The sequence below is a fragment of the Phocoena phocoena genome, chromosome 18, assembly GCF_963924675.1.
Source record: "Phocoena phocoena chromosome 18, mPhoPho1.1, whole genome shotgun sequence".
Taxonomy (NCBI): Eukaryota; Metazoa; Chordata; class Mammalia; order Artiodactyla; family Phocoenidae; genus Phocoena; species Phocoena phocoena.
The window spans coordinates 53,109,556-53,181,644 of NC_089236.1; the positions used below are offsets into that span (position 1 = coordinate 53,109,556).

Below are 72,089 nucleotides of genomic sequence, written 5' to 3' on the forward strand. Positions count from 1 at the left end.
TTTCATAAGGGAACTAATTCCATTCATGAGGCATCTTCCCTCATGACCTGATAACCTCCCAAAGGCTCACCTTCAAATACCATCACATTGGGGATTAGATTTCAACATATGAATTTTCAGGGGACACGAATAGTCTATATCAGGTGGTTACAAGAGTGTTTCTTAAAACCATAAAAATAACATAATAAACTTTTAAAGTGGCTAGGGCTTTCTTTCAGAAAGATCCAAAGGAGCTAATTTTAATTTGTTAAAAGCAGGAAGGTTAAGAAAGGAATAGGTCCATTGACTGGAAGATCTACCTGAAACAGATGGAGCCCTTTGTTCCAGGCACTCTGTCAGGCACTCGGATTCCAGCATAAAATTTGGTGGAAGAAAGAGATAATTAACTACAAGTAGTCCTCACCTTGCACGATCCAGTGGGATTGTGCAAGCTGGAAATGCACAAAGCAATCCTCATAAATCAACAGGAAAAATTAAGATTGTCATTTTTGTCAAAATATTAAAAACTTTCTGTTTGTTGTAAATGTATAGGGAAATGAACAAACAGTAAAACTAATATTTTTAGTACACTATAATTTAAAATATTAAAACACTAAGAATTAAAGCATTTTATTTCTTTATAAAAAGTTAAGAATAATGTGATATATAAATTATGATGTGGAACAGGCACCTTCTTGATACGTTGGTAAATTGTCAGGGTCCTTTCTAAGTTTGGATCAGTTTTCAGTATTTTATCTTTTGTACTTTCGATGTCCTGAAATATCTCTGGGAATTCCTTTAATGTGAAGTTTTTGCTGGGACATCACATATCCTCTTCATAATAACCACTTTCCTCATGTATGTTGACAAATTCACCTGCACTAAGTTCCTCTGGCATCATATCTAGAGTTTCTTAAACAGCAGCAGTATTGATATTCTCATGGTCAGCTATCTTTTCTAAAACTCCATTTACATACAATTTGTATTCCATTTCTTTCTTTTTTTTTTTTTTTGCGGTACTCGGGCCTCTCAATGTTGTGGCCTCTCCCGTTGCAGAGCACAGGCTCCGGACGCGCAGGCTCTGCGGCCATGGCTCACGGGCCCAGCCGCTCTGCGGCATGTGGGATCTTCCCGAACCGGGGCACGAACCCGTGTCCCCTGCATCGGCAGGCGGACTCTCAACCACTGCGCCACCAGGGAAGCCCTGTATTTCATTTCTAACATGGCCACTTTTTGTTTCATTGCTGCACTTTCATTTTTGTTAATTTCCTCTTTCTATCATCCATTTTTGTAAAATGTAATGTGGGTTAATTACAGGGAGACTAGGAGCTAACAGAACTAAATGCTTTGTCCTCTATATGTGAACTGAATGACAGATGCACAGTGACCAATCATGGACAGACTTTGAAAGAAGTGCTGTGATTGGTAACTGATCCTGATGTACACCTGTTATCTATGTAGCAATTTGTGGATTGGAGAGCTAGCAGCGAAGTTTTTACATTATGCAGTTACAAATCGTTAATATAATCCGTTAACTTAAATTTGAACCATGTTGTTGGGGGACTGAGGTTAGTTAACTAAATCAAGGTAACCAAAATTTGTGCATACAGGAACCATGCAAAGTGAGGACTGCTTACATATAATTAAAACAAAATATGATAATCACCATGCTATGAAGAATTGTCCACTGTTTTGGATATAAGAGAAAATGACAATCCTAGATTTGGAGAGGGTTTTAAAAAAGAGCTTCCCTGAAGAATTAATATTAACACTGTGATCCATAATCAACCAAATGAGGAAATAAAGAAGAAAATTCTTATTCTAGTTCACACAGTGAAGAAAGAGCAGGGTAGAATTAAGTTTGACGTTGGACTTCCTGGTGTTCCAGTGGTAAAGAATCTGCCTTCCAATGCAGGGGACGTGGGTTCCATCCCTGGTCAGGGAACGAGATCCCACGTGCTGCCCACGCACCCTGGAGCCCAAGAGCCACAACTAGAGAGAGAAAAACCTGCATGCCACAATTAGAAGCCCGAGCCACAACAAAAGATCCTGAACACCTAAATGAAGACCCCGCGTGCCGCAACTAAGACCACACGCAGCCAAAAAAAAAAGGAAGAAGAATTAAGTTTGATGTGGCTGGAGCACAAATGGGGAGGGCTAAAAATCATGAAGGAAAAGTATGATATGTTTAGGATTTTGTATTTTATTCTAAACAGGATAGGAAGTCATTGAAGAATTTTAATGAGGACATGATTAGCATGATCCAATTTGAATTTTGAGGATATCAATATAAAGAATAGATTAGAAGGCACAAGACCAAAGCACTAAGGAGCGAACTTAGGAAGTGGTTACAGTTATATGCCATAGGAGAGTCCTGATCCAAATATGTTTGCTGATAATAGAAAATGGAAAAGAAAATTTAGTGATTTCTTTAGGAGATAGAAATGTTAGCCTTGGCAATGGTTAAATATGTGTTGGGTCTGTTAATCCCGAACTCCCAGTTCTTCTCTTCCCCACCTTCCTCCCACTTGGCAACGGCAAGTCCGTTCTCTATATCTGTAAGTCTGTTTTTGTTTATAGATATGTTCGTTTGTGTCATATTTTAGACACAGTAGTTTGGGATTAACAGATGCAAACTATTATGTATAGGATGGGTAAACAACAAGGTCCTACTGTATAGCACAGGAAACTATATTCAATATCCTGTGATAAACCTTAATGGAAAAGAATATGGAAAAGAATATATATATGTATAACTGAGTCAATTTGCTGTACAGCAGGAATTAAACACACATTTGTAAATCAACTGTACTTCAATAAAATTTTAAAAAATGTGTTGAGGAGCAGAAAGTATGAAATAGGGAATAAGTGTAGGATGATGCCAAGAGTCATTTAGTGTATGATGGTGTGTTTCACTGAAAGGTCATCGAAGGAGGTAGTTCTTGAGACCAAGGTAGGGGTGGAAGATGGAGGATGATGAGATTAACTTTGAAACAATTACATTTGCATCACCTATGGGACAGTGAGATGGAGACTTCCGGAAGACTTGAAACTCAGGACCAAGAGCTGTAAGGTTTGAAATTCATCAGCAGGTAGATATTAATTAGAAGTGGGGGAGTGGATTAGATCTCCTCAGGAATGTGAGGAGAGTAATGGTGGAATAGAACCAGGGGGAAATGCTGTGTAACTTAGGAACACCATGATTCAAGGTATTGGGTGAGGAAGAAAAAGAATCTACATAAGAGGATATTTTATGTCTTCCCAAATTATTGTGGCTTAATGCCAATTTTTAACAAACAGTAATATCACCAGTTATACCTTAGGAGCAATAATTTCATTTGTATCCCTTCTACTTTTTAAACAGATAATTAAAAAACTCAAATCCTTAATTTTCTCTTCAATTCTTCCATCACTTTAAATTCCTCATCTTGTGGATGATGTGCTAGAGATGGTGTGCATCCATTGCTCCACTGTTACACTTAAGGCTCTGCTTTATTGGCAGAAACTAATTTTAGTTATTAGCAAAAATATGTGATAAAAATTGTGTATTTTTCAAGACACAAAACTACTGGGACAATTAGTGACTCAGATCATTCTCATTTTATAAGATCTTCTTTTTTTTTATAAATCCCTAACCATCTCTTTGTTAGGGGAACATATAATGGTTACAGTTCAGAAATCAAGAGCCAAAAAGGAAATAATCAATTTCAATGACTAAAATCAGCTTTTAGCCCTTTGTCTAAACTTTTACTTTCCAAAAAATGTGCTTTTGGTAAAGATTTATCAGTTTTTAAAAACGTGTTTGTTCAAATGTCAGTATTAAAATGTTACCATTTATATATATTTGTCCATGGTAATGAATTAGATAAATTCCCAAATGTGTTTTAAAACTAAACCTAATGAACATTCTTTTTCTAGAGCGTTAATGGAATAGTAAGTTTATAGATGTGTTTAATAATTTTTTGTGATACAGATGATAAGCAATACAATAAACATAATTTAAAATAGTTATAATACTGATAGAAGCTGAGTCAGACACCATTCTAAGGAAAGTAAATTAATAGTGAGTGGTGAGCTTATGTATATTAAAGTTTTGAATTATATTATGCTATCTAATTTCATAGTCCATGGGGTGATAGCTACCATTCAAGTTTAATTTTCCTGGGAGATCTGCTCTTGGCTTTTGCTGTTCATAGACATGGTTCAGTGGATAAATATTGGTTATACATGTTAGATGCATATCAGGGTACAACTCAAAGTGTCTGAAAGTGCCTCTGTTTGAAGAGTGAAAATATGGCATTGTTAAAGTTAATTCAAGCCAATCCCACCCCTCTGCCCATCTCTGGGCAAAATCGAACTAAAAAGATATAAGTGAACTCTCTTGTCAAGCTTTTGTGACTGTAGCATTTTTAGAGAAAAAGAACTTGGAACATCTCAAGACTTCAGGTAAAAGCAAACTAATATCTTATTCAGAATTCAGAGCTGTAGCTAACTGCCTGACTTCAAGCTAAATCTTAAAACATGATATGTGATTATAGTACGGTACTTAAGGTTTCCCATAAAAATGAGGACTTGGGGCTTCCCTGGTGGCGCAGTGGTTGGGAGTCCGCCTGCCGATGTAGGGGACGCAGGTTCGTTCCCCCGTCCGGGAGGATCCCGCGTGCCGCGGAGCGGCTGGGCCTGTGAGCCATGGCCGCTGAGCCTGCGCGTCCGGAGCCTGTGTCCCGCAATGGGAGAGGCCACAACAGTGAGAGGCCCGCGTAATGCAAAAAAAAAAAAAAAACCACAAAAAAAAAAAAAAAAAATGAGGACCTGGCATCAACCACAGTTGCTGAAAGTCAGTCTAAGCAATCAAATCCTACTCAGCTCTTCTCTTCTCTGCTGTACACTTTTTAAATGTCACATTACGCTGTATCACTTTGATAACAGCCTCTTCTGCTTTTTAAATCTTTATTAGCTGACTTTTGTCCCTCCTTTGCAATTCCTACACATTGCTTTTCTAACCTGATCCCACAGTTTATTTGTTACTGTAAATAACATTTAATTCTTCTGGAATGGCCACCCTGAAGCATTCCATCTTCTTTCTTTTCAACCACCTTAGTGGGTATCTAAATTTCCTTTATAAAAATATTATTTATTAAGTTTATTCTTTGTGTATTATCAGTTTATTATTTATAAATTTATTTCTGTAGCTTCCTCCTCCATGACCACCACCTATGAATTAGACTTATGTTTTAACAAAACAAAACAAACAAAATCCTAAATCTTCAAAACGAACTTTGGTAGATAATTCATGGAATCATCCATTTCTAGTTCTTCTGAGAACATGGGAAGCTACTCTTCGTATCCCCTCACAGTCAGGTGACACCATGTATCTGATTCTATCCAGTAAATTGTGAGCAGACAAGCCAAAGAATTTAATTACCAGTGACAGAATCTTCCCAATTCTTCTCCCCTGCCAAAGGTCCCCATGGGTCTTCTCATAAAGAGGTTGTGTGTTCCAGCTGAATAAAATGAAGATGGCAGAGCTCCCAGAAACCAGGGTCCCTGAGAGACTATTTGGAACAGACCCTTGAACACATAGCATGAGTGAGAAATAAACCTTGGTTTTGATAAGCCGTTGAGATTCCCAGGTTACTTTGTTACTGCAGCATGATCTTGTCTATTCTGACTAATACTCAAATAAAGCAAATTAAAAAATAAGCACATAGCATTTGATGGATACAATGTATCTATAATGCTGGCACAGGTAGATGCATTGTTCACAGATGCCAGTGTCTAAGGTGCTTTAAGGTAATGAGGTGTTAACTGTGCAATGGACTCCTAGAGAACAATGTTTGGCGTTATCTATTTATGAAGCTGAGAAAGTTATATAAAAGAAAATGTTGGACCCTTTTTTTATTTTAAATAAGGCAACTTAAATAACCCAAAAAGTTTATATTCAAAAGTTCAGACCTCCTTTCTATATTTTCTTAAGTAGTTGTTTACTTCTATTCAATCCTTTTGTTTGTAAGATAAGGTCTGAGGGAGAAAGAATGGGAACTTGCATTTGATTCTTTTTGATCCAATTGAATCTGAATTACTTCAATTCAATTTAATCCAGATACTTTCAACAAAAGATGTAACACTTGAAATTTTAAATATCAGTGGATACACATACCTTTTCTTGTATGTCTTCCAATAATAGATGTGTTTAATCTTTTAAAATTTCTATAAACATGTATAGGCTCATTTTTCTGTTGGCTCTTCTTTTCTCTTTTCTCTTCTTTTCTTTTATTCTGGTTAACGACTAGCAAAAATCCGTTTGAGTCAATTAATGTATCTCTAATTCATGTTTACTGACTTTGTAATAATCCTTGAAATATGGGCCATACATTTTCACTTAGTTTCTCTATTGATGGACACTCACTTTATATCCAATTTGTGAAGAAACTAAAGTTCTTTGTATATTATGAATACTAATACTGTCATCTGAATTGCAAATATTTTGTTCAGATTTTAAAAAATTTAGTTCATTCATATGGAACTTAGTTTTGAATATAGTGTTTAAGATAATGGTACAATTTTATATTATTTCAAATCAGTAGGCAATTACATTAATAGAATTTAAATTTTCTCAAAAACTTAAACTACTTTGTCTTATACTAAATTTTCTTCTGTATGTAGGTTTATTTCTGGAATACTAGACTCTTCTTCAGATGTTTGTCTATTTTTATACCAATACCATATTTATTTAATTTAAGTGGATTTATAATATGTTTTTCTATGATGGCTTGCAACAATTTTCCTCTCTAGTCTGAACGTGTTATTCACCTAGTGTTACTGATGAGATGCCCAGTGTCTGTTGGTTTCTTTTTCCATTGTGAGTAACTTGCTCTGCTTGAAAGTGTTAAGATTGTCTCTTTGTCCTTAGAATTCAGAAACTTTAAATTTTCTGTCCTAATGCATAAATTTTCTTTGCAATCTACCCTGAAACTAGGGGAATTCCTTCTTCAACTTACAGAAATTTTCACCTATCATTTCTTTAATTATTCCTTTCCTTCTCTCAGTACTTTCTTTCCTTGGGGAATTTCTAGTACTTCCATGATAGGTCTCCTGGACCTGTCCTTGAAGTATTATCTTTTCTTTCATAATTTTCATTTTTTAACGTTCTCACTTTATATCTTTGGAAATATGTATCACCCTTGATCTTCCAGGCCACCCCTGCATATCTCCTTTACCTCATGTATTAAATTGCTTAGATGGGAAATCATTTTATTATCTCCACAAAGTATCATAAGTGATGTCCTTGAATTTTCTGCAGTGTTCTTATTAATTCTTTACTCAAGTTGTCAAGTGTTTGGTCACACTGCTCTTTTGGCTGTGCATGGGTTCTGTTTATTCTCCCTGATCTTCCTTGGGTAGATATTATTTTTCTCTCCCAGTGCACTAAGGGCTCAGGTCTGCATATAAGAGTTCCTAAGAGATGACAATCATTGAAGTGAGGAAGTCGTCAGTGACTCACAGCACTTCCCTTCTGCCAGACTGAGAGTGTATAACCAGTATTGCTGTCCATCTCCTATCAAAGCTCCCCAAGGAAGCTTCCGTGATGCCTCTGGTTCTTGATCCTCCAGCCTCAGAGGCCATTCAAGCAGCTCCTTCTTGGCCTCCGAGGGCAAGAACAATAAAAACACCCATGAGTGTATCCGTGCTTGCACTCTCATTGCTGGCTGCTTGTGTTTGTAGCTGTCCTTAACTCTTGTCATCCAGAGATTGAATTATTACATGTTGAGGAGCAGGGAAAGTTGATGGGGTTTGATAATTTGGTGAGATCAAAACTGGCACGTCCCGACTCCATTTTGGTCTCTCCCTTGCCACCCCATTTTTTAAACCTTCCTACCTATTGATTGTGTAAACTTTAGTGCAGCTGCTGTGGTTTCTGAATATGTTGCAATGCTTGTGTGTTAATGGAGACTTATTAGAAAGAAAGGTCTCTAAGTACTAAGTTCGTTCACATTGTTGTGCCATCATCACACCATCCCTCTCCAGAACTCTTTTCATCTTGCAAAAGTAAAACTCTGTACCCATTAAACAATAATTTCCCATTTTCACCCCACCCTTGCTCAGCCCATGGCAACTACCATTCTACTTTCTGTCTTAAAGAATTTGACTACTCTAGCTGCCTCATATAAGTGCAATCATATGGTACTTGTCTTTTTATACCTGGTTTATTTCACTTAGCATAATGTCCTCAAGTTTTATGCATACTTTACTAATAATTTTTATATTCTTAAACTTTGCACTTGTCTTAAACTTTGCTACAAGAACTGTGCTTACTTAATAATGTAAGTTTATGTCTACTAACAGTTTTTCATCCCATTTATATGTCATTGTTAACATTTGTTGACTTGCCATGTTTTTACTGTTATTATTATTTCTCTAGCTTACAAATGAATAGCTTGAAAATGGTTTTTAAAAAGTGAATGTAGTGGGCTTCCCTGGTGGCGCAGTGGTTGAGAGTCCGCCTGCCGATGCAGGGGACACGGGTTCATGCCCCGGTCTGGGAAGATCCCACATGCCGCGGAGCGGCTGGGCCCGTGAGCCATGGCCGCTGAGCCTGCGCGTCCGGAGCCTGTGCTCCGCAACGGGAGAGGCCACAACAGTGAGAGGGCTGTGTACCGCAAAAAAAAAAAAAAAAGTGAATGTAGTGATAAAATCTTAATGTTAAAGCTTCAGATCAACATTGTAATGTAAACAGTGAAGAAAACTCCAGTAAAAATGCACCATATAAACCTATTTATATTGGGATGGAAGCCCTTGGAATGTAACAGATCTGCACAAGAGTCTGAAAAAGAAAAGTGCACACGAGTGGATAAGTTTATTTCATCCAACCAGCAGGTTGCTCCAAAATGACAGTGTACAATCTTTTGTAGCACTCTGTCAAAGAGGGGCATAAAGCTGTTGCAGTTTTAAAAACTAACTTTAAATAAAGGAGCTCTTCTGATAAAGAGGAGTTTCCCAGTGCTTTGCAGTTTGATGGATTTTAACATTAAAATTTGGATTTAAAAAAATTGTGATTGCACACAAATGCAAGGGTCATCCTAGAAGCTTTATTGCTGTGTGATGCTTTCCTAGGTCACCATTCATTTACTGTGGCAGCGCTCCTTTGGCCTTCTTTTATTATTTTTCATTTATTTATTTAATTTATTTTTGGCTTCGTTGGGTCTTAGTTGTGGTACATGGCATCTTCGTTGAGGCATGCAGGATCTTTTGTTGTGGCGTGCGGGCTTCTCTCTAGTTGTGACGTGGGGCTTTTTTTCTTTTCTCTAGGGCCGCACAGGCTCCAGGGCACGTGGGCTCTGTAGTTTGCAGCACGAGGGCTCTAGTTGAGACACGTGAGCTCAGTAGTTGTGGTGCGTGGGTTTAGTTGCCCTGTGGCATGTGGGATCTTAGTTCCCTGACCAGGGATTGAACCTGCATCCCCTGCATTGTAAGGTGGATTCTTTACCACTGGACCACCTGGGAAGTCCCTCCTTTGGCCTTCTTAATGCTACTTCTGTAGAGCTTCTTCCATTGCACAACAAGATTTTTATTTCAAACATCATGAGAATAGATTGCTTGGCTTGCTTCCTTTGTTTTGTTTTTTTTTCTCTTCTGTCTTTGGCACTCATTCTTAGTCAGGATTTCCTATAACACATAGTCATGGACCAAATCTCAAAAACTGCCTTTTTAAGGTTGTATTCATCATTTACATTTCTGATATGAACTACTGCTCTGGACTTCATATCTATTTTCCATTTGAAAAATGGCATATGTGCACTATCAACCTCTTGCCATTTTTAAAAATTCTTTGAAAATAGTAAGAACAGTTAAAATACTTACATACATTTCTCATCAGATGAAATAAAACATTTTAATAAAATGATAAAAACTTGACAGTTTTTATTATCCAGAGAGCAGTGTTCTAGAACTCTCCTGAATTATTTTAAATGGGACAAAATAGTACTACTACTGTAACGGGAAGCCTATATGTATAAAGACATTGGAGAGTTGCTTCTTGTTTGTGGATATCAAGTCATTTTTCGTTTCCAGCATTATTATCCTCCATTTGGAGAGTATAAAGGGAAATACCGTAAGGTTAAGAGACTTCTTTATGGCAAACAATTAATCTGTTGCAGGGGTCACAAGGAAACTTCCCAAGCAACAGTCTGGCCTTGCTAATCAGTAGACATGATTCCTTCGTGTAGGGCAGCTTGGTCTGAAAACACTACAGGAGGGAACTAAATAAATAAAATGTGAGCTCTCTGTGGCCAAGTGGCTTCTTTGTTTGCTGGAAGACAACCTGAGACAGAAGAGGCTCTATGTTCTGCAGGAAGTAAGGAGGCAAATTTGCTCAACTGTCTTGAGAACACATGTGCTTATTGCTACCTGCGTTCGGTTGACATATACGCCTTCCATTCAAATGTACTCCAGCTCGGACTAAACCACATGCAGCTCGCTGGCTCTGTGAACGCTTCAATTTTAGATGTGTGACTCTCCGGAACTGTGAAATAAACAGCTCTATTCAACATCAAACAGAATTCAAGGAAGTCTGTAGTCTTGATTGTGTGCTCAGTCCTGGAAGGAACGGACTCAAATGGGCAAGAACCCAGATGGGTGGAGCTCTCTCCCTCCTGCCCACCGCATAGGATAGTGTAGGAGAAGCCAGGGGTAGGACTTTAAGTAAACAGCATTAGCAATGAGGGAGGATGAAGAAGTTTTCTTGGAGAAGACAAAAAAAAAAATAGAGTTTAAAAAGAAGCAGTTTCAGAATCTCAAATGCTGAAGCTGGAAAGAACTGTTGGTTTACTTAAAAAATACCAGTGAAAGAGGCCACCCCTTTGAGATCACAGAACTGGAGTGGACTATTTAAAAAATTTTAGGAAAAAATTAAGCAAACACAAAGCAGAACAGGAAACAAAAACAACCTCGTCATACTCAGAAGTCTTCTACTGAGTTAGAAAAGAACAGGAAAGAGAACAACTAATGTTCTCATAGGGAGGGACCACTGAATATGGTATCAAATGGGCCAACATTTCATCAAAATCTGGCAGTTGAATACCATACCCAGTATTCATTGCTTGTTATTGATGCTAGTTGCTACAGACAGTCCTTGGGACTAGTCATAATCCTCCTGTCTTGCTCTGTGTTGGACAGCAAGGGTCATGGTGGGGTCTCCTCTGCAGGCTCACCCTGGACCAGCCTTGTCCTCAGGCTCCCACAGCACCCTGGGCAAACCTGTCTCACACATTTACCATGTTATCAGATCATTATCAGTGGGACAGTTCTATGTCCTGCATTAGAGGGTGAGCTCCCTATGGACAAAGACCCTGTCTTTGTTCATCTTTGTTCCCTCAGTGCCTAGCATAGCGCATAGCAAACATTAAATACTCAAAAATATTTAGCCCAAAGGAGGAATCAGCTTATCCCACCCCAAGTAAAAGGTGAATTTTACCCTAAATGTGATTCCTCTTTGAGTCATATATATATATATATATATATATATATATATACATATATATATATATATATATGATTATAGCTTGAGCTATAATCAGCAACATTGATTTGGCTTATAAACAGCAACCTTGATTCCTTTGTTTAGCAAAGTTTTCTAAATTCTCAAAGCCTGGGTCATAAATCTGTCCCTGCAGCCTTCTTGATTCCAAAGTACTTCCTTCATATCAAAGGAGAGCACATATTCTTGAATGTTACTCCCTCTCAGGTGAATTCTTTACCTTCCTTCCCAGAGTATAGATTCCCCTTTACTTCAAGCAACAGTCTGAATTCTAGGGTCCAGATACTTAACCAATAGCTTCAAAATATCCTTTGCATTTTCTCATAGGTGATCCACTCTCCCTCAAATTGTATCCTAATGGCTGTCCAGTTTATTCTAGAGGCCCTTGTGTGACACATGTACACCAGAGTATGGGAGAGAAATGTCATGAAGATTCAGGTCCTGCTATATTGGTGAAGTTTCAAGTGCATCAGTGGTCTAGGGCATACCAGACAATCCCCTGTAAGACAAATGATAGATTATTACACGTCATACCTCTTACTACTAAGAAAAAACACAAAAGTTGATTTAAAAAACCCTGAAATGATTACTACAAGATAATTAAGTCAGAATGAAAGGTGGCATTTCTGATTGAGTAAAGAGGGTAAGCCAAGGTCTAAAGGTATGAAACAGCATGTTTTCTGTGAATCAAATCAATTTGATATCATTAGAGCATAAACTGCAAGGCAAGGCATGTTGGGAGAGGTGACTGGAAAGGTAAAGTTGAAACAACGACTTTAACCACTGAAGAGACTTAAGCAGGAGAGATGTCTTATCTTTAGTTCCCCCAGAAAGCAGAGCCTGAGGCAAAGATTTTGTGTTACTAATTTATTAGAAAATATCACAGGAACACAGGAGTGAGAGAAAAAGCAAGTGATACAGGACAGAAGCTAGACTGAACTGAGATGCTATTGAGCTATCTAGTGCAATTGGTCACTCAGTCTCACAGAACTGTCTTCTGAGAAACCACAAGAACAACTGCATCTAAAGACAATTTGTTCAGGAAGAGAAGGAAGAGGAATATACCTGCCAGCTTTCCATTTCCATTGGTCAAAAGTTCACCGCATTGTTAAGGCCTTCAATTTGTTTGGTGTCCCAGAATCAGGTACTCAGTAGTATATCAAGAACTGTTTTCAAGTAGCAAGAATTTCTCTGATTCAGAAATCATGGCCTTGTCCTTGTCACAAATGGCAAGCTTTCATTATTTTTTATGGCTGAGTAGTATTTCACCATACAATAAACATATACTGCACCTTCTTTATCCATTCATCTATTGGTGGGCTTTTAGGTTGCTTCCATATCTTGGCTATTGTAAATAATGTTGCAATCTTTTAATATTAGTGTTTTTGTTTTCCTGGCTACCCAGGAGTGGAAATGCTGGATCATGTGGTAGTTATATTTTTAATGTTTTGAGGAACCTCCATAACATTTTCTGTAGTAGCTGCACCAATTTACATTCCCACCAACAGTATATGAGGGCACCCTTTTCTCCACACCCTCATCAACACTTGTTATTTCCTGTCTTTTGGATGATAGTCATTCTAATACGTGTGAAGTTATATCTCATGGTGATTTTGATTTGCATTTTCCTGTTGATTAGTGATATTGAACATGTTTTCATGTGCCTTTGGCCATCTGTATGCCTTGTTTTAAAAAAATGTCTATTTGGGTCCTTTGCCCATTTTTCAATTGAATTTTTTTAACTTATGAATTGTTTACTTCTGGAATTTTTTTTTTTTTTTTTTTTTGCTGTACGTGGGCCTCTCACTGTTGTGGCCTCTCCTGTTGCAGAGCAACAGGCTCCAGACGCACAGTCTCAGGGGCCATGGCTCACGGGCCCAGCCGCTCCGCGGCATGTGGGATCTTCCTGGACTGGGGCACGAACCCTTGTCCCCTGCATCGGCAGGCAGACTCTCAACCACTGCGCCACCAGGGAAGCCCTTACTTCTGGAATTTTTCATTTAATACTTCAGACTGCTTTTCACCATGGATAACTGAAACCATGGAAAGTGAAACCACAGGTAATATTTATCTTATAACTGGAAGTTTATACCTTTTGATCACCTTCATCCATTTCCCCCACCCTGCACCTCTGGCAACCACCAATCTGTTCTGTTTCTATGAATTCGGTTCTTTTAACTTCTACATATACATGAGACCATACAGTATTTGTGTTTCTCTGTTTGAGTTATTTCTCTTAACAATAATGCCCTCAAGGTCCATCTACGCTGTTGCAAATGGCAGGATTTCTTTCTTTCTCATGACTGAATAATATTCCATTATATATACATATATATGTAAGTGTATATATATATGTGTGTATATATATATACATATATATATAACACATCTTTAGCCATTCATCTCTTGAGGGACATTTCTGTTGATTCTATATCTTGGCTATTGTGGCTAATGCTGCAATGGACATGGGTTATCTGTTTTCCTAATGTTGAGTTGTATGAGTTCTTTGTATATTTTTGGATATTAACCCCTTATCAGAAATATCATTTGAAAACAAAAGAAATATCATTTGAAAATATCTTCTCCCATTTAGTAGGCAGCCTTTTTGTTTTGTTGATAGTTTCCTTCCCTGTGCAAAAGCTTTCTAGTTTGATATAGTCCTATTTGTCCTATTTGTTTATTTTTGCTTTTGTTTCCCTTGACTAAGGAGACATACCACCCAAAATATTGCTAAGACCAATATCAAAGAACATATTGCCTATGTATTCTTCTAGGAGTTTTATGGTTTCAAGTCTTATATTTGAGTCTTTAATCCATTTTGTGTTTACTTTTGTATATAGTATGAGAAAATAGTCCAGCTTGATTCTTTTACATGTAGCCGTCTAGTTTTCCTAGCACCATTTATTGAAGAAGCTGTCTTTTCCACATTGTATATTCTTGCCTCATTTGTCATAGATTAATTGCCTACACAAGTGTGGATTCACATCTGGGCTCTCTAGTTTTAATAACAGTTATGGTAAAGAGTATTATTCATATTATCTACTTCCCCTCAAAACACTTCAGAAATGTTCTCAAGGGTTCCCTTGATAACTAGGTCTTTATTAAAAGTTAGTTTAAAGATTATTAACTGAAAAAAGTAGGTGTTAGAATTGCTTGAAATTGAAATATATAGATTCCTCAGAGTTAAAGGAAAGGCATTTCTTGGGCTGTGCCATAAATAAAACATAAACAGCTAACTCGAGTTATAACACCAATTAAAATAAAATACTTTGGTGTCATGTTTACGTATTAGGGCACTGTAATAGTTTCTCTCAAAATATGGTGTTTTCAATTATATCAAACAAGAAAACTCTTGTTTTCTTCAAGAGTATTTTATTGATGGCTTTGATTGCAAAGATCTGTTGAGACTGCTATTTATCAGTGGCCCACGGTTACATCCATCACACCTAGGGAGCACATAGGAACTATTTGTTCTACTCCCAAATAACAGCTGATACTGGAAATAAAGTAAGCCAGGTAAATGCTTATGTTATGTGAGATTATAGATGCTTAAATTCATTGCAAATTTTACTGGATAGCTAAAAAATACAATAATAGCCCAGAAAATGTAGGCATTTAGAATTGATACATGTTGCAAAGAGACATGTAAGAATGTCCAATTTCCTGAGAAATGTTCTAATTTAACAAATTTTGTAGTATGTAGAGTTACAAAGTTCAGAAATGCGAAAACTGAGTAGTCTGACTGTGACTAAGTGCCTCAAAATGTAATCAGACTTCTGGAATCTTCTCTCTGCCTGCACTGCTGGGTGTTTTTCTGGGGTATAGAAGTAAAAGGTCCTGGTATTTTCTTTTTAATTGCTCTACTTCCACAGTTCTAGGAATTTGGGGATCAATTTGGGACTAAGAATCATGCCAGGAAGATAAATTACATTCATATGTCAGATATTGCCTCACAATGCCATCTAGCTCAGCAGGCTATAATGAGCCCCCATTCACCAGGCCAAGCTCCAGCCAAAAAAATAAATATATATATAAATAAAAGAACACCTACTGTTTCTCCATCAAGGGCAACTCTCTCAGAGGGCAAACAAAAGCAACAGAGGGAGGCCAACCAGATCCATGCAGTTCTACGGGTTGCTATGCAACCTTCTGTGCACGTTGGGCAGCAACAGATGGACATTTTGAATAGAATTAATGCCCCTCTGACCCATGTTTTAAATGGTGCCCAAACCTACTGCCTGATAAATTCTATTAACTACAGGCATACTTATACATATAACATATAGCATCATAAGTGACGTTGTTATTACCCTCCTTACTAACATAAAGTCATAAATCTATTGGAAAAATTTGAGACTGATAATATTCAATGAGATATTTCTGTTTTTTTCTCCTTTTCTTGATAAATGAATCACTGATGTCTCATAACCTTGGGCTACATATTTCCTTACAGCGTTGCTCTGATTTCATATGCAAACCTGGCAATGCCTACTCTGAGTCTCTGCTTCATTTCTACATGGAACCCTGCTTCTTCCTCAGCCATTGTCACCTGTGGGTGAGTAAGAGACCTCTTTTTATTGTAACTGTAAGAAAGAACATGACACGGAATAAATATTTTATATATCCTTGTGAGGACAATGTTGTAATCATGTTCCTGATTGAACAATCAATCTAAAGTGTATACCCGAAACTGCAGAAGTTCTTTGTCCAACTGCCTTCTGCCCAGGCCAAGTTTAAGACACTTTTCATCAATTCTGGTGAGTAGATTTTAAAGGAATCAGTATGCCACCAAGGATTATCAGGCTAGGATCTCCTCTTTAGGTCTTTTAAATTTTATAGGCTATGTGACTTACATTGTAGGAATCTAAAAAGGACATCAGTTCCAAAAATAAGCTGGCAGTACAGCATAACATATTGACAGTAAGCAGTTTTAAAATTTTAATGAAGCCTATCTGTGATAAGATATCTTAATAAAGTGGTAGCATTGAGCTAGAGAAAGGAGCCTAGAGACGGTCCTGGACCTAGCTCTGTACCTAAGTAGCCATATAATATGAAAAAAAGAAAAGCTTCTTTACCCTTCTTGATGCCAATATCCTCACCTGTAACCTGAAGAGGTTTGGGCTACATAGTTCCTTTAATGTTTCCCTTAATATTTCCATTCTCTGAACAAAAATGATGTAGCTAAAAGTCAGATGAGTGATAATTCCATTTCTAGCTGAGAGTGAAGACGATAATTTTCAAAGCCCAATATCCACATGTAATTGTAAAATTCTTCTTTTTAGGAAGAAACTGAAAAGCCCTTAGACTCCAGACCTAGAATATTTTGTGGCCTCTTTCTTAGTTCCACGCTTCCATTCCTCACAGGTGTCACATATACGGGAGAAGAGGTGCCCACCTATTGTTTATGTTACTTTTGCTAAGGTTTATATTTTGCACGGAAATCTCTTGCCAGAACCTTCCCTCTGTGGAGGGGAGCCATAATAACACGCGTGCCTCTGGTTTCCAAAGTAGTGCTGCTTCTCTGTCGGGCCTCCTGCGGCCACCCAGTGTATCTTTGTTTTGGAAATAGGAGCTCGGTTTTCCACCACTGCTCCTTGGGCTTGTAGTCCCGTTGCTGAGAGCATCACTTATCTACACTTATACATACATGCTTACCCAGGTCCCATAGAGAAATGTTTGCCTGGTTTTGTTTGCTCCTTCTTCCACCTCCCTTAAAGACCCTGGGTGTGGGAAATGTGGCATCGTGAATTATGTTGCCATTTCGGGTAAGATTTAGTGTTAAGGACTTTATGGGCTCTTACGACTTCAGCATCACCTGAAGTAATCACTTGACAGCAATTCAGTTCAGTAACAAACTGGTCCCCATCCTGTGGTTCCACATACTTTCTGATGAAACAGGGATTTGGATTTGATTTAGTTCTACAATTATTCTGGGATTTATCATACTGTATTTCATTGAATTTTCAAATGGTATATCTTTAAAAAACTACATCTCCCTATTTATTGTTTCATTACATAGTGTTTTTACTTTTGTTATATTTTATGTTGTAAACTTCTTATATTATATATTATATTTTAAAATATAAAATATAAAAATATTTTTATATTTTATATCTATATACTTCCAAAAATGATCTTATTTATTTTAGAGAGACTACTACATATTCGATAGTGGTAGATATGGAAAATCAAGACTATTAGGAACAAAGGAGTACAAATAGATTAAATATATTTGAAAGCTGTACTCCATATGTTTTTATTTAAATTCACAGTGAGAAGGGCCCCCTCTGCCGCAACTCAGTCTTCTGCTTTGTAGAAGTTGAAATTCCGGGAATGATGTCCAGAAATAAATAGTGAAGAGGGGCAGATGAAAACGCAATTTTATGCATTGCTCATGTAACAATGTTGAGACTATGTCTTTAAAGACCATAGACTTCAAATCCTGAAATGACCTACCTTTTTGGAGGAGAAAGCTACTTCTCATTTAAATTTTCTTTTGATTAAAAAAAAATGGAATAATTACTCCTTTCTGACTTCTTCGCGATATAAGGGCCTTTAACATTCTTCTAAGCCAATTATTTCTTTTTTTACAACTGAGAAAACTGAACCTGTAGCATGTATATTTAGGTTAGAACAAATCCATAGTAGGTATTTTAGCCTCGGGTTTTGCTCTGACTCAAATATTGTCCTAAAGTCTCCCCAAAGTAGCTGATTTCCTTTTTTATCCCATTCTGGGAAAATTTTATTTTAAAAACATACTTAAAAAACTAACTTTTCTCTAAAAACATGTCTTAAGTTTAAATTTCTGTTATGCTAAATTTCTTTAAATTCCCCCTAGCTATTGTTTTAAAATATTTAAATTTGTGGATAAAGTACCAGTTCAGGAAAAGAATTCATAAGTAAAATCATCAGTGAAGAACTAAATTTCCCTTTGGACCAACTTATTTCAATTGCATTGAATCCTTAACATTTAAAAACTAATTTGAAATGTTTATCGACTCCACTGATGCTAAATTTTCCTATCTCCTATAATTTCTTTTTTTTTTTTTTTTTTTTTTTTTTTTTTTCCAGTCAACGAAAGGGAAACTTTACTGAGGCCCCAGGGCCATGGGGCTTAGGCAGGAGGCCACCCTGCGGGCAAAGAAGCAGCCGGTGGAGGGGGCTTATTTGACCTTCTTCTTGGGGCGCAGGTTGTTGGTGTGGCCACACTTCTTCTTGCGGCAGTTGACAGCACGGGGGTGCAGGCGAGCGTAACACTTGCGGCAGATCATCTTGTCGCAGTTGTATTTCTGAGCGAGCTGGCGAAGGGAAGGCTCGATGATGCCACCTCGCAGACGAAGCACCAGGTGCAGGGTGGACTCTTTCTGGATATTATAGTCTGACAGAGTGCGGCCATCCTCCAGCTGTTTGCCCGCGAAAATCAGACGCTGCTGGTCAGGTGGAATGCCCTCCTTGTCTTGGATTTTAGCTTTGACATTCTCAATGGTGTCACTGGGCTCGACCTCTAGAGTGATGGTCTTGCCCGTCAAGGTCTTCACAAAGATCTGCATCTCTGCGTCTGCTGCTCCGTCGTCTCGTTGACGAGAAAGAGCTATCTCCTATAATTTCTATATTCATTTGATTTTTAGGGAGTTCTACTTGCTAGAGCCTCTGGGTAAACACAGTGAATTTTCAGTTTGGTTCTTATGTCAAGAGATTTGCTGTCAGAACATCATATGAGACACACATATGAGAATCAACATATATAAACCTTCATGGCTGGTAATGGAACCTTGTTGGTAATTTGGTAGAATGGTGACTTGTCTATGAGACCAGCCATCTTACTTCTGATGTGAGAAGAAAAAGAATTAAGTCTAAATGCCAACAGTAATACTCTTTAGACTTCCTTTAGGACATCTATGCTCCATAAGGCATATTTAAAACACCCAGATCCTCTCGAGATTGATGATACTGTTTTTGGTCAACCTAACTGTTACATGATATAATTTAGTTTCTCATTCTGGAGACTTACTATTCCTTAGGAACTTTCTTTGCCTTACACTGTATCTGTGAGAAGTGTTTCAATATGTAGGTTGATCAAAGCAGTGGAATATCTTATATGATGAGGCTTATTATTCTTTAAACAGATATAAGGTGAGGGAACATACTTCCAAATAAACCTAACTTCCCAGTAAAAATTACATCTTAGGTATGAGAATGTTTATTTAAAATAATTTAAAATACATTTAAACATCAGGACCTTAAAACACTTTAATTTAAAACAATTCTTTTCCCTAACGACTTGTTGTTATGGAAAAGTTTGGTGTTTTTTTCTAATTAAAGCATAGTTGATTTACAATGTTGTATTAGTTTCAGGTGTACAGAACAGTGATTCAGTTATACATACATATATGTACACACATACACACACACACACACACACACACATATATAATATATATTCTTTTTCAGATTATTTTCCCTTAAAGCTTATTACAAGATACTGAGTATAGTTCCCTGTGCTATATAGTAGGTCCTTGTTGTCTGTCTATTTTATGTATAGTAGTGTGTATCTGTTAATCCCAAACTCCTACTTAAGGACTTGTAAAACTAGGTATCCATTCTAGTTGTTTCATCTCCAATCTTGTCCGGGGAGGCAAATTGGACTTAATGGAAATTTTAGATTTTTCTATAACCCTTTGGTTCCATCTGGCTTAAACTCAGGTCCGACTCATTGTTGGAGCAAATCTGAGCTAGTGAAGGGCAGCAGCTCCTGTTTCCTCACCAGTCATTGCTGTGCCTGTGTGTCACATACCAGTTTATGAGTGTTGTTGACAACCAAGTTCCCAATTCAATTCAGATGCTTCCTGTTCTTTAATCAGCAGCAGAGAAGTACAATTTAATTTGGAAAGGATCTAAAATTGTCTATTGGTTTAAAAGGAGGTAGGAGCTATAATAGAAGAGTAAAAGTTCCATTGTATGTTTAAAATTTTTTACACGCCCATGCCTATAATTTATGACATTCAGTTTCCTTAGTTTTAAGCAAATGTTAGTAATTGTCTCACTGAGCGTGTATCAGTTGAACCCATTGACCAGCTACAGTTAGTGATAGTATTCATTTCCATCTTCTATTTCAGAAGCCCCTTTCTTACTAGTCCCTAAAAAACATTTGCCCATCCTTAAAACCTATGTGTTTCAGGGTATTTTCTATCCAGCTCTTGTAGAGTACTAGTTCTAGGACATGCTCTTCGATATAAATGGGGGACTTCCAGGGTCAGAAAAGTTTGGGAAACACTGCATACTCTATTTTACCTCTCGAAGATGTGTACATTAGCATATTAAAAGTTTTGAGGAGTCCTACAGTGACAATACCTATATTTATTTTTTTGCATGTAAGATTTTTTATTAGTCTCTTATTTCAGCTTTTAAAGTTATTTCTTTTGTATTCAGTATCCCATGTTTTACATATAAGCTGTATAGGCTTGTGAGGTGTATAAGACCAAAAATTATTATTGCCAATGACTTTTTTAAAGTTAATTTTTTTATTGGAGTGTAGTTGTTTTACAATATTGTTTTAGTTTCCTGCTGTACAGCAAAGGGAATCAGGCATACGTATACATAAATCCACTCTTTTTTAGCTTTCCTTCCCATTTAGGTCACCACAGAGCATTGAGTAGTGTTCTCTGTGCTATACAGTAGGTTCTCATTAGCTATCTATTTTATACATAGTAGTGTATACATGTCAGTCCCAATTTCCCAATTCATCCCACACCCCCTTCCCTCCTTGGTAACCATAAGTTTGTTCTCTACATCTATGACTCTTTTTCTGCTTTGCAAATAAGTTCATCTCTACCATTTTTCTGGATTCCACATATAAGTGATATTATACGATATTTGTTTTTCTCTTTCTGAGTTACTTCACACTGTATGACAATCTCTAGGTCCATTCGTGTCTCTGCAGATGGCACTATTTTGTTCCTTTTTATGGCTGAGTAATATTCCATTGTATATATGTACCCATCTTCTTCATCCATTCCTCTGTCAATGGACATTTAGGTTGCTTCCATGTCCTGGCTATTGTAAATAGTGCTGCAGTGAACATTGGGGAGCATGCATCCTTTTGAATTATGATTTTCTCCAGATATTTGCCTAGGAGTGGGATTGTATGGGGCCTGGGGCAGTAATACCTGGGAACTTACGGGCTAATTTTCAGGCCCCACCCCACATACACTGAATCAGAAACTCTGTAAGCAGAGCCCTGGCTATCTGTGTTTAAGATAATCTCCCGATGTCTCTGATGCATGCTAATTAGCACTGCTGGTGTAATTTCATGAACATCAGATTTTCCTGATCAGGAAGAATGAGTAGGAGACATGGAAAAGTAAATTTTAATTTTTTCATTTTTTTGAAAAGTAAATTTTAAAACAATGGCTGTACTAATCAGTACATAAGAATGCCTTGATTGTCAAGTGTCATAGCCACAGATAAAATTAAATTGGGCAAAACATGGAATATATTAGCTCTTATATTCAAACTGCCAGAACTCAGTGGTGAAACATCAAGGCTGGAATCAGAGACTGGGATGCCAGCAATCCCTTCTGTACCTCTCCATTCTCCTTTACCCTCAGAGCAGCTTCAAGCTCTCCTACAACCAATCAGCTCTCTCCATGCCACTACAGGATGAACGTTCTATGATTGGTCCAGCTTGGACAGGTGCTCACTTGAGACCGGTCACTGTGCTGGCCTCGTGGTGGTTGGAATCAGGGAATGAAGAGGGACTATTCTGCCAGAGAAGGAGGAAGAACACAGATGTGACCACTGAGGAAATAATAGTTTGTAGTTTTTGAAATTATTTTTTGCTTTGGGTTATCGTCCCTTCTAGAAGACTCACTTCTCTTAGGCTATTAGAGAAATGTTTGGACGCTAATTTCTACACTATTTACACTATTTATTCATACAGGCATACCTCATTTTATTGTGTTTTTCAGATACTGTATATTTTACACATTGGTTTGTGGCAGTCCTGCATTATCAGATGACGGTTAGCATTTTTTAGCAATAAAGTATTATTAAGGTATGTACATTGTTTTTAGGACATAATGCTATTGCACACTTATCTCCGAGGTATGTCTGTACACTAAAATTTAACACTAATATTTGGACTCAAATTTTGTTTCATGGCTTTTTGTCTTCAACTGAAGGAGAAAAGTAATGCCAAAGAAGCAAAGGCCAGGATGGGCTCAATATTGCCAGTGCCTCTGTCAACCCCTGGCTTTGCTATTTACATATCGTAAAATATGGATAATGCTACCCACCTTGCATGACTTGTTAGGATGCAAACAGTTGGCATATATTAGGTGTTCAGTAAATGGTCTGACTTCTCACTGCAGTGATAAGAGACAGATAAGATGCAAGAGGACTAACAGTTGAGATATCATCAATTCTTATGACTTAACTCAAAATGTTTACGTCAAAAGCCAAACACAGGCTAGTACTTCCTGTTGTTTTTGTTCCAAATAGTAAAACCCTGCCAATGTTTAGTGACCTTGGTAGTTTCATACTATTTTGGCTAATTTAAATGATTTTTTCTTCTTGCCACATATTAATTTTTTCAAATGATTCAGAGCTAGTTTCTACATCAGGCTTTGTTTGTCATTTTATAATTCAGGCAACATGAGTTTTGACTCAGGCGATTTTGTTTATGATGCCAAATAATAAGCTACATTGATAGAATTCTATTATGGTCAAATTATTCTATTTCCATTAAATTGTACAAATATATTTTTTCCCTAAGAGATATAATCAGGTGTGCTTTTCTTATTTGCATTGATTTGATCAGCACATTGACATCTTTTGCCTGAAAAGTCTCCTTTGGGAATATTTGATGACTGTTTATTGGAATTGTCTTCAATAGTTGTTGAACACTAGACTCAGCAAATTTCCTTCCCCTATTTTAGGTTAACAAAGACAAAGAACATGTCATTATTTGGGGTTTTAATTATTTTTATCCATAGCAGAAAATATGATAGGAGTTTGGATTGTCTTAGTAACTTTGTTAGGTAAGTGAATAAATTATAGGCATCAAACATATATTAATCTTATTTTCATTTGTGACAGTCCCTCAGTGGCCCCCTTTGTGCTCTTAATGATGAGATTATCCTCTTCTACTATCACCTAGGACCACACATCTGGAAATTAGGTAAGTTTTGTATTCTTTTGGTCTCTTTATTATACATAAATCCCTCATATCTATGTATCTTCCCATAGGATCAACTACAGAATGCTGTATAGAGTGGACACATGCTCAATACCTGTTCAATAAATGTATGGAAAATTAAATTGAATGAGCATTGACCGCCCTCAACTACCCTTGCCCGCTAGGCAGCAGCTTTGGACCAATTAGCTACAGCTTTTCAATGCAATTGTGTAATAGATACAACTAATATTGGGAGTGTTCAGTTGATCACACAATCATGTACTCATTTACACATCCATTCATTTAATTAATATTTACTGTGTTCTTACCACATGTAAGGTGCTGGAAATAAATGGACAAATTAGATTGACTCCCTGGTCATAAGGAACATACAGTAGTAGTAATTCCAAATATTAATAGAATGATGACTAATAGGTTTGGTCAAGTTTTAATTTCCAAGTCATTAAGGAATATTTGATATTTAAATATGTAGAAACAATATGTTGAGCCTTACTCATACTAAGGAAATAATGGCATTATAAGTGCCAAATAGGAGCTATGAAATGCCTCACACAAGTATTTTCTTTCCTAAAATTCATCTAAATTAAAACATTTTAACTCATTCATTCATTCGTCCATCCATTCGTTCAGCAGGAAAAGCAATTATCCAGCAGCTTATTATGTTCTGGGTAATATTCTAAGTGTTGGGTATATGAAGATAGAAAGGAAAAAAACCAATAAGAAACAAAGGAAAAAGGAAAGGTATTTGAAATGGTTAAGCTTAAGAGATACAGCCTTATCCTCATGCAATCAAATAACTATGAAATCTCACAGAAATGCCTTTCTGTGATCTGTGAGATGGATATATTGCTTTATTTCTGTTTCCTGAAGACAAGTAAAGAATTGAAATATTAGAATTAAAATTTAAGGGTTTTTTCCCCCATCCTACAGGTATATAGTACATCCTGCATTACTTGTGAACACAAAGTAGGATAATGTTTCAGAATACATCTATGATAACATCAAGGGTAGACCAAAATTCTCATTAAAAATCCCTTGTCTATGTCTATTCAAAGAGAAATCTCAACTTTTTTTGACTGAAACAAACAATAATTTTAGTAAATTCAATGAAATTACCAAATAAGTTGCCTGGCTGGATTTGTTAGTTTATTTGAATGATCAACTAAGCATAAATATTTACACTATTTATATTTATTATGTAGAGACTAAAATTGCTCATGTTTTCATTTATTAACAGAATTAAATTTAAAATGTCATTAGACCAGAAGTATGATGTGCAAAACAAATATTTTTTTAAACCTTACTTTTCTTTTTTTTTTTTTTCCCATCAAAGAGGACATAGAAATTGTCAGTGTACAATACCTAATTTTTGACTTTTGGAATTCTGAAGATTGTTCTTTTATGCTACCATTTCATTTACATTATAATTTTCTTTTCACTATGTTTACAAAATAAAATGAATTACTTCTCTTATTAGTATTTCTAACAATTTCTTTGTAATGACCTGATTTGCATCTCATCTGTGTTGTTGAACCACAGCATATAATAACCACCAAGACTGAATTTGTTTTGCATCGTAGGGTTGAACCCTCCTAATTTGTCAAATCTGTTATTTGAACAATTTGAATTACAGCTTTTATCTCAATTTCTTGACTGCTGTTTAAGAGGATTAGAGGCCTTGCTCAGCTTCACCAGGGTGGCTAACAGTAACAGGCACCATTGCAGCTCAGATCCAAAAATCAATGAACTGAGTCTGATTGACTGAGTCTCAATTACTCTTTAGAAAAAGTCTAATGCTGGTCTTTTCTACTTATGCAAACCAAGTCAGACAGAAACCAGCAGCAACCTCTTCCTTTTAAATCCAAATAGCAGGGAGGGAATAGGAAGAGAGAGAGAACAACAACAAAATATAAAGAAATGAGAATGTGAAGAGATGACTTTGTGTCCAAAGAAGTAAGGAAATTTCATAATTTTACTAAGAATTCAAGTTCTCTGATGAGATCATTTTTTAATTTTGAAAAGCACTCAAAACTCCCAATAATTATCATCTCATTTTTTCCCTTCTGGTTTTAGTAAGCAAATTTACCAATACAGACCACCAAAAGTAAGCTTTTCACTTGAAATATTTTATTTCCTTCTAGGGAAGTCATAAAGGAAAACTGAGTATATGGCCTTTCTCATTTTTCACTCTAAAAAACCTTCTGTGAAGCAAATGCACTTATTTTCATGTAATAAGATGTTCTTTCCTCTGTTTAATTGTAATGGTGCAAAATATATTAATGATCCTTATTGTAATATATGTTAGAGGTAAGGGAGAAGAATGATCTGATTTCATTTTGAGGGTGTTTTACAGAAAAGAGACAGTCATCTATTTCATTTAAAGGGGGATTTTTTTCCCCCTAAGAAAGCTTATTATTTAAAGAAATGGGTCCAAGGAACTAGATCAGGTGTTAAAATAATTCTATTAGAAGTTACACAACTTAAGGTACTGTAATCACTCAAAAAACCAAGGAGCCCATTGGCAAAAGCAATTCCTTTAACTCTCAACAAGTGAGCAACATTTTCTGGGAAGAAGAAAGTCCTCAGAGAACAACAGCATTTTATATCATAGAATCAGAGTGTTTTAGAAATTTTCAAACCATGTTTGCAACCATCTAATTACAAAGTTCATAAAACAGAAATCCGCAAAGTTAAGGGACTTGATCCAGGTCACAAACCAATTGAAATTCTTAAAATGAAGAGTGAAAATCTTGGTGTGGAGGATTTTAAGAGGCTTTGAGAGAGTAGAAAGGTTAAACTGGAGACATTATTATCTGATTTGGAATGTCATTAAGATCATCAGGTCAACAATTTTAATTCAGAGCTTGTAATTCATTTTAATCCATGACTTAAAAAAAAATTGAGCACATTTTTGTGAAACATCCTGAAGTTTTAAGTGGATGGCAATTGAGACAGAAAATAGATTGAATAAAATATCACTAGGACATAATTTCTAGAGATGGTAATTTGTTTTATCTTTCTGTCTAGAAATTTCCTTTTAATGAATGGGGTCTTTTCATGTGGTGTGTGAGTAGATGCCCCTATTTCCAAAAGAAAAGGCTGAATGAAACTGAAGAGGATGGTCCTTATGATAAAACAAGAAATAACATTATCCTGAATTACAGTTTATAAAAATGAAATTTTCTGAAATTTTTTAATTATTTAAAATTTTTAATTATTTAAATTTAATTATTTAAACTTAATTATTTGCCTTTTCCCACTGTGAAGCCACTTTGCAGTAGAACAACTCAGTAACAAGTGAAATTCAGAATAAGTCAACATTCTCATTAAAGCAAAGTCATCCGATATTACCGAGAACCATAAAACAGTTATTGAAACCTGAAGCTTCAGAGAAGGAAATCTTTATTGTAATAAAGGAATCAGCAACATTGTTTATAAGCATCATTTCCGTGGGGAAAGATTAGTTCATTCAATAAGAATCTTGTAACATGGTGCCAGCATGGGTGTGATAAACTTTATGGAATGGCTCATAAGGTTAGACTAATTAAAGATAATCTAATTTGGACAATTCTATCTTCTGGAAAAGAAATGTGATGTCATCCTCTGGGAAGAGAAAATGTTTAGTCTCTGGGGATGTGCTAAAAAAAACCACAAAAAACCTCACAAGATATGTGCAATAATAAGAATTAGGGTTGATCCAAAGACTGGCTTAGATCTACCCATTGCCTCTCAAAAGATCCACCACATAGACTGTTAAGCCCCATAATTATCTCCCCTATTTGTGACAAGCATGAACTAATCAGTCTCTGAGGGAGTTTTCCAGCAGATTCTGAGGGAGTGTGTGTGCTTCACAGTGCTCATCAAGCTATTTTGTACTCAGAACCGCGAAGAGCTGACCAAAGTTCATTATCCTCATCTAGACCAGAATTAATTCAAATTAAGAAAAATAGACATTTTTAAAATGTCGGGTGCTTATGATTTAGAACAAAGAGTCTTCACTATTTTCATAACAGCACCATAGGTTCTAGCTGCCTATAATCCCATATTAAAAGATTAGAAAAAACATCTGAAGAAATCAGAGAGTGTCTAATTGAGGTTCTTGCCTTTAATCCTGCAAGCTGACTCCCTCTTGGATATCAAGATCTGTCAGTGGTGAGCCAGGGGAATTCTGTAAGGAAAAAGCAACCACGAGGAATATAATGTATTCTTTCCTACTTAAGAAATAAAAAGGGGAAAACACAGTTGGTGATATCAAAACATAAGCCAACACAAAATTAGAGGAAACCCCCCAAATGGATTTGTAAATAGAAGCTAGTAAAAAGCGAAGAAAGAAGCTTGATGTTGCTCTTTTATAATGCTTAAAACCATTGCGCAGTAGAGGGTACACAAATAAATGAAGAAACTTCTCATGAAACAGTAAACAATAAAGAGTAACAATAAAAAAATGATTCCAGATTCTCACTAGTAAGCAATTCAGAAACTTTTAATTTAATGAATATATTTTACTTGAGTATTGATTCTTAGACTGTTCATTATCTGATTGTCTTTACATAAGTTATTCATTCATCTTGCCAGAGAATTATATGTTAATGAAAACTTTCTTATCAACCCTAGGAATGTTACTGTGAGACAAAGTTTTTCTGTATAGCTATTATATAATTGTGCACAATACCACTTAGAAGCCTCACTTGTTGACAATTAATATTTCATGCTTATTTACTAAAGGACAGAAAAAATTAGGTTACAGTGCATAAGCAGTAAGTTAAATGAGTATAAGAAGGAATGAAGGTGTTTATTTTGTTTTAAGAAATACAGAATCTTTTATAACAAAATAAAGAAAACAGTAATCAAGAAGAAGGGAGATGAGACCTTCAAGATAGCAGAGGAGTAAGACGGGAGATCACCTTCCTCCCCACAAATACATCAGAAATACATCTACATGTGGAACAGTTCCTACAGAACACCTACTGAATGCTGGCAGAACACCTCAGACTTCCCAAAAGGCAAGAAACTCCTCCACGTACTTGGGTAGAACAAAAGAAAAAAGACAAAAGAATAGGGACGGGACCTGCACATCAGGGAGGGACCTGTGAAGGAGGAAAAGTTTCCACACAATAAGAAGCCCCTTCACTGGTGGAGACGGGGGGGTGGGCGGGGGGGAAAGCTTCAGAGCCACGGAGGAGAGCACAGCAGGAGGGGTGCAGAAGGCAAAGCAGAGAGATTCCCACTCAGAGGATCGGTGCTGAGCGGCACTCACCAGCCCAAGAGGCTTGTCTGTTCACCTGCTTGGGCAGGTGGGGGCTGGGAGCTGAGGCTCGGGCTTCAGTAGGATCCCAGGGAGAGGACGGGGGTTGGCTGCATGAACACAGCCTGAAGGGGGCTAGTGCACCACAGCTAGCTGGGAGGGAGTCCAGGAAAATGTCTGGACCTGCCGAAGAGGCAAGAGACCATTGTTCCAGAGTGCACGAGGAGAAGGGATTCAGAGGACCGCCTAAACAAGCTCCAGAGATGGGTGTGAGCCCTGACTATCAGCGTGGACACCAGAGACGGGCATGAAACACTAAGGCTGCTGCTGCAGCCACCAAGAAACCTGTGTGCGAGCACAGGTCACTGTCCACACCTCCCCTCTCGGGAGTCTGTGTATCCCACCACTGCCAGAGTCCTGTGATCCAGGGACAACTCCCCCAGGAGAATGCACGGCGTGCCTCAGGCTGGTGCAACGTCATGCCAGCCTCTGCTCCGCATGCTTGTCCCACGTTCTGTACCCCTCCCTGCCCCTGGCCTGAGTGAGCCAGAGCCCCGTAATCAGCTGTTACTTTAATGCTGTCCTGTCTGAGTGAAGAAGAGACGCCCTCAGGTGACCTACACACAGAGACGGGGCCAAATCCAAAGCTGAACCCCAGGAGCTGTGAAAACAAAGACAAGAAAGGGAAATCTCTCCCAGCAGCCTCAGGAGCAGTGGATTAAATCTCCACAGTCAACTTGATATACCCTGCATCTGTGGAATACCTAAATAGACAACGAATCATCCCAAAATTGAGGCGGTAGACTTTGGGAGCAACTGTAGATGTGGAGTTTGCAATCTGCATCTAATTTGTTTCTGGTTTTATGTTCATCTTAGTTTAGTAGTTAGAGTTTATTATCGTTGGTAGATTTGTTTATTGATTTGGTTGCTGTCTTCCTCCTTTTTTTTTATTATATATGTATTTCCTTTTCCTCTTTTTATGAGTGTGTATGTCTGTGCTTCTTTGTGTGATTTTGTCTGTATAGCTTTGTTTTTACCATTTGTCCTAGGGTTCTGTCTGTCTGTTTTTTGTTTTGTTTTTTGTTCTTCTTAGTATAGTTTTTAGCACTTCTTATCATTGACGGATTTGTTTGTTGGTTTGGTTGCTCTCTACTTTCTTTTTTTTAATTACTTTTTAATATTATTTTTAATAATTATTTTTAATTTCAATAACATTTATTTTACTTTACTTTATTTTTTTCTTTCTTTCTCCCTTTTCTTCTGAGCTGTGTGGCTGACAGGGTCTTGGTGCCCCAGCTGGGTGTCAGGCCTGTGCCTCTGAGGTGGGAGAGCTGAGTTCAGGACGTTGGTCCACCAGAGACCTCCTGGCCCCACATAATATCAAATGGTGAAAGCGCTCCCAGAGATCTCCATCTCAGCACTAAGACCCAGCTCCCCTCAATGACAAGCAAACTAAAGTACTAGACAACTTCCCTATGCCACACAACTAGCAGGATAGGAACAAAACCCCACCCATTAGCAGAGAGGCTGCCTAAAATCATAATAAGGTCAAAGACACCCCAAAACACACCAACGGACACAGTCCTGCCAAACAGAAAGAAAAGATCCAGCCTCATCCAACAGAACACAGGTACTAGTCCCCTCCACCAGGAAGCCTACACAACCCACTGAACCAACCTTAGCCACTGGGGGCAGACAACAAAAACAACGGGAACTACGAACCTGCAAGCTGCAAAAAGGAGACCCCAAGCACAGTAAGTTAACCCAAAGGAGAAGACAGAGAAACACACAGCAGGCAAAGGAGCAAGGTAAAAACCCACCAGACCAAACGAATGATGAGGAAATAGGCAGTCTACCTGAAAAAGAATACAGAGTAATGATAGTAAAGTGGATCCAAAATATTGGAAATAAAATGGAGAAAATAAAAGAAATGTTTAACAAGGACCTAGAAGAGCTAAAGAGCAAACAAACAATGAGGAACAACACAATAAATGAAAATAAAAATTCTCTAGAAGGAATCAAAAGCAGAATAACTGGGGCAGAAGAATGGATAAACGACCAGGAAGATAAAAGAGTGGAAATAATTACTGCAGAGCAGAATAAAGAAAAAAGAATGAAAAGAATTGAGGACAGTCTTAGAGACCTCTGGGACAACATTAAATGAACCGGTATTTGAATTATAGGGGTCCCAGACAAAGACGAGGAAAAGAAAGGAACTGAGAAAATATTTCAAGAGATTATAGTTGAAAACTTCCCTAATATGGGAAAGGAAATAGTCAATCAAGTCCAGGAAGCGCAGAGTCCAATACAGGATAAATCCAAGGAGAACATGCCAAGACACATATTAATCAAACTATCAAAAATTACATACAAAGAAAAAATATTAAAAACAGCAATGGAAAAGCAACAAATAACATACAAGGGAATACCCATAAAGTTAACAGCTGATCTCTCAGCAGAAACTCTGCAAGCCAGAAGGGAGTGACAGGACATATTTAAAGTGATGAAGGAGAAAAACCTACAACCAAGATTACCCTACCCAGCAAGGATCTCATTCAGATTTGATGGAGAAATTAAAACCTTTACAGACAAGCAAAAGCTGAGAGAGTTCAGCACCACCAAACCAGCTTTACAACAAATGCTAAAGGAACTTCTCTAAGCAGGAAATACAAGAGAAGGAAAAGACCTACAATAACAAACCCAAAACAATTAAGAAAATGGTAATAGGAAAATACATATCGATAATTACCTTAAATGTAAATGGATTAAATGCTCTAACCAAAAGACATAGACTGGCTGAATGGATACCTAAACAAGACCCATATATATGCTGTCTACAAGAGACCCACTTCAGACCAAGCGACACATACAGACTGAAAGTGAGGGGATGGAAAAAGATATTCCATGCAAATGGAAATCAAAAGAAAGCTGGAGTAGCAATTCTCATATCAGACAAAATAGACTTAAAATAAGGACTATTACAAGAGACAAGGAAGGACACTATATAATGATCAAGGGATCAATCTAACAAGAAGATATAACAATTATAAATATTTATGTACCCAACATAGGAGCACCTAAATACATAAGGCAAATGCTAACACCCATAAAAGGGGAAATTGACAGTAACACAATCATAGTAGGGGACTTTAACACCTCACTTTCACCAATGGACAGATCATACAAGATGAAAATAAATAAGGAAACACAAGCTTTAAATGATACATTAAACAAGATGGACTTAATTGATATTTTTAGGACATTCCATCCAAAAACAATAGAATACACTTTCTTCTCAAGTGCTCATGGAACATTCTCCAGGATAGATCATATCATGGGTCACAAAATCAAGCCTTGATAAGTTTAAGAAAATTGAAATCATATCAAGTATCTTTTCCAACCACAGCACTATGAGACTAGATATCAATTACAGGAAAAAATCTGTAAAAAATACAAACACATGGAGGCTAACAATACACTACTGGATAACCAAGAGATCACTGAAGATATCAAAGAGGAAATCAAAAAATATCTGTAAACAAATGACAATGAAAACATGATGACCCAAAACTTATGGGGTACAGCAAAATCAGTTCTAAGAGGGAAGTGTATAGCAATACAATCCTACCTCAAGAAACAAGAAACGTATCAAATATACAACCTAACCTTACACCTAAAGCAATTAGAGAAAGAACAACAACAACAAAAAACCACTAAAGTTAGCAGAAGGAAAGAAATCATAAAGATCAGATCAGAACTAAATGAAGAAGAAATGAAGGAAACAATAGCAAAGATCAATAAAACTAAAAGCTGGTTCTTTGAGAAGATAAACGAAATTGATAGATCATTAGTCAGGCTAATCAAGAAAGAATGGGAGAAGACTCAAATAAATAGAATTAGAAATAAAAAAGGAGAAGTAACAACTGACACTGCAGAAATACAAAGGATCATGAGAGATTACTACAAGCAATTATAAGCCAATAAAATGGACAACCTGGAAGAAATGGAAAAATTCTTAGAAAAGCACAACCTTCCAAGACTGAACCAGGAAGAAATAGAAAATATGAACAGACCAATCACAGCACTGAAATTGAGACTGTGCTTAAAAATCTTCCAACAAACCAAAGCCCAGGACCAGATGGCTTCACAGGCGAATTCTATCAAACATTTAGAGAAGAGCTAACACCTATCCTTCTCAAAAATCTTCCAAAATGTAGCAGAGGGAGGAACACACCTAAACTCATTCTACAAGGCCCCCATCACCCTGATACCAAAACCAAAGACGTCACAAAGAAAGAAAACTACAGGCTAATATCCCTGATGAATATAGATGCAAAAAGTCTCAACAAAATACTAGCAAACAGAATCCAACAGCACACTAAAAGGATCATACACCATGATCAAGTGGGGTTTATCCCAAAATGCAAGGATTCTTCAGTATATGCAAATCAATCAATGTGATAAACCATAGTAAAAAATTGAAGGAGAAAAACCACATGATCATCTCATTAGATACAGAAAAAGCTTTTGACAAAATTCAACACCGATTTATGATAAAAAACTCTCTAAAAAGTACCCATAGAGGGAACTAACCTCAACATAATAAAGGCCATATATGACAAACCCACAGGCAATGTCGTTTTTAATGGTGAAAAACTGAAACCATTTCCACTAATATCTGGAACAAGACAAGGCTGTCCACTCTCACGACTATCATTCACCATAGTTTTGGAAGTTTTAGCCACAGCAATCAGAGAAGGAAAAGAAATAAAAGAATCCAAATTGGAAAATAAGAAGTAAAGTTGTAACTGTTTGCAGATGACATGATAATATACATAGAGAATCCTAAAGTTGCTACCAGAAAACTACTAGAGCTAATCAATGAATTTGGTAAAGTTGCAGTATACAACATTAATGCACAGAAATCTCTTGTATTCCTATACACTAATGATGAAAAATCTGAAAGAGAAATTAAGGAAACACTCCCATTTACCATGGCAACAAAAAGAATAAAATACTAGGAATAAACCTACCTAAGGAGACAAAAACCTGTATGCAGAAAACTATAAGACACTGATGAAAGATATTAAAGATGAGACAAACAGATGGAGAGATATACCATGTTCTTGCATTGGAAGAATCAACATTGTGAAACATTTTTCACAAATCAACATTTGTGAAAAACCCAAAGCAATCTACAGATTCAATGCAATCTCTATCAAACTACCAATGGCATTTTTCACAGAACTAGAACAAAAAATTGCACAATTTGTATGGGAACACAAAAGACCCCTAATAGCAAAAGCAATCTTGAGAAAGAAAAACGGAGCTGGAGGAATCAGGCTCCCTGACTTCAGACTATACTACAAAGCTACAGTAATCAAGACAGTACAGTACTGGCACAGAAACAGAAATATAGATCAATGGAACAACATATAAAGCCCAGAGATAAACCCATGCACATATGGTCACCTTATTTTTGATAAAAGAGGCAAGAATATGCAATGGAGAAAAGACAACCTCTTCAATGAGTGGTGCTGGGAAAACTGGACAGCTACATAGAAAAGAATGAAATTAGAACACTCCCTAACACTGTACACAAAAATAAGCTCAAAATGGATTAAAGATCTAAATGTAAGGCCAGACACTATAAAAATTTTAGAGGAAAACATAGACAGAACACTCTATGACATAAATCACAGCAAGATCCTTTTTGACCCATCTCCTAGAGAAATGGAAATAAAAACAAAAACAAATGGGACCTAATGAAACTTAAAAGCTTTTGCATAGCAAGGAACAAGACGAAAAGGCAACCCTCAGAATGGGAGAAAATATTTGCAAACAGAGCAACTGACAAAGGATTAATCTCCAAAATTCACAAGCAGCTCATGCAGCTCAATATCAAATAAACAAACAACCCAATCCAAAAACGGGCAGAAGACCTAAATAGACATTTCTCCAAAGAAGATATACAGATGGCCAAGAAGCACATGAAAAGATGCTCAACATCACTAACCATTAGAGAAATGCAAATCAAAACTACAATGAGGTGTCACCTCACACCAGTCAGAATGGCCATCATCAAAACATCTACAAACAATAAATGCTGGAGAGGGTGTGGAGAAAAGGGAACCCTCATGCACAGTTGGTGGGAATGTATATTGATGCAGCCACTATGGAGAACAGTATGGAGGTTCCTTAAAAAACTAAAAATAGAACTGCCATACGTCCCAGCAATCCCACTACTGGGCATATACCCTGAGAAAACCATAATTCAAAAAGAGTCATGTACCACAATGTTCATTACATCTCTGTTTACAATAGCCAGGACATGGAAGCAACCTAAGTGTCCATCAACAGATGAATGGTTAAAGAAGATATGGCACACATATACAGTGGAATATTTCTCAGCCATAAAAAGAAACGAAATTGAGTTATTTGTAGTAAGGTGGATGGACCTAGAGTCTGTCATACAGAGTGAAATTAAGTCAGAAGGAGAAAAACAAATACCATATGCTAACACATATATATGGAATCTAAAAAAAAAAGGTTCTGAAGAGCCTAGGGGCAGGACAAGAATAAAGACGGAGATGTAGGGAATGGACTTGAGGACATGGGGAGGGGGAAGGGTAAGTTGGGATGAAGTGAGAGAGGGGCATGGACTTATATATACTACCAAATACAAAATAGATAGCTAGTGGGAAGCAGCCACAAAGCACAGGGAGATCAGCTCCGTGCTTTGTGACCACCTAGAGGGGTTGGGTAGGGAGGGTGGGAGGGAGGGAGATGCGAGAGGGAAGAGATATGGGGATATATGTATATGTATAACTGATTCACTTTGTTATAAAGCAGAAACTAACACACCATTGTAAAGCAGTTATACTCCAATAAAGACATTTTAAAAAAAACAAGAAAAAGGGAAAGAAAATAGTGTACTAAAATCAAGATATTACTTTAAAATAATATCATGTTTTAATCACAAAGTAAGAATTTTGCTTCCCTCACTAATTCCTTAAAAACTGATATAAAATGTAAATTATGCAAAGACTATACCTAATAAAATATATATATTTATAGGTATATGTGCATGGTAAACCTATTTCTCTTCAGCCTATTATGCATTAATAATTTAAAAGGGTTAATTTGCTGTATATTAAGAAAGTTTTCTTTTATTTCCTTCATAAACTCACATATAGAAGAATCATATAAAATATTTCAATAGACAATTTAATTTTTTTTTTACCAATCTTTTAGTAAAAGATGCCTATTTGTAGTAAACTGGATTTAGCGGGACAAAAAAGGTCATTAGGAATCATTCCACAGTACAGAGAAATTTGGAACTGAGCATATATATGGGAAAATTAAATGACTCTAATACTTTTTGCTTTTCAACTGAAAATGAAAACAGTTTATAGAATAGTACCTTTTCATCTGTATATACTGTCTCACAAGAGATCCCATACCTCATCAGAAAACACCACACTGAAATACTCATACATTTGTGACATTTGAGCAATGTTTGCACAGATTTGCGTGAATGCTCCAAATAATAAATTTCAAAACACAGAATTCTCTGTAATAATTGATTTTGTTAAATATTATAGCCAATTACCATCTTGGCTATGATACTTGATAAAGGTGTACAATCATTTTCAAAATCCAAATTTTGTTCTAATATTGAAAGATATGATTGATTCTATTGAGTACCAGAGATTATGAAATTAGCATAAATTAATGACAATATATATACCATATGACTCATATAGAGTCAACGTGAAGGGGAAGATGAAATTCACAGACAATGACTGAATTCTTTATGAATAGTTTATATTAAAAAGGGCAGAGGGCAAAAATAAGTGGGGAGAGGTATCAAGCCCAAATCTAAATTCTCTAAATTCCCCATTAAATTTGAAGTTGTCCTTTTATGACTTTATGGAACTGGCCACTGCTTGAAGGAGCTGGTATATCTGAAACTCACTTAATCACTAAATGTCAAATGGGAGATGAAATTCCCCCAGTTACTTGATTTAAACTTAAAGTAACATGCTCTTTCAGGAATGTAATTTTAGCTTGACTTTTTAGTTTGATCTAAGAAAGGAAAAATTATTTTATTTACATTTTTACAAAATACCAAATCATTCCTTATGCTTTTGTGTTGAAAAATGGGACCTAAATCTTTAACTTTGTAATTTAATCATTAAACTAGTTTAATGATTATTATAATTTAAGTTCAGTACTATGAATCATAAGGAAAAATGTGCACAAAAATAAACCACTGGAAATTCACAAGTAATGTTTCAAAAAAAAGAGAGAGAGTACATATCAACTTAGGACATCATAGGCATTACCCAGAGGGTGGTGTGGGCTCTGTCCCATTGTAACTGACCCCTATGGGATCTTCCCAAGACAGACTGCCCCCTCCATGTCCTCCACCTGCCTCTTGTTTGTAGAAAAACTTTAGCCTCCTAGGCCTTCCCCAAGTTCCAAAGAATGCATTTAATCCAAAGGTGAGAAAATGCAAAAACAAAGAAAAACAGTCAAGCAGGACAAAATAATAATAGTTTAGCCATTAAACAAAGTCAAGGATACTTAGTTCCTCCTCAAGGGATATAGATAATATTCTGAGCCATATCCTTTGAGCTGTTTTACAAATACTGAAACACCCACCAGGTGGAAGATGTTAATGTATGCTCACCACAAGCACATAGACCGCAGACCAGTTAGAACCAGAAGGTTGATGATGATGACTCCTGATTACCTCACCACCAACCAATCAGAAGAATGTCCACGCGCCGATCACACAAGCTGCAATCCTCTCCTTTACCCTGCCTTTAAAAATCTTTCCCTGAAATCCATAAGGAGTTTGGGTCTTTTGAACATTAGCTGCCTGGACTCCTTGCATGGTGCCCTGAAATAAACGCTTCACTTTCCTTCACCACAACCTGTTGTCAGTAGATTGGCTTTGTTATGTGCGGGCAAGGGGACACAAGTTTTGTCTGGTAACACCATTTGAGTAGGCATCACCACACTGTGTGGTAGAAGTCCAAAACCTCCATCAGACTGGCATAGAGGAAGGAGGGTCTATCCCATGCACACCCAACCTTGTCTGCATATTACAGCTACATGGGAAGGTTTTTAAAATCCTGACACCTAAACAGAAACACACCCCTGCCTCTAAAAATAAAGACAACAAATAAAATAAATTTTAAAAAGCATCCTGGCATCAATATTCATTTAAAAACTGTCCAGGTGATTCTACTTCGTAGCCAAGGTTAAGCTCTATTGATCTATACCAACCTTCCTCTCTACGTTGCTCCCTAGAAGACAGTCTTAAATGATGTCGTGGAATTGGAGGTTCCTAACAAATTAGAAGCTCCTGGGGTAATTCAGTGCTTTTCATACTTTTGGCCCTCAGGTCTCTTTTTCACAATGAAAGATTATTGAGGGCCCTGAAGAGCTTTTGTTATATCTCTTGTTTTAATTTATTGGAAATTAAAACAGAAAATTTTAAGTATTAATTAATTTTAAAGTATTAATTAATTTCAAAATGAAAGCAATGAACCTATTACATGTTAATAAACAATTTTATAAAAATTAAAAAATTATTTTATAAAACAAAATCAGTGAAGGATGAAATAATGTTTTGAATTTTTGCAAATCTCTTTAATGTGTAGCTTAATAGAAGGCAGCTCAGTTTTCCTATTGCTTCTGCATTTTTGCAATAACACACACGTGGAAAACTTCACTATACACTTGTCGGAGAGGGAGGGTGAAAAATGTGAATAGCATTTTAGTTTTATTCTGAAAATAGCTTCAACCTCATGCACCTCCACAAAGGGTTTTGAGGAGCCCCAAGAGGTCTTTGGACCACAGCTTGGGAACTGCTAGCCTAATGAAAGTAACCTCCAAGGTGCAGATGAGCCCCAAAATAGCAAACCCTTACCCTGTCATACCCCAAAAGGCTAAAACTAAACAACTACTTGGATGTACCAAAGAAATACTGTCTGTTACCATTTGCTAGGTGACTGCTTAGACTATAACAGTTCAGTTGCTATGTCAAAGAGTGACATAACTGAACTAGAAAATTCCACTATTTCAAGCCAATAACTATTTGAAAAATACAATTCCTACAGTCAATGTTTTTTGCATGCTTAAAAGATTGAATTTTTGCACCTGAAAACTGTGCAATCTAGTTGGTGAGACAAGGCATATGTGAATAAAAAATTACAGGGAAGTGTTTGGTGAAGTCAAAATTTTACATAACAATAACTCAGATGAGTAGAAGCATATGTATGACTTCTTTAAATTTGTGTGACTGCTTCCATTTTGCTATTTTTTCACTTAAGTTGTTACCATCTTAGGTAGATAGTTGACCTTTTAAAATGATAGGACATGAGGAAAAGACATTGGTATGGTAAGTGGTTATTTTGGCTTATCAATACGGCTACAGACAGGTTCTTATATAAACAGTACACATTTGTTCCTAAGAACTGTCAGTTGTTGTTATTGCTGCTCTCATAGTTGTTATTTTGCCCCTTTTTATAAAAAAGCAGATGACTTTCAAAACGAAATTAACATTCTATTTGATTTATTTCCTCACACCTTAAAAAAAGAAAGTGTTTCTGGTTGGTTTGTATTTTCTTTGTTTTTTGTTATCTTACCAGAACATTTCATATCCTACATTACATATAAACCAGGAATGCATACACATTCAATTTTGTTCTTTCCATTTTTGACCACTGTTCACACATATTATGGTCATTTTTAATTCTAATTCTATTCACCAAGATATTGGCTATTTCTTTTACTTGATGTCATCAGCAGACTTAACAAGCATACCTGATATTCCATCATCCTGGTCATTGGAAAAATGTTAAATAGCACTGAACTGGGAACTGACCCCTGCACAACACTTCTTGTTATATTTTCCCCTTAACTCATCCCCCAAATGATACTTATAATCTGCGTCTTTAGATGTGTTCCAGGTAAGGTTGGCCAGTAGTCCTTTGGTATGTAATATTTTCTAATAATTAAGAAACATTCTAATTGGAAATCTGTATAGATAGCAGTAGAACTCTTAGGGAACTGAATGTTCCTCATAAAAGAGAGAATTATACATGCGCATCAGTGGGCTAAAATTGGCCCTTATAAGTGTAATATGAAGCAAGGGAAAACACATACTGCACTGAAATGTCCATTGCTTGCTTCAACCTTGACTAAAATATCCATACGACCCATGGGAAATTAGAAAGAAAAATAGCATTTTATAAATCATTAAGTTTCCGCTGTAGCTATCCTATTGGTAAATTGTGTCTAAGTAACTATCTTTACTTCTATTTGTAATTCGAACATCATAGTTAGAGAAGCCTCCGTTGTTTCTTTCCTGTGCTTACCTCTAACATCACCCCATCCAAATGGACATGGTATACAATGCACACACACACACACACATACACACACACACACTTTATTAAAAAGTAATACAGAAGTATTTCTGATTGTGTTGGTTTTTATTTGCATATCACTAAAAATATTTTTTTAGTTATTACCTTGATGAATCAAACATTACTAGGATTCCATAGTATTCCCATATTAATGCTGCTTCCCAGACAGGACATGGTAAAAGATGATGGAGCAAACTGGAGGTTTCTCAATACTTCACTAGGAAGGTCAAGTCTAGGATGGTTTGATGCTGTTGCTGAATAGGACAAACAACTAATAAAGATTTATTAAATGCCTAATATGTTAAATATTAGGCACAGATACATATTACAAAATAAGATAGCTAACCTCAAATAGCTCATCAGGGGCTGATAGCTTAGTTATGAAAATAAGACTAAAATGGATCATGCTGACAAAACAGCACAAGACATTTTACTGCTCAACTGTACTGTGAAGAATATATATCATAGGATTTTAAAGATGATTAGGTAGTTCTGGATTGATAGTTTAAAAAAAAAAAAGCTTTTATGTAAGAGGCATCACTTGAAGGAGGATTTGAAGGATGAGTAATAAGTAGATAGAGAAAAAGGTTGAGATGATTCCAGGTGGTAGAAAAGAATGTTTAAAAGCAGGGAAGCAGTAATGTAATGTAAACAGACCCTGACACATTTTCTGTTGGTGTGTGTCTCTTACAAATGTTGGTGCATCTGTGTTAGATTACAGTATTCTGAACGTGGTAGTTTTAGAAACAAATGCTCAGAACATAAACCAGAACTAAGAAAGCACCTCAGTTCTCTCTTCTGCACAACAAATCACCCCCAAACATAGCAGCTTAAAACAGCAAAGAGTTAGTATTACCTCACAGTTTCAGGGGCATCCAGGAGCAGTTTATTTATTTTTTTTATTTTTTATTTTTTTCGGTACGCGGGCCTCTCACTGTTGTGGCCTCTCCCGTTGCGGAGCACAGGCTCCGGACGCGCAGGCTCAGCGGCCGTGGCTTCCGGGCTCAGCCACTCCGCGGCACGTGGGATCTTCCCGGACCGGGGCACGAACCCGCGGCCCCTGCATTGGCAGGCAGACTCTCAACCACTGCGCCACCAGGAGCAGTTTAGAGAATAAGTGGTTTTGGCTCAGGGTTCTCAGAAGACCATAGTGAAGTTATTGCTGGCACTGCAGTCGTTTCTAAGGATCAACTGAAGAAGGATCTGCTTCCACTCTCAGTTGTCAGCGAGCCTTGGAAGATCTCTTTCCAAACTCACTCACACGGGTCTCTCCACGGGACTCCCTCTGGAAAGGCAGCTGGCTTCCCTTAGAGCAAGTGAAGCAAGACCTAGTGAGAACTTCCAAGATGGAGCCGGGACCTTTTATACCCTAATCTCAGAAGCAAAAATCCAGGAGGCAGAATACATTGCAGGCCACCTTGGAGGCTGCTCAACACAGAAGGCAAGGTTTATATTAGGTGGGAGAGAAGAAATCTACTCTCTCTCTTGACCTCATGCTCTTGTGAGTAGAAGCCAGAGAATTGTGAGGCCTCTGAGAATTCTTCCTTATTTTCAGATACTACCTATATCACAGTGAGGAATCTGGGAATTAGGAAAGGATAAAATATAGGATACTAAGGCTTATCAAATGTAATTTAATCCCCCTTTCTTCATGTGATTTTATTTCCCTTTTGTAATTGTTTAGTCTAAGGATATGAAAGAGATTCTGTTCCCTTCATCATGTGTCCTGAGGCAATGGGGGTCACTGTTATTCAGTCGTGATTCTCTTTCACTGAGCCCAGATGTGACCTCAGAATCTTTCCTGGTACTGTGTCCCAGATGTTTACAATCAACTGATCAGAGATAAAATGTGACTTATCATTCCACTCCTAGCCTTTAGAGGAGAAATATTTCAGCTTTCGTTAATATACAGACATTTGATTTATAAAAAAATTTTTTTCTCTCCAGAGCAACGAGGAAAATGTCACCTTTTTAATAAATGGTCTTGGGTCTGTTGGATATTCATATAGGAAAAATTCATTTACCTCACACCATATACAATTCTAGGTAAATGATAGATCTAAATATGAAAGGCAAGCCCATAAAGAAAAATATTTATAAAATATATTAAATTGACAAACTCTTATGTATCATGAAAAGGCAAGCCATGGGTGAAAATATATGCAACACATATAAATGATAAAGAAGTTATGTCCAAAATAGATAAACACACCTACAGATCAGTAGAAAAATGAGACAACCCAGCAGAGATAGGAGCAAAAAACTTGAAAAGGAATCTCACAAAAGACACTACCTCAGTGGATAGTAAACCCACTGTAGATGGTTCTATGACTCTACACTCACTGGAATAGCTAAAATGAAAGACTGATGTTGTCTTGTGTCAGTAGAGATGTAGATAATGTCAGTTCTCCATATAATATGAATGTTAGGACAATAATTTTGAAAATTGTATATATCTAATTAGCTATCCACATACTATATAGCCAGGAATTTCACTCCTACACACAAACAGTAGATTAGATAAGTGGTGATATGGTTATAAAATACTATACAACAATGAAAATGGAAGAGAAAAACCAAAGTTGCATGCAATGATGTGGATTAATGTCACAAATGTAAAGCTGAGCCAAAGAAGCCAGTTGTGAAAGGCTATATATTTATATGTATTTATGTGCATATATATACAATGATTCCATTTATATAAATTAACATATGCAAAAATAATCCATAGTGTTGGAGGTCAGGAGGTCAGGAGAGTGGTTAAATTGGAAGAAGAGGAAATAGATGTTGGGACAAGGAGTATGAGGGACCTAAACAGGAATTCTGGGATACTGGTTTCTTTACCTGCATGGTAATCACCTGGGTGTGTTCATTTTATGATAATTTATTGACTATGGCTTTTGTACTTCTCTGTACATAACTTACACGCCACTAAAAAGGGTAAATAACAGATAAAGCTTTATCCCAGTGGGATCAGAGGACATTAAGGAAAAGATTCTATGCTAGTTTAGAAAATCAGCCATGAGAGAAATCCATCAGCCATGAGGCCAGTATGACTCTGAATTGCAGAGTAACAAGGAAGCTAAGAGGATAGAGTACAGAGTTTAAGGGATAACAGTTCCTTGAAACAAATACATGAGATGTGTTTAACGTTGCAGCCATCTCCCTGTAGTTTATCTGATTCAAGTGAAGAATATTCTTATAACGTGTCCCAACTGTAATTTTAATAAAACTTTCAAGTTAGTTAGATTCAAGTTATATTTTACATGTACTAATATTTATCTTTCCTGACTTCTTGATGCGTGAGTTTGGACCTCACAAAGTTTGGTCTAAATTTGAGACTAGGCTGGAATGTTAACTCGGAAGGGATTAAGATAACATTTCTTATTATTTATTATCAAATTAACACACAAGCCATGCCAAGGGCGTATTCATGATTAAGGATGCGTGGAGTTGTGAGGGGACTCGGGTCCTCAGGACATTTGTTGCTTGTGGATGTAGACCTGAAGTTAGTGGTCACAGCAGCCACACAGAAGAGGGAATCACCAGGTCTGAGAATTATGTATGAACTCACTGCCTTTTTATATCGTCTTAAACTGGGAAAGGAATGGAGAGGGGAATGTCAGCTTTCAGGGGTCCACTCTTTTGCCATAAACAAAACATCTTGCTCTGGCATGCTTACTTGTTTCCATTCTAGGATATCAGGGGCGGGGACAGTTTATGCCTTACTCTGTCTTTGAGCCTGCTCTAAATTTCAGTTGCCTGCCATAATGGGTTAATTTCATTTCCTCATTCCATTGTTTCTTTATTCTTAAAATACACCTGTAAAGCCCAGTTATGTATCAGGAACTACAATAACCCCAGCAATTCAAAGTTAAGTGGTGCTTAGTCCCTGCACTCTAGAAATCTTTAAAACATACTGTCATATTCCAAAATATTTACCGAAAGAATCCTAAAGTGTAAAGTGAGTATTCATCTTTTAGCTAATTTCACGTGGCTGTGAATTTTTCCTTCAAATTTGTAAGGAAAGTAACCTAAAAAAAAAAAAAAAAGCAGATCTCATAAACATGTTAAATTGTTCTCAGCAAAGATATGAGGAATTTTTAGAAGCGCTGTCCTTTCTACCGGATAAATCATTTTCTAACTTCCTTCTTAGGTTCAGAGACCAATGCCCTGCTAACTTTAACGACATATGATTTAAGAAAGTTACCCTTTTACTCCCTAAAGGAACTAACACACTTAGTTATTTTTTCCATTTCAACTCATTCTGTCTAGTAAGCAGATTTTATGCATGAAGGAAGCAGCATTAAAACCCTAAAATTATGAATCTACATGTAGAAAGAATACTAAGAGATAATCTTCCATTATGACCCCAGAGACATTTGATACCAATGAAGAGCTAGGTTCAAACAACAAAGTAACACAGCCTTGACATTTATATCCAGGCTAGAACAGCATGCATCTCTATAAAATCAATTTTAAATTATAATTTTCATTGTAATTATCAAAATTTTCCTTCATGAGCTTAATAAAATTTTTTCCATAGATAAATGTACTTTTTAAATTTCTTGAAGCAAGGTCCTTAGGCGTCAGTTACAAGCAAAACTAGTGTGAGGTGGGCATCTCCTTTGTTGCTTCATTGGTGCAGAGTGATGGTCTCTCATTCTATGAGAATCAGGCTTCTGGATCCTGAGGTCCACATATAGAAACAGGCATTTTATTATCTGTTTTGGCATCTGGTCAGTTTTGAATTTTTTTTAACCAGCAGTTTTGAGAATTTACTATGTGCCGGGCACTCTGCTGGATGCTGGCAATTAGAAGGAGAACACGTTTCTAACTTCATGGAGTAGCCACTTAGGAAATTAATGCAAGAGTCCAGGTGAAAAATGATGGGCCCTGAACCAAGGCAGTCAGTATGGATGGACAATTTTAAGAGGAAGTGAGGGAGAGGAGTTTTGAGAGGTATATCTGAAGTAAAAGCGACAGAATGCTATAAACATCTATTTAGAAAGAAAATAAGAGGATAGGTTAAAACTGCTCTCTTGGGAAAATCTAGAATGCTTTGCCCCTTCAAATAAAGACACTTCTTTAGTTTCTCCCAAATTTACTTTGGGGACATGTATTGTTTGGCTCAAAAAAAATTTCTGTAGTGAGAAAGCTAATAGCAATTATTCTTGTATTACTTAGGGAGTAGTAAAATAGTTGGTTAAAATCCCTTAAAGGCTGAGACAGTTCACATGGCATGATAAGAAGGTAGCTGCAACTGTAGGTAGGAAGTCAGTGGGCTGTGGGCTCTGTTGGAACATGCTGAGTCAGAGTGTACATTCCTCTCAGTGGCCACCATACCCTATAGTCCAACACCCAGCTCACTCATGCACTTATCTGCCTGGCAATGGACTCAATTGAATTCAGTTTTCATCCATGTGGTTAAAATTCTGCCATCAACTATCTGCGTGTCCTCAGGCAAGCAAAACAGTACTGCCTTCTTCTCAAAAGGAAGGGGTTGGTAATCTTCCTAGAGTCTTCCATTTCTCACCTAAGAGTGGATGGCCTGCACAGTGTAGCAGTTCATTTCTTCTACACTTTATGAAAATCAGATATCAGATTTCAGAATTAGCTTAAGGATGTAGGCATAATTTTATTACAGAAGTCACAATTTTAAACCATCACATGCTTTCATGAACAGTGACTTTGAACTTGAAATCTAAAGGCCTGGATTGTTTTGTCTACACCGATTGTTTCACTTTGTCACTTTTGCCATTTAACCATTCTATACCACAGTGTCTTAATCTATGAAACAGAAGAAAAAATTGTGTTTACCAAAACTTTGAGAGAAATAAGAGGATTATTAAAAAATTATACCCACTGAACAGACCTGGAGGCCAAAGTATGTGGGAATATTTAAGGGGAAGATAACTGAATCGATAAAAGGAAATATTTGTTCTAATCAGCAAATTTATTTTATTATTTTTCCAGATGCCCGTCTGGACCATTAGAATTCTCTTCACTGTGTTTTTGTTCTGTCCCTCATGTCAACTATGAAAAGAAAGCCAGTATAATGAAAATGTTTGCCATATGTCTTGCCACTCTGGAGAAGTTGCCAATTTGTGTTGCAAATCAGAACAGCTTATAAGAGGAAGCCTCTTCCGTGCATAGGACAAATTTGAGAGAGGAATATATTCTTTGGCTTATTTGAAATATGATAGTCTTCTAATGTCTCTTGTACCAATGAAGAATACGGTTTATCTGGGGGGCTAGCACCATTTTACAAAGATGGCAGTGATGAGTCATTTGCCATGTTACTATAAAATACCTTAGCAATGCTAGTGTGAATTACTGCTCAGTTAACATTGTTTACCACCTAATTATTGAGAAGCACTTCCATCCATCACTGACAACCTAGTTAATGACTCAAGACACTATTGTATTTGCAACTAGAACAACAAGGTCATCGCAAGTTTAATTAGCCACTATCCATTACAAAACAGCAAATAGCCTATGATGACAAGTAAAATTCCAGTTTCTGAATATGCCTCATAAAATGGTGGAGGAATTGCTAACATATCAGTGATTCTAATAACAAGTACATGTAATATCATTTAAGGTTTTTTCCATTATGATCTGTAATGAGTGGTATGAGGAATAAACACGGACTACTCATAAGTCAAGTTTAGTTGGTTCTCAGTTTTAAAGGGAACAGTCATCTTCCTGCTTTTAATGCAAGTAGAGATATCTTCAGTGTGTGACATGTAAAAATGAGTTTGGAAATTCTTTCTGGAATTTGTATGTGGATAAGTAAAACACACCTGCCTTTGTTACTGGTGGTTTGACTCAGGCTTACAAATATTTTGGAAATTAGTCAACATTTAGACAAGAATACAATTTCACAAGTCTCCAGGACTTGCTCTGGTGTGCGGAATACTGCTCCTACACATTTTCTTGCAAGAGCTTTAAAGTAGTTATATACCTGTCTGGTATATCAGGGGCAGAACCCTCTGAAAAGATGAATGAGTAGTGGTTTGGATAAAGGACAAAGTGTAGAAATCTGTCAAGGTCAAGACCCTGATGATTAGCTTGAACCGATCAAAATCATTATTTTGAGAGGCCATGTGATTAGGACCTTAAATGATAGCTTTACAGACAGATGAGTTATTTCTAACTATTTTCTCTTTCCATTCTTTGAAACGTCAGTGGTTTTCTTCTAATTCTAATTTCTTGGTGAATGGAATGAGTATTCTTTTATAAAGCGCATTTATATTTAATATTTTCTTTTATTTCAAATGTTATTTGAAACACTTTATTACTTGATCATTTTATCCCTTAACTGTGACCCAGTTATTTACGAAATCTTAATACTCTAAAACATGAGCATCAAGATGACTCTCTAAAAATGTCTCCCATAATGAGACATAAAGCATATCAATAATGAAATTCCTGATTTGGAGAGAAATATAGCTGAGTTTTTGTTGAATATACAGTGAAATATGCATTTCAAATAGATTACAGAAAACTCAATATGTTATTTTTCCTCTTCATTGTTAGTACCAGGACAGAAGACCTAATTGAAAAAAAAAAAAAAAAAATCAGATGCAGCTTTTGTCTCCTCCCTGAGACTGGGTCAGAAGTGGGAATCCTATAACAGAGTTTTAAAAAGAGAACAGTTGTTCACTGTCATACCACACATTCCACCAAATGCTATTAAACTGTGAACTTCTCTTTGCTTATACAGAGGCACTTTGCCATTTCTGCTAAGTTGGCCCTTTTAACACCAGACAGTGCGAAGTAGTAAACAATCCTGAAGGTCGTCACTTACATGGTTGTACTCTTTCGTGGGGTGCTCTCTGAGAGGCTGAGTGGATCTTCTACCACATTCCTCACTGTTATCCAAGAAAACTCCTAAATGTAACAATTTATCTGTGTTTCCTGTGTCAAAAATAAATTAAAAATTATTGATGATGAATATTGCTTTATTATGAACACTATAATTCATGTATTTAAACATGTTTCACAATATATTTTTACTGATATAATTCACAGTTATTTACAGTTTAAATATAAACTGTACAGTTTAAAAATAATAAACATCTACAGTTTAAAAATAAACATTGACATAACCTATGGATTGGGAGAAAATATTTGCAAATGATGCTACTGGCAAGGGATTAACTTCCAAAATATAAAAACAGATTATACAGCTTAATATCAAAAAACAAACAACCCAATCAAAAAGGAGGCAGAAGACTTAAATAGAGTTTTCTCCAAAGAAGACATACAGATGGCTACAAAGCTCGTGAAAAGATGCTCAACATCGCTAATTATTAGAGAAATGCAAATCAAAACTACAATGAGCTATCACTTTACGCCTGCCAGAACGGCCATTATCAAGAAGTCGACAAATAATAAATGCTGGAGAGGGTGTGAAGAAAAGGGAACCCTCCTACACTGTTGGTGGGAATGTAAATTGGTACAGACACTATGGAGAACAGCATGGATGTTCCTTGAAAACTAAAAATAGAGTTACCATATGATCCAGCAACCCCACTACTGGGCATGTATCTAGAGAAAACCATATTTCGAAAAGATACATGTGCCCCAATGTTCATTGCAGCACTATTTACAATAGCCAGGACATGGAAGCAATCTAAATGTCTATCAACAGATGAATGGATAAAGAAGATGTGGTACATATATATAATGAAATATTACTCAGCCATAAAAAAGAATGAAATAATGCTATTTGCAGCAACATGAACGGACCTAGAGATTATCATATTAAGTGAAGTAAATCACATAGAGAAAGACAAATATCATATGATAACACTTATGTGTGGAATCTAAAAAAATGATACAAATGAACTTATTTACAAAACAGAAACAGACTCACCAACATAGAAAACAAACTTATGGTTACCAAAGGGGAGAGTGGGGGAGATAAATTAGTAGTTTGGGATTAACATATATACACTACTATATATAAACTAGGTAAACAACAAGGACCTACTGCATAGCACAGGGAAATATACTCAATATCTTGTAATAACCTATAATGGAAAAGAATCTGAAAAAGAATACATATGTATAACTGAATCACTTTGCTGTACGCTTGAAACTAACACAACATTGTAAATTAACAATGCTTCAATTAGAAAAAAAGAGAAAAAATAAACTTTGAATAGTTAATATGCAGCAGGCTAAGTATTTTCACAGCTCTGAGGAGTGGCAGTTAAGGTGGGGAAAGAAGAACAGACATATGGGGCAGACATATGGGGGTTCCCTGGTAGCGCAGTGGTTGAGAGTCCGCCTGCCAATGCAGCGGACACGGGTTCATGCCCCGGTCCGGGAGGATCCCACATGCCGCGGAGCAGCTGGGCCCCGTGAGCCATGGCCGCTGAGCCTGCGCGTCCAGAGACTTGCTCCGCAACGGCAGAGGCCACAACAGTGAGACAAAAAAAAAAGAACAGACATATGATAAGGAGGCAAGTCACTTATTTTCTCTTTGGACACAGAAGATTTTCTACTTTACTGATTCTCTAGCATGCATTAGAATCACTTCAGGCATGTGCTACAATGCAGATTCCCGGGCTCCAGCCCTGGGTATCTAACTCTCTACATCCGGGGTGGAGTCCAGAGATAGGCTTTATAAAGAAGTACCTCAGACCAATATCAGAGAAAACTGCATCAAAGTAAATCCAAACTCTCTAAGGCAAGAGTAAGGTGCAAAATTTAATTTCTATGAGAATCTTCTTAGAAGAATAAAGTGTCAAACCTTCTCTGTAAATTTATAATAACTTTCAAGATAAAATGATAACAATGCCATTTATCTTGTCCATTGCCCTGATTGAGTTATGTTACGAAAGTTAAGTTTTCTGATCTAGACAAATGTCAGAAGATTACCACTGTTATATATTTTTAAATCTTGCCAAATATTTAAGACTTAAATGGAAACCGAGATTTTTTAATAAGCTTATAATTTTAGTAAGGATATTTGTAGGCAATATAATGTTTTCCCTCATAATATGGCTTTGGTTCAAATTAAAAGCCTGGTGCATTAATGTAATACTGCTTTGCGGCACCAGAATACTTTAGAGGTTCTCATTTCTTGCTTTATTTCAGACCATAAATATATGCTCTTAAATTTTCCTGGGGTGAAAGAAATGATGTCATATAACCATGCAGATACAGTCTTTGTTGTTTCTTCTTAGTTTGCATGGAGAAGAGAAATGAAGTAGCATTTCAAAGGAGAAAAATTTTATTTTTCTTCATGTTTCTTTTCCACCAATTAAAATACCATTCTCTTACAGGTGTACCACTGCAAACTCCTGTCACTGTTTCTATCAAATAAGAAAGTAAATGACATAATGGTTCCAGTAAAAGTCATCACATGCTCACTGAAATCATTATCCTTTGTTTAATATGCCAGTATACTTAAAATCGTGAACAATTCTATCCTTAGAATAAAATCAGTTTTTTTTACACCCATCTTTGCACAAGTCTGGATTGGGTTCTTTCCCCCACTACATGCGCAATTCAATTAATTGATTTAATTGCAATAGTAATGTATTTCTGCTAGGCTATGTTGCTACGACACTTGTTAATGGTTCCATCATTCTCCAGTGCTCTATTACCCTTGCTTCCAAAACATTCCCACTTATTCATTCATTCATTCACTCATTCACTATATATTGACGGTCTACCTGGCACCGTTGTAAGGTCTGGGCACAGTTCAAGGCACTGTGCTACACATGACATGTCTTTCAAATCCATTTCTTCCTTTATAAATTGCCACTTATAGATTTCCGGTCTTTATTACCTTTATCACAATAATTTCCAAAAATCTTCTTGCTTTCTTCCTCTATCCACCATCCCAACTCTCTCCCATTCTTTTTTTTTTTTTTAAGTTTTTAAGATGGTTTAATTTGATTGTTTGATTTTTACAGGCCACATAATTTAGTAGTTAAGTGGGCAGGAACATGTCAACCCCAGCTTTGCACTTAATTAGTCATATGCTCTTTGTCAAATTACTTTGTTGTTCTGTGTCTTCACTTTCTCATCATCAAAATGGGCTTCCTATTAAGTAAGTTGTGGTGAAAATTCAATGAGTTAATCCTGGCACCTGAGAAGAACACGGTCGATGTTATTATGGTTTCATTTAAATACACACATATCAGTTTCATAAAATGACCTATTAGCTGCGGCTGATGGCTGCAGTCACTTCACCTTCTGTGATTAGCATCTTCCAGGTTTGAGGAATACAGAGGCATCTGGGAAACATAAACTAAAAGGTGCTATGTCTATAAAATACTCTCTTACTTCTGCTTCCCTAGGCTTCCACGTGCCCAGGAAAGATCTTTCACAAAAGGTAGTGCACGCCTGGATTACTTCACCACCACACTCATTTTCCGGAGTGTCTCTCCCATTCTTTTAACCTTGCCTGTACCCAGCATCCTTTGCTGTAGAATAGTGTTTATGACGATGGGTTTTGGACTCGGTGCTTGGGTTGACTTACAAGTCGGCTGCTAATTCACTGAATGACCCTGGACAAATGAAATGCTGAACAAAATTGTTCGGCACACAGCCCCATGCAATTAAGGACTTAATGAATATATATTTTATTTTATAGATTTCTTTACTCATATATATCGTATTATTGCTGCATGTCAAAATTTTCTGCCTAAAGCTCTGAAGTATTCCCTTTATCACATAATTTACATAATCAGAAATTTTCAAAAGGTCCATAGTGCTTACCTGAAAGTTTAAAACTCTTCACATTTGGGGTGCTATCTTCATTTAAAGACTCTTCTTCCATTTCTCCTCAACATGAAAAACTTCACATCAGCCTGATGGCTTACTCTGTTTTCCCCATGCTTCCAGTACTTCTTTGCATCTGAGCGTTTGATCCCCCAGGTCCCCTGCTTTTGCAATGCCCTCCTCTCCATCTGTCTAAACTCTGCCCATCCTTTAAAACAAATGTTTACCCTCTTATCTAGCCATCCCCATCTGGACTGACATCTCCGTCCTCTGAACTGCAACAGAACAAAATTGTCTGTAATGTCCAAGTGACAAATATTTTCTGGTCTGCTATTGTTTTGAACTCTTCCTTAAAGATCTGTTTTGTTCATATTGTATTTAACAATTCATTTGATTATACCTTGTCTACCCAACTAGCTTGCAAATCCACTTAGGATAGGATCTGTCTCTAACCTTTCTATCCCCATGTCCATCTAGAAGAGTGTCTTGCTTCTGATAGCTGCTCAAGTCATGATTATTACTGTAATAAAATAATAAAAAGTGAGACAGAGCCTAAATATACATTCATTCATAAAGTATACACTTGTACTTCTATCAACATTTTGATAAAATATTGATGAATTTCCATTTCTTAATAATTTTGAGATAAAAAGATAAATGAAAAGAAATGATCGTTTTCTGCTTAGGTCCCAATGTGCACCCCTTCGGGGGATCTCAGTGCTCCACTTTAGACCCCAGGGACCTAGAGGACTGCTACTCAAAGTAACAGATACATGAACTCTGTGCTATTAACCCAAGAAGAGATAAGTCCCTTGGCTTGGAATTTAATCAACTGTAACATTAAGCCCATTATTTGGCTCAGCTGAGGCTTTATTCAAAGCACGATTTTCTGGATGAGAGAAAGCAGCATGTTGACTGACCTAGGAAGCTTCTCACCTCTTCATGGACTGGTAACTTGAGGTACCACTAACCTAGCTCAACAATTTGATTCAATATTCTTTTATTACCACTTAATTTTGTGCAAGGCCATGTACTGGGCACTATTAAAACCAAAAGAATCAGACTAACAGTCTTTGCATTGAGTAATTTTACAATCTAATAAATTAACATATGGATTCACAACGTTCTTTCTAAACCAGTGTCTTTCAGTAAAGTGTACGGACTCACATCTATTCTTATAAATAACTTTAGAAGTATAATACTTTGTTTCTTTTTTGTTCTGCTGAATGCTTAATAATAAATAGCATAGGTGGAATAAGTCAGAAAGAGAAAGACAGATATTATATGATGTCATTTATGTGTGGAATCTTTTTTAAAAAGTTGGACTTATAGAAACAGAGAGTAGAATGGTGGGTGCCAGAGCTCTGGGTGGGAAAAAAGGGGAGATAATGGTCAACAGTACAAACTTTCAGTTATATGGTAAATAAATTTTGAGGATCTAATGTACAGCATGGTGACTACAGTTAATAACTGTATTATATACTTGAAACTTGCTAAGAGATTAAATTTTAAGTGTTCTTACCACACACACACACAAAAGGTAACTGTGAGGTGATGGATGGTTGATTAATTAACTTGGTTGTGGTGAATATTTCAAAATGTATGCATATATCAAATCATTACATTTTACACTTTAAATATATACAATTTTATCTGTCAATTACCCCTTAATAACCGGGAAAAAATAATACTATGACTCATCCACTCAGATAGAACAGAAACTTGGGAGTCAGCCTATTCTTTCTCCTCTCCTGCCCCACATCTATTCATAAGTTACCGCCGATTTTACTTATATCTATTTCTTAAATCTGTATCGTTTCTCTATTTCTTCTCCCAGGATCTTACTTGAAGTAATCGTCATGATCTGGACTATTTCGTTACTTTCTGTGTTTTTTCCTACTTCCAGTTTTCACCCTCTACCCCTTTAAACTTAAATCTATTGCAGAAAATTCAGATTGGATCATGTTTACTTCCCTGTTAAAGACTTTCAATTTCTCCACATAAACTGCAGGATAACTTCTATGTTCCTTAGATGACATACAAGATCTTCTATGACCTCACCCCAATCTCTTTCCATCCTTACATCCCGCCTCTTCCCATCTCACACTAGACACTTTAATAATAACAAGAGCAACAATAGTAATTATTATTATCAAAATATCAAGGAGAGAAGGAGGAAAAGAAAGAAAAGCCATGAACACAAATGTGCTTGATGTGATAGTATTTTACATTTAACAGCTTATTCAAGTTTCATAATGCTTGAAGTGATGCTAATTTTTCCCATCTTATAGATGCAGATACTGAGGCATAAAGAAGAGAACTTTTTTGCCTATGTTCACGTAGCTGGTCAATAACTAAACTGGAATTCAAACACAGATTCCTCTCCATCAAAACTCATGCTATTATACAAAAACACAATACTGTCTCAGGCCTTTTTTCTTTCTTTCTTTCTTTTTTGCTTTTTTTTTTTTAAAAAAATGTTGGCACTGAGATAAATGCTCTTCCCAATCTTTCTCTTTTTTTTTTTCTAATTTATTTATGACTGCATTGGGTCTTTGTTTCTGCACGCAGGCTTTCTCTAGTTGAGGCGAGCGGGGGCTACTCTTCGTTGCGGTGCACAGGCTTCTCACTGCAGTGGCTTCTCTTGTTGCGGAGCACGGGCTCTAGGGTCACAGGCTTCAGTAGTTGTGGCTCGCGGGCTCCAGAGCGCAGGCTCAGTAGTTGTGGCGCACGGGGTTAGTTGCTCCTTGGCATGTGGAATCTTCCTGGACTAGGGCTCGAACCTGTGTCCCCTGCATTGGCAGGCAGATTCTTAACCACTGCGCCACCAGGGAAGTCCGCTGTTCCCAATCTTATTCAACTGTTTTTTCAAAGATCAGCTCAGATTTGGTTAACTGTCCTTTCTCAAAGCACTCAGTGTACAGTAAAACCTATGATTTTGGACTTCGTATTGAAATAATCCTTTACTCTCAATCTTCTGCGTTAGAATGTACTCTTTTTGGGTGCTGGAGCTATATTTGACTTGTCTCTCTGGTTCCAGTACTAACTCCAGTTCTTGAGAAATCTAAGTAGGGAGTCAATGCATTTGTAAAGCAAACTGTAGCCAGATTGGGAAAATATAATTGTAGTAAAGAAGTAATCATTATAAAGAATTTGTAATGAGCAGTGAACATACATGTTTTCTAGAAATATAAGACTGTAACTTTCCTTTTAAAATTAGAATCCAGAACTTCCAAGGTTTAATACAGAGAGGAAATATTATCTGCAGGGTGGGTGCTATGTGCAGGGTGGACCATGGTGGCTGACAGAAGGTCTGGTCTGCCCACCTAGAGTCCATATTCTCTCTGGTGTCCTCTTACTCTCTTGATTTCTGCTTCACACTTATCCCCTAGGGTCATCCCGCTAACACTTCTGTCGATCACACTTTTGGGCACGTTCCAGGAAATAAAAGAACTAGAATATCCTTAGACCATAAACTCCATGAAATCAGAAACTTTTCTTTTTTCGCTAGTCTATTTCCATGCCTATGACAATGCTGACACTTCACAAGTTTTCCATAAATCTTTGTGGAATGTGTGTTGAATTAAATTCTCGTTTCCTAATAATCTGAAAAACATGTATATAACTGAATCACTTTGTTGAATACCTGAAACTAACACAATGTTGCAAGTCAACTTTGCTTGAATTTTAAAAGAAGGAAAAAATTCTCCTTTCCTTGTTTCCCTTTCCCACGGAGAAATTGAGATGCACTTCCAGAAGATGTTATTAATTCTTAAAGAATAAGAAATAGGAAAAAAGAGATAAAGGGGCAAGCTTATAACATACACATTACTGCTTTAATCCCTCAAACTTATTCCTCCACCTAAAGCTAGCTTGAACCCTAGGCTCCTTCCCTCAGCTGTCTTACAAGAGGCAACAGGTCAGACTAAACTTGTAGAAACCATGCCTGGCTCCATGTCAGATTTCAAGTGGAAGGCACCACCTCTCCCACAATCACCTTGCAGCTTCCTCCTAGACTTCTTGCATCTCTGTGGGCAACACCAAAAGCAACATATTCCTGCATTGTAACTTGAATCGTCACTTTCCTTCTCAGTTCTGATTTCTAGATAAGAATATCTAATTTTTTCTCTCATGATTGACACCAAAAATATCCTCACATTTGAAGTAATTCTAGAGAGTTCTGGTTCCAGGTAGGATGGAGTAATATAGTCTACCCTGTTACTTTCACTGAATACAGAACAGAAAGCATGAAGTACCTATTTGAGAATTCTGAAACTGAACAGCAGCAGGGGCCTTCGGGATGAACACCGGAGTTAAAGTACCACAGAAGTAATAAGAGTTTACCATTGAAAAATGATCTTACCAATACAAAAATATTCTTCCATTATTTCTCAGCCAACGTGGAAGTAGGCATAGGTATGCAGCCCAAAGGAATTCAAGGAGAAGCTCTCAGTTCTGGCTCAAAAATCCAGGAAAGAAACTCATGACACAGAAAAGATGTGAGAATCTTCCCTGTGTTTTTCTCTTTCTTTTCTCCATTCTCCCATATAGTCCTGTGATAGGAGCAGCACTGACTGGCAACAGACGCCTAAAGGGGGCAAAACTCTGAAGAAAGGGAAACTTCCTCTACATTCAGTGGGCCTCTGCATCCAACAGGATGAGCCAATTCTCTTCTTCAATTTTTTTTCTCCCTGACACTTGGCAGTAGATGCAGACACCGTTGCAGAAGTGCACAGCAGAGAGCAGAGGAGGGTGAGGAAAGCCCCACCTTTACAGCCAGAAAACCAAAATGATGAACCTCAGAAATGGGAAAGTACCGAGGAGACTATGAAGATGGGAGAATTTGGGAAAGTGGTTCCTTAAAGTCATTTATGAATTTATGGGCTCAGCTCAGAGCTCACATATGTGGAACTGATTCTATCCATCATAGTGAAGACTTTGAAATCTGAGCTAACAGATAGACCAACCTCCATATCCTAGGCTGGGTGGCTCATATGCGGGTCAGATCCAAACAGCACTTCAAAGGCCATGAAAACTGAATTGACAGCCCACAGAAGGAAGGCTTGAACCCACAGCCTGAACCTAACTAGATCAACTGTCTGCTAAAATAAAACTATCAATACTCTCCACAGTATTCAACAAGACTTAGTGTCTCATAAAATAACACTCAAAGCAGCCAGTGCACAATCCCAGATTATGCAGCATATGAAGAACTGGAAAAATCTCAGGAAAAGGCAATCCACGTGCACCAATGCTAGGATGACACAGATGTTAAAATGATCTCGCAAGGACTTTAAAGCGGCTATTATAAAAATGTTGCTTCAAGCAATCATGAACACTCTTGAAACCAATAGAAAAATAGAAAGTCTTAGCAAAGGAGTGGAAGACACAAAGGAGAATCAAATAGAAATTTTAGAACCAAAAAAATACCATAACTAAAATCAAGTGATTCTATCTGCAATATACAGATAAAAGTTCATCCTAACAGGGCCACATTATAACCATATCTTAAGACAGTACCATAAGCACATACACAAAATACATAGCTATAATAAAAGAAGTGAGGACACTTTAAGTGTATATAATTATGGATAAAGAAATCTCTACATTGAAGTTGTTTCCATGAGTCATATTTAGTAATCTATTTACCTTGTATTTTGCTCTCAAAATAGTAGAACTAAATCTGAGCTTTTCATAGTTTGTGGAAATTGATTGTTTTGCATTTACAAAGGTAGAAGCCCATTATTAAGGAGTACCATATGTACCTAGGCAGCAGTTCTATTTACAAAGGACTGCCCTAATGTGTCTATTTGCATATCATTTGCATTTTTGTCACCATACCTGTCAATCAGCTCCAGCAATGAGCAAATCAGGTAGCCCACATGGGAACCTGGGCCAAAGGAAAAAAAAAAGAGCAAGGTGATCTAAGGTGGATGAAACCCTCATGTATTTATTTTTTAGGCAATATTTTTCAAAAAGCATATTGTGTTGTCTGAAAGTTGGATGTTTTAATAAATACAGCTTCTCATCTTTTTTTTTTTTTTTTTTTTTTGCGGTACGCGGGCCTCTCACTGTTGTGGCCTCTCCAGTTGCGGAGCACAGGCTCTGGACGTGCAGGCTCAGCGGCCACGGCTCACGGGCCCAGCCGCTCCGCAGCATGTGGGATCCTCCCGGACCGGGGCACGAACCCGTGTCCCCTGCATCGGCAGGCAGACTCTCAACCACTGCGCCACCAGGGAAGCCCAGCTTCTCATCTTTTAAGAACTTTTTAAAAGTACATTTTGTGAACTTTTTTAAAATTTTAGTCTTTCTTGGTGGTTTCTTCAAATTATCGAGCTAGGCTAAAGTACTTCCAACTACCAAATAATACTCTGTGGTTAATTGATTCTAAGAAACTCTTGGCATGTACTAGCTCTGAAAACATTCTTACACATGTGAATGCAGCAAAGTGAAAGATGTTTAGGAAAATTCTAAAATTTGAGATTGCTAAAAGATTCTTGGAAATACCAAAGTTATAGTTATGAACATCAACATCAGATCCATAGATTTGGTCATAAGTAAAAGAAAACTGGTATTTCTAGAACAAAACCTCCAGGATGTTGAATGACACTATCCCTTTCAGGTAGGATTTCTGTGGTTTTCTCCTGGTCCTTATATTTCAGCTTGGAAAAGTAACCCTCTGTGAATGATGACACAGAATCTTGCTTGCTTAACAATGAAGCTTCCAGAACTGATGTTTCTTTTGGGGGTAATATCCAGTTATCGTGTCTGCAGAATCCTGGGACAGGGAAGATGCTTAGTTATCGTTATCATGATGATGGCTCGGTGTGGACTGTGAATTAGGCCTCCTAGATAGCCCAGCAGTTCTGGCTGGCAAAAGTGTTTTCCAATGGGTAAAATATTTCATTTAGTTTTACATGTGGCCTTATGAAGCCAGCTTTTGCACATGGGTAACTGCAAAATTAATATTTTGACCCTAATCATGAAAAAATAGGAAGCTGACACCAAATATATTTTATAAGTTAATTTGAAGTTGGGATCTTGGAATTCTTTCGGAAAACTGGTCCCTGCCAGGCATTTTCCTTTGCGTTAAATCTGTGACTACACTAACATTCATTAAAGGGGAGGGAAATAACCCAATCAACAAGTTTGCTTAAACAGCCGCTCTTTCTTTGTTAAAACTTGTACACAAAAGAGATGTTGTATGGAAGTAAAAACTAAGCAGAAAAAACATTGTAGCAATTTGCTGAACATGGAGACTTATTGAGGATGCAGTCCTGAATAATACACACTAGCTTTGCTCTTCCTCTTTAGTCTGTGTAGAGAAGCTATGAATCATTCATGGTCTCCCAGCTGAGAAGGGCTTCAAAGGGGATGGTTCTGATTGGATGTCCTGTGTGAATTGCCATGCTGCAGAATCCGCTACACCCTTAGCACTGGAGGGTGGAGGAAGCACTTTCATCTGGGCCTCCAAAGTGTTTAGGGTCACAGTTCACCAGGAGATAACGATGTAGATGTACATTCAGAATTAGCTGCAGAGATACCTGTGTAGTGCGGTGTGGAAAAGTGAGCCAGTTAGATCCCCAGTGGATGCTGCGAATCAATTACTGTATTCTGAATACAAGGTTGGCTGCAGGGGATAAACAGATGTCAGAGAATTTTTCCCTAATAAGACCCTGGTAATAGAAGAGCACTGTCAGCTTCATTTTGCATTAAAAATCTCATTTCCTCTTTATATGACCAATTTTATTAGGTCCCTAAACAAAGATATTTTGTGTAACTGTTAGCAGCATAATGTTAATGGTGTCACTAGATTTCATATTTTGTCACAAAAATCAAGAGGCCACGTAGGAGTCTATCTAAAGTTGCAGCTTGCAGAGACCTAATCAAAGAGGCTTTTTGTGAATCTGTTCACATGCTGGTTGGTAATGGTTAATTTTCATTTTCAATCAGAAATATCAACATTCTTAAAGAATATAATCCTCACCTCAGGGTATAAATTAAAACTAAATTTTAAATTTTCTCTGTGCTCTTTTTTTCATTTTCCAGTCATAGGTGACACTAGCATAAAACTGCCCTAACTAGAAGATCAGGCACTATTGAAGTTTTCTGGGTAATTTCGTTTTTAAAGCCTCACACATTGGGACATACTTCTGACACGCTGTATTTCCTATCCTAAACATCAGTCTCTCACAAAAAGAAATTGACACTCGGACCCTTCCTTCCATATCCTTTGGAGGCTCAAATTGAAGTCGAAATATCGTTTTGAAGTATCTGCTAATATCCAATTAACCTCTCCCTGCATCTGCAACTCTTTTGAAAGAGAGATAATCTCCTTTAGGCTCTCAGGCAGTATATTTTCTGCAATCAGCTCCAAGTGGAAAGAACAGAAGCAGAGGAGGTGATGTGAGTTCACTTTACAATGTTTTCTATAGATTTGCTGAGAAAATATCATTTTAAGATTCACTGGACTTCAGTCTTCCAAATGTAAAAAGCTTTGTTCCCAACAACTAAAAATGAAGACAGCTCAAAGAAGAGTTACTTCTTCATGGCAGGAAGAAGACCAAATGAATGAAAATCACAAAGTGAAGTTACTCAAATGACATAGAGAAATAAATTCAAGTCAATTGGAAATACAGGATGACAAAGCCAGAACTCCAGGGAGGAACAAGCATTAAAAATACATATTTTGCAATGTTATTGTATTGGAAAGCTTAAATATGTTGACCGATCTGAGGTTATTAATTTTGCTCTTGGCTATTTATTTTCAACCATTATGTATTCTCTGATGCTGTGTTGGCAGAACTCAGATGATGGAGCTAAAATAGAAAGGAAAAGTACTCTTGCAATACTACACAATTGGTCAGCAAATTCCCCAACAGAAATTTCACGGGGTGTAGAAAGGACTTTGACAAAGTTGCAGTAGGTGGCGCTCTTCCACAGGCCTGGGTGCAGACAGGACCAAGTCCCTCAGGAGGAGTTTCCCAGTTGGATGTGCTAAGTTGGGGTGAAATGTTCAAACAGACTGAAATTTTAATTGTTAAAGATACTTTGATGTGTTTTTAAAAAGTAGTGGTATCTTATCAGCATCCCAAACTGGGTACTTGTATTTTTCTTTCCATTACTCTTTTTCAATTTCATTTTAATTTGGGATTCTTCATCTATTGGTCTAAGTTTTGGGTAACAAGTTGCTGATTCTCTTGAATACCTCCTATGTCTCTATTCAGAAGTGGATAAATTTCTGTTATTATTTCAATCACTTTTGTGTAGAAAATATTCTATATGATTTCTTTCAAACAAAATGAGTGGCATTATTCATTGACCACAGGTTCAGATTAATTAATAACAAATAAATTAAGAAAGGTGTACTTTGAGTAAAGTTCTCATGGAAGGTGAGAACTGAAGTGGCATTAGTCCATAAGTAATAATAAAAATCTCCACTGAGCTTCAGAGTTTATTTTTCATGTTTACTCATCACAGCCAAAAAAAAAAAAAAAAAAGAGTGAAACTCCAAATTAAACCCATTCTTATAAATCCCATTATTTTGTTACTACAACACACCCCTTTTATTGTTAGCAGACGAATGCATGTATTTTTCATGTCTGAGGCATAAGATTTTTATGGACAATTAATATAGTAGCTATAAAATAATAATTGGTTATAAAGAATTTAATAACAAATTAACTAGCTACTCTGATTCTGTTTGGAGTCTCCTTAACTACCTTTGTCTAATGCACAGGTTGCTTTGCCATCTCAAATAAAATGTGAAAAATATATAAAATAAATTGTTTTGTTCAGTTTCCAATGCAAAAAAATTGGAAAACCAGTCTCTGAGGGAGTAGAATGAACATCAACACAAATGCTGGAGTAGGAGATTACAAGTGCAAAGTAGCCTATCATGCAGCGCTGAGACAGTATCTGTGGAAGGGTGCACCCATGTGCCAGGACTCTGATTTCACCATGTTTACTTTCTCAATGTCTCAGAAATGACTACTATAAACAGAATTTCTTGCTCGTCCGTGAATGCCGTTAACAAAATTATCTTTCATTTAATATTATATATGAGTCACTAAAACCTCACTTGCACATTAGATTAAGAAAAATTCTAATTTTATTTATTTGCCTAGGTAAGAACCTCTTAATGTTCATTACCATTTCTTCCGAAAAAGCAGGCATTTCCTATGGTAACATTTTATGAGTAGGAAATGTGCATATATTTGCATGGATAGTTAAATTCAAGGTATCAGAAGTATGATAGGTTCTCATAAGAGATCTGAGAAATAAAATGTGACATAAGGTGGAGACACATGTAATTGAACTATACAACCTAGCCAAAGGTTAAAAAAAAAATCTTTGCAGTCATTTGTCTTATTCTGTTCACTGGGTGGATGGGTCATGATGTGTATAGTCTTTAGAAAGGACCATGATGTTTACTCGAAGTGTCCCAGGGTAGGGATCACGCCCTGTGAATTCAGTGTTTAGTAACATACCTAGCACACAGTAGGTACTTAATCCATATATTTTGGATAAATTAATAATGAATGAACATATAATTGAGTTAAGACCAGTTATATTAGGAATAGAGTTGATTTTTTTTTATTCCTAATTAGATAGTATCATCTGGTGAGCAATGGACTAGTTTTCCAGGAAATGTTGTAAAGATTCATTTACTCATACCCTCATCATTCATTCATCTATTCAACTGCTGTTTTCTGAAATATACTTACTATTAGTCAAGGTAAGATAGTTGGATTTTAAAGATGTGAAGATGAATGAGTGTATGTAGGGAGAATGATAAACAATTGAATGCAGTGTGGTAAGCACAATGATAAGAGAAAGCTCAGGGCACTTTAACACACCCAGTCTGGTCCTTGATGTCAAGGATGGCCTTTTAGGGATGATGACATCTAAATTGAGCCTAGATCTGAGGAACATGTGGAAGTCAATTGAAAAGAGGAGGGTTCACAGTGTAGGACAGTAAAGGGTGATCCAGACAGAAGGAAGAATATGTACATGGGAGCATATAATTCAATGACCTGAAAGTCATTAAATAAGGCCATGGAACAAAATACAATATCACTTAGAACTCTACATAAATCTGAAGATAATTATGAAGCCATAGATGGGAAGAAAGAGCTCATGAATTAAAACTGTGATTGGACAAATAGAAATGATGCAAAAGTGGTCTATCATTTTATAGGAATTTAGTGTTCTCTCTACTTTGAGTTGTCCAGACATGATAATAACCAAAAAACAAAAATTTACCTTAATCAAAATAGGATATTCAAAAGGACACAGCAAATGACAATTTACAGCTTTAAAAATCAGCAAAAAACAAACAATCCCATTCTAAAATGTGAAAGATAAAAAGGTGGTGTCACAAAAACATCAAAATTAAAATCAGATCATAGGCTTATAATGTTATTGTCATATTCAGTGTTCTTTATGGTCTAAGTTGGTCATGACATGCAAGGAAATTTAAGAAATCCATTATGAAATGAGGGAAAAAAGTCTTTTTTTCCAACTCTGGTATTGTGCTCCTGGGGACAGAGCAAACCTGTATAATACATATAACTAGTCTTCTATTCTGCCCATGAATTTGGTGATAGAGAATAAACATAGAGATAATCCATACATTTTAGGATGATGTGGCCAACAGTGATTTTTCTCTTAATCCCTGGAGGGGCTCTGACACAGTCATGCATCTCTCATCTCAATGCCACCCCTCCATTGCCTACTAATTTTGGTGTTAGCTCACCTTCAGTACATTTTGTCAGAGGAAAGCCACAACTGACATTTTTCAAACAAGTGGGCTTATGGAAAGAATTTAGTAAAATTATTAGAAGAGTACTATGACACAGTTTTATGTCATTTGATTGTATTCTCTTTTATTTTACTTTGGGTTTTAGGGAAATGGATGATGTTTCTTGGCAGAAGCAGTTACATTATTTTGAGACCCAGCACAAAGTGCAGTAAAAGTTCAAACATTACTAAAAATCAAAACTCTAACATTAGAGCATTAAATCAACAGCAGGACACTGTGCAACCAAGCAGGTCTGATGTCCATGAAGATAGTCCTGGTTCCTAGTGTGATACAGGGGTCTAAACTACACTTTATTGATGATAATATGATGTTGGCATAAATGTTCACTCTGGAAAGGAAGACCCTGAGAAATCTACTCTTTTTTTTTTTGCAGTACGTGGGCCTCTCACTGCTGTGGCCTCTCCCGTTGCGGAGCACAGGCTCCAGACGCGCAGGCTGAGCGGCCATGGCTCATGGGCCCAGCCGCTCTGTGGCATGTGGGATCTTCCCGGACCAGGACACGAACCTGCGTCCCCTGCATCGGCAGGCGGACTCTCAACCACTGCACCACCAGGGAAGCCCGAGAAATCTACTCTTGAAAGAACAGTGGGTGCTGTTGAGACTTCTCCATTAGAAAAAGAGGTAATCAGTTTCTCTATACCAGTATGTGCGGAAATGGAGGGAAAGACAAGTAAATCACAAAATGAGATATCAAAAGAGCTGGGTTCAAATTCCTGTTCTTCCGCTCTCACAGCAAACTTGGGCGAATTTCACACTTCTTTTAACTTTGACTTGCTTACCTGTAAAATGAAACTAATAATTCTTATACTGTCTATTTTGAAGTGAAATTGTAAAGAAAATATGAAAAATGACCACAAGTTTTTTAAAAGCACAAATTATTATATAGATCTAAGATATAATTATTGTGGATTAAATAACTATGGTAACAATAATAATAAATAACAAGAATAACAGTAACATATTCAAGCATTATGCTTTTTTGGAAAAACTATGTAAATTTATATAGTCCTTATTGGATGAGCTCCACAGTATTATAAAGAACATACATTTCTTTCTCTGCCTCAGGTGATGGAGGATAAGGTACTCTGAATTTTAAGGTAAAAAGTAAAGTTCATTTATAAATGAATTCATGTCATAAGTGTAATTTAATTGTTTTAATCTGAACATTTCACGTTATGAGAGTCAATAACCAATTTCAGTGAATATTTGCTGGAGGAAAGGAATACTCAGAAATCTACCTTGAATTTGCCATAAATAGTATTTGTTCCTTCACATTAAAAGATAACTAGTATACTATAAAAATACCAAGCAAAGAAAAATTTTACCGTCAATAAAATGTTAATGTGAGTGTAAATGTACATACATTTTTGTTTTCCAAATTTCTATATGCACATGAGTCCAGGTATCTGGAAAAAATTATCAGCCATGAACATAATATACTTACAGAAAGCAATTCCCATTTGTCTGCTTGCAAGCAGAAGATTTATTTGAAAAGAATTATCCCTTCACGTTTATAAGCAATTTGGTGTCTGTATGTGCCTATTGGTGGGTGCTGCTTTCACAATTCAGCACTCATTATTAATTTGTATTTTCAGGGGGTTATGCATAGAATTCTCATTATTCTCAAGGGATTTTTGTACATAACACTTCAGAGCAGAGGCTGAAAATGCGTCTACCTCTTCCTTCTGGCGGCACATTACCTCACACTATAACCCTGTTGAGAAGTGTTCTCTGGTATTATATCGCCACATCCGAGGTGCCTGTATTTCAGTGAGAAGAGAGAAGTTTTCTGTTAGAGGATTACAGAATGAGAAGTCGGTCCCTGGATCCTTTTTCATTTTAGTCACATGCCATTAGCATCTTGAATATTTCAACATGAGCACAACAAAGTTCATAAGGAGATTAAATAACTATAATAATGTCAGACTTATAGAGAGTCTTATCCTGAAAACCCTTAAACTGCTTCCAAAGCAGGATCAGATCACTTATCTGAGCTCCTTTTCATTTTCTTTTTTATTTTTGATAAAAGACAAACATAAAACATCAGTCACGTACAGTTACATTCTTTCTTTTACTGGAAGCATTCATGTTATCATTTAACTATAATGATTTTTTTAAAGGGGGCTGAAAACATATGGTGTTTTTTTTTCTTTCTATTTGATCATCAGTAACTAAAACATAGTTTTGGGTGGGTAGGCTGTTTTTTTGGTTGTTTTTTGTTTTTTTTTTTTTGGTATCACAAGTTAATGTCATTATTTTTATATGTTCAATAGGTGATGCTAGAATTTTATGGTAATATGTCAAAACTAGCAGAATGAAATATTTCCTATCTAATTAAATTTGATACACATGTACTGGAGGGTACCGTGACCAGGTATCTGAGGGATGCTAAAGGAACAAGGGCTGGAGCCTTGCCCTCAGCATATTCATCATCCACCAGGTAGTGCATCTGCAAGCCAGGTCAGGTGTGGCCAGCTCTTGGAGACACACATAACGTGATGAGAGGACCAAGCAGGAAGATGACATGGAGGGTGAGGGGGCTGGAGAAGAGGAAGAGCTCGAAAGGCTACCTGGAAAAAAATGGCATATGAGCCTTAAAGGATGAGTAAGAATTCAAAACATGTCCAGCATTGCAGAAAAAGAGATGAGTCAAAGAAAGCATATGGAAAGAGTAAAGATGAACTGGGAAATAATGATGAGCAGGTTTGATTGGCTTTTAAGACATGTTAGGAGAGTAGAGGGAGAAATATGTCAACTGCCGTAATCGGCTTTTATAATTTATTCTATGTACAACGTTGAATGCTTATGAACTGCAGAGTGATACTATACGAGCTGCACTTGAGGGAGACCACCATGTCAGAATTGTGCATGATGGGCCGGAGGGGGAACCACACTAGGATTGTGGAAGACCCGCCCTAGATTGGATAGCTGTCAGGACTTAGACATTCTGAGGTCTTTCCATCTTTACAGAGAGCAGGTAATGTTGAAGGTGATGATGGTAGTGGTGAGACACATAACTAAAAACATGTCCGGGAAGCGTAGGGAGAAGGTTTTGCCAAACAGACATACTCTCATGAAAAAGTAAGAATCATATAGTTCAGTTGTTTGCTAATAGCAATTTCAAAGTGCTTTATTTTTTTTTTCACACACACACTGTATTTTATTTTTAAAGAGATAAATAAACTGACACCAAGCATTGTCAAAGTGCTTTTTAAGAGTATTTTCTTTCATCAAATAAGAATTTCCCTGTTTGTATTACTAATTTCAGGCAGAGATAAATTGAAGTCTGAACGCTGTGTAAATAAGAAATTATTCTTAAATCAGCGAATTTTAAATTAATCTAATTCTTTTCAATTTTGCAGAATATTTTGATATATTTGTGAGGGACTGAGGGACTTCAATGAAAACTGTCTTGATCTGCAGTAATCATGTTATTCTGGAAACGAAATAATAACTTTTTCAAGGATAAGGATGAAAGTCATCCCTAATAATTCACAAATCACAGTATCTATAAAAATATTCTATCTCTATCACTGAAACAAATATTAAAGAAAACCTTCTCCATGGATTCCAAAGTCCTTCAGTACAGCTGAATTGGGTGAGCTACATAATTACAAATTTCAAGTTTAAATTTTTGCTTCTGACCTTGTTTTCTTTTCTTCTTCAAATCTTATTTCTTGGGGCTTGCTCCCACCCTCTGTGATTTTATATCTTTTCTCCTGAGTATATGTATAACCTATTTGTTTGGTTACTCAGACAGAGGCTTCAGACCAAGGAATTGGAAGTTGCTGCCTTGACAGCCTGTGCTTTATTCTTCTCTCATAAAAAGGATCCTAAGTAAAGAACACCAGCAGTGACTTGTGTAGCTTCTGGGCATTTTTTTGTTCTTGTGATCTGAAGTCCACTTATTGTGTTTTCTGTTATTTGGAGGTCATCAAACTTTGATCACTAGGGGAGAGTGTGGGGTTTTGCCTTGATCTTTGAAATCACACTACAGGCTGATTTTTAAAAACACATATGAAAGGTTTATTTTAAAATAAAAAAGCCACAGTTCGTTTGTACCCATGTAAAATGCTTCAGAATGGTGAAATTCAAAACAGCACTAATTAAGATTCATTTATCAATGGAGATAGGAGCATGACCAGTGATACTCAAACTCCTCAAATTCATGTGGGTATTTCGTGAAATAAAAGGATGCTCTCCTTTTCTACAGCTGTTTGACCAGATGTGCACATGCCTACCATTGGGTTACCGCATGTAAGTATGGCATGGAGGTGGTAAGAAGATTTGCCATACTATGTGCCCATTTTCTCCACTATTTACCCCATGTTACCAATCAGACTGGAAAGATTAATTTTCCTCTTGTTTTTGAATGATAGTATAATCACTTTTGAAAGTGTACATAAATGCCCTCTAATCAATAGAAACAACAATTCCTATTATCCATTAAGTCATAGAATCTTAGCACCGGAAGCAATCTTAGAGGTCATAAAGGAAGCTGGTCCTCAATGACCCTCATGCTTGCCTAAGATCACTGAGCTAGATAAGAAGAAAGAGATGTTTTTGTAGCATCCAGTTCCTAACATTGGTTCACTGTTTCCTTTTACCTCAACCTGTATTGCTATTCATTTTTACAGATTCACTTCCAAGTAATCTTTTAGCAGAAAAGGATTTTGTTCCCCCCAATACTCAGCTCTGCTCGGGGTTTTGCAGTCAGATTGAAAGGCATTAAGAATTCCTCTCCTGAACGCAATTATTATTTCAATTGCTACTTTCCATTATATAGAGAGAATTAACAAATGTTTCCCAAATCTATGTCCATTCCATTGTATTGATAGATTGCCTACTTTGGGGGAACCATTTCATGAGAGTAAAGAGGAATCAAAACCATTTGAAACCCAATGTGGATTAGATTATATATGAAAGGATAAAATTTTTTCTTTTCTTTCATGTTGAAATTTATCATTTTAGACTTATCTCTTCTTCAGTATTTTGAAATTCCTCTTATTCTATTTTTTATTCTCTAACAAATGGGAAACAATTAAACTAAGTAGTGAGGAATAATAAGATACCTTCTGATTAGTCAGAAAAGCTAGATAATTCAAACTAAGATACATGTCTGGGGCCCTCAGATTCGCCAGTCATCTCTAGCAAATGGGTTTAGTTCTTTCTAGCTGTGAGGAGTGTCTATGTTCAAATGTTCATCTAATCATTCATGAAGAAACTAAATAATGGCTATATTCATAAAATGCTGCATCAAATTCAAGTAGAGCTCTAAAGAAAATATAACGCATATAGTCCCTGGTCTCAAAGAATTAACCGTTTTATTAGGAAAACACGCACACACATTCAAGTTGAAAAACAATAAAAACCAAGATATGATAGAAATTAAATATGTCATAAATATCATAGTCACTAGAGGAAGTCAGAAAGTGGATAGGTCTTGAAAATTTGTTAGAATTTCCTAAGTAGAGAAAAGACAAGACTTTTAGGCTAGGGATAAAGATCTACAAAGACTTAAAATTGGCAGTTCATGAGCCGGGTTTGAGGAATCATGATTTGGTCAATCTGGCTCCAATGGAGAATCCATAAGGAAGCAGCTGAAGTTAATTTTGAAGCAAAAGTAACAGACCTCGAATGACAACAAGAAGCTATGGATTTGATTCTTATGGATCGGCGTCTCTCAAACCCTGTTAGGAATAGAGATCTCTCAATCCTATATTCCTCCTGGAGACTTAGGTGCACACTAGCATGTGGAAGACTCCGAGAAGATCTACTATTAAAAATGCCATCTCACCATGTATAATTTACCCTTTTCTCGCCATTTAAAATCTAAAAAATTTTAGCTTTGCCTAATATTCTTGGCATCATCTGCTCCAATGGGGAATATTTCTTAGAATAAAATTCGGGTATTTCTGCAGAAGTTAGCAATAAAGTCTTCTAAATAGGAAAGTAATACAAGGGAATTTCTCTTTTCATGAGGTAAATATGAAAGTTGTATGAATTCAAATAACCTCTGTCCAATTAAGCAGGAATTGGGATGTACAGTCGGTCCACTTTGTGTTTGATGGGTTGTTCTCCACAGTGTTCACCATTTCAACAACTGGATTCCTAGATTTTATTGTTTTCAGGCACTATCCAATGAGATAAATTATTGTAATGTTCAATATGTTTGACATAATTCTCCCACCAGAATTTATAAAATGATGAGTCGCTTCGAGTTTTAACATACTTAACAAATATTGAATGACATCCTGTAGCAAAAACAAAGCTTAAAAAAAATTTTATTTATTTATATTATTATTATTATTTTTTGGCTGTGTTGGGTCTTCGTTGCTGCGTGCAGGCTTTCTCTAGTTGTGGCGAGTGGGGGCTGCTCATCCTTGCAGTGCACGGGCTCTAGGCGTGCGGGCTTCAGCAGTTGTGGCTCATGGGCCCTGTAGTTGTGGCTCGCTGGCTCTAGAGCACAGGCTCAGTAGTTGTGGCACACGGGCTTAGTTGTTCTGCAGCACGTGGGATCTTCTCGGACCAGGGTTCGAACCCGTGTCCCCTGCATTGGCAGGCGGATTCTTAACCACTGCGTCACCAGGTAAGTCCCAAAACTTATTTAGAAAGCAAAGGAAAATAAAACAGAAGCATAATAATCATAACTTCCAATCGATAAAGATGACAGTGGAGCAAATAAAAGTCTTTGGACTCTATACAGTGATGAATTAAAATCAGTTAAACCGTTTTTCAGCGTGTTTGTTATTATTGCTGTTTTGAATAAGATGCTTACTCATGTCTGGTAATTGTACCAGAGCTGGATTTTTAAAGAATATCTATGAGCTCTATAAAAGAATGAGAATTTTTTTAGGAAAGAGATTCTCTGAGCCGGGTTCACCCCAATACTTAGCTCTGCTCGGGGTTTTGCAGTCAGATTGAAAGGCATTAAGAATTCCTCTCCTGAAAGTTTCTAAAACCACAGACATCACCTAAATAAGCATTTAGCAATGTCAACATAACACTAGGGTAGTAACTCTGCCATAAAAAGCAGGTCCTCTGAAATCTACTGAAGAGCTAGGGGGCACGAGTAGACGTTAAAAATAAAAGCTTATTCATAACAACAACACAAGGGGCTGTAAGAATGAAGAGCATGGCATAACAGGAACTTACTTCTCAGCTGTGATTGCCTTCTGAAAATTCTTAGGTTTCTTAATTCTTTAGTAAAAATTTTTGCAGAGAGAAACTATCAAAGTTATCATTACTAATTTCTATTCAACAAGGAAGAGAGAGGGGGAATGTATATTTACACACAGGGACACACACACAGACCAGCAGAGAGCTTTTGAAAAAGGCTTCTAAGTGTTCTATTGACTGGAAGATTAATTAAGAGGCTTCCTCCATGGGATGACGGGAAGTGAAGGAAAAAGCAACACTTTCATTTGAGAGTAGAAAGACCCTGAGGAATTCGTGCATAAAATTCTGATATAACAAAATTTGTCAAAATCAATAGACAATACATCTGGATCCATGGGGGGTTCACTAGAGAAGCAGAATCAGTTGGATATATATGTAAAGAGATTTATTACAGGGAATTGGCTTGCACAGTTGTGGCTAGGTTAGTCTGAAATCTGTCCATAAGGCCATCTGGAAGGGAGGACTGGAAACTCTTAGGCAGGAGCTAAAACCTCAATTCTGTTCCTAAGGTCTTTCAACTGATTGCATCAGGCCTACAGAGATCTTCCAGGAAAATCTTCTTTACATAAAGTCAATTCTCGTGATAGGTGCTAATCACATCTATAGAATGCCTTCAGAGTAACATCTAGATTAAGGTTTGATTGAATAACTGGGAACCTATAGCCTAGTCAAGTTGACACATCACACTGACCATTCCAGTACCTTTCTCCTTTAGTTAAGGATCTTTAGCACCTTTGATGCTTAAAAGGCTAAATCAATTAAGTTGTTCATTTAGACTGGTCTATGTGTGTATTTGATCAGAGGTTTCTAAAACCTAGTAATAAATATGTAGGTCACACTTAAGGATATAAGAACTCCCATTTGATCTATTACAGTTAGTTATTATTGAACACTTTAGTATATAGTAGGGTTTTCCTAGTGAGCGAGGCAGAGATGGT

At 36.8% G+C, this 72,089-nt stretch overlaps 1 protein-coding gene across 2 annotated transcripts; it reads right to left on the reverse strand.

The window, feature by feature from the left end:
• Positions 1-18,581: 18,581 nt before the first annotated feature.
• LOC136137639 (ubiquitin-ribosomal protein eL40 fusion protein) lies at positions 18,582-19,101 on the reverse strand. Of its 2 annotated transcripts, XM_065896060.1 has the most exons (2): positions 18,963-19,065; positions 18,582-18,875 (listed from the first exon to the last, which is right to left on the reverse strand). In XM_065896060.1, the coding sequence occupies exons 1-2, from the start codon at positions 19,063-19,065 to the stop codon at positions 18,679-18,681; spliced, it is 300 nt and encodes a 99-aa protein (XP_065752132.1). In that variant the 3' UTR covers positions 18,582-18,678. The 2 variants fall into 2 exon arrangements, with proteins under 2 accessions (XP_065752132.1, XP_065752131.1); XM_065896059.1 differs by having other exon boundaries at positions 18,582-19,101.
• Between the last annotated feature and the right edge of the window lie 52,988 nt (positions 19,102-72,089).

Bases quoted from the DNA above. Each gene is read 5' to 3' on its own strand.
- LOC136137639 (XM_065896059.1), bottom strand. From the start codon at position 19,065: ATGCAGATCTTTGTGAAGACCTTGACGGGCAAGACCATCACTCTAGAG.